General features: G+C 36.7%; 4 protein-coding genes across 9 annotated transcripts; 1 reads left to right on the top strand and 3 right to left on the bottom strand.

Moving 5' to 3' along the window:
- Positions 1 to 630: 630 nt before the first annotated feature.
- On the bottom strand, positions 631 to 4,297 carry si:dkey-192g7.3 (nectin-1). The gene is made up of 5 exons (XM_067409962.1): positions 4,214 to 4,297; positions 3,389 to 3,435; positions 2,775 to 3,101; positions 1,912 to 2,066; positions 631 to 1,274 (listed from the first exon to the last, which is right to left on the bottom strand). Exons 2-5 carry the CDS (start codon positions 3,426 to 3,428, stop codon positions 1,233 to 1,235), a joined length of 564 nt encoding a protein of 187 aa, XP_067266063.1. The 5' UTR covers positions 3,429 to 3,435; positions 4,214 to 4,297; the 3' UTR covers positions 631 to 1,232.
- A 3,509-nt stretch (positions 4,298 to 7,806) lies between these two features.
- appb (amyloid beta (A4) precursor protein b) lies at positions 7,807 to 29,638 on the top strand. 2 transcript variants are annotated; one of them, XM_067409075.1, is made up of 17 exons: positions 7,807 to 8,008; positions 12,262 to 12,429; positions 14,188 to 14,317; positions 14,588 to 14,700; positions 15,151 to 15,341; positions 16,699 to 16,943; positions 17,143 to 17,313; positions 19,590 to 19,723; positions 23,189 to 23,263; positions 23,548 to 23,706; positions 23,874 to 24,002; positions 24,082 to 24,181; positions 24,274 to 24,477; positions 25,025 to 25,078; positions 25,367 to 25,437; positions 25,548 to 25,694; positions 27,821 to 29,638. In XM_067409075.1, exons 1-17 carry the CDS (start codon positions 7,946 to 7,948, stop codon positions 27,920 to 27,922), a joined length of 2,256 nt encoding a protein of 751 aa, XP_067265176.1. In that variant the 5' UTR covers positions 7,807 to 7,945; the 3' UTR covers positions 27,923 to 29,638. The 2 variants fall into 2 exon arrangements, with proteins under 2 accessions (XP_067265176.1, XP_067265177.1); XM_067409076.1 differs by lacking the exon at positions 17,143 to 17,313.
- An 88-nt stretch (positions 29,639 to 29,726) lies between these two features.
- Positions 29,727 to 40,363, bottom strand: gabpa (GA binding protein transcription factor subunit alpha). 5 transcript variants are annotated; one of them, XM_067409394.1, is made up of 10 exons: positions 40,224 to 40,363; positions 38,611 to 38,707; positions 38,344 to 38,488; positions 38,163 to 38,247; positions 37,562 to 37,789; positions 32,151 to 32,345; positions 32,004 to 32,057; positions 31,685 to 31,813; positions 30,565 to 30,757; positions 29,727 to 30,429 (listed from the first exon to the last, which is right to left on the bottom strand). In XM_067409394.1, exons 2-10 carry the CDS (start codon positions 38,685 to 38,687, stop codon positions 30,174 to 30,176), a joined length of 1,362 nt encoding a protein of 453 aa, XP_067265495.1. In that variant the 5' UTR covers positions 38,688 to 38,707; positions 40,224 to 40,363; the 3' UTR covers positions 29,727 to 30,173. The 5 variants fall into 5 exon arrangements, with proteins under 5 accessions (XP_067265495.1, XP_067265497.1, XP_067265498.1 ...); XM_067409396.1 differs by having other exon boundaries at positions 40,023 to 40,295; XM_067409397.1 differs by lacking the exon at positions 40,224 to 40,363 and adding an exon at positions 39,807 to 40,014.
- Positions 40,364 to 40,929: 566 nt separating this feature from the next.
- On the bottom strand, positions 40,930 to 52,847 carry jam2b (junctional adhesion molecule 2b). The gene is made up of 10 exons (XM_067409398.1): positions 52,747 to 52,847; positions 46,003 to 46,068; positions 45,811 to 45,921; positions 45,234 to 45,383; positions 44,740 to 44,927; positions 44,464 to 44,572; positions 43,203 to 43,319; positions 43,082 to 43,106; positions 42,950 to 42,983; positions 40,930 to 42,852 (listed from the first exon to the last, which is right to left on the bottom strand). The coding sequence occupies exons 1-10, from the start codon at positions 52,796 to 52,798 to the stop codon at positions 42,814 to 42,816; spliced, it is 891 nt and encodes a 296-aa protein (XP_067265499.1). The 5' UTR covers positions 52,799 to 52,847; the 3' UTR covers positions 40,930 to 42,813.
- Positions 52,848 to 53,245: the final 398 nt, after the last annotated feature.

The raw sequence follows: 53,245 nt of genomic DNA, 5'->3' as shown, positions 1-53,245 counted from the left end.
GGTCCACTAGAGAATACCGGGTAAATTCCTGACCTCATTACAACCAGGAAGTGCCCATCGATGTCCAAATATGAACTAGAGCAGATATTTATAATCATTAACACTCACAAACACAACAGTAACCAGCAGGTTGTAAGGCTTCTGAAATGCGAGTAATAAAAAATTGATTTGAATGGTTATATTTTAACGACAGGGGAACTTATCTAAACGTCTTGTTGTGCTTAAGCATTAAAGGTTCTCACGAAAGATCATTTAGTACTAAAAGCATTTATCTGTTCATTGCAGTTGGTGTAATCAGACTTCTTCATTCAAGACTTGGTCATGTGTCCATCCATGCACAGTTATATAGAAACTGAAAGCAAACCAGTGGAAAGAATTCAAAAAGTTTTGAACGAGGAACAAAAGTTCATTGTTTTGTTCCAGGCGCAGTTGGAAATCTGGACGGGATAACAACCGCAGCATTACGCAACAGCCGAGAGTTTGAAACTGTAGTTGGAATATTTGACTAAAATCCTCTGTCAGCAAAATGTGATATATGCCCAGCTTTAGTTGTAATTCATTCAGAACGTGTGGTATTGTTCTAAAAGTACTAAAACTTTAGTAACAGAAAAGAGAACAGAAACGTGCATTTGTAAATGGTTTATTGCCTCGGCAGGTTTGAAGCACAATTCATTTAAAAGTAAATGAAATTTAGTAGAGTAAAAAAAAGCTAATATATCCCATAGGGAGTGCCATATTTCTTCCACATAAATTAAAATCAGCACAGGCTGTGGAAGACAACCCATACAAGACTAAATATAAAGACGCTTACATGGTGTGTGCTTAAATCATCGCAATATACATGAGCTATAAAATACAGTGATTTGAAAAGCCTTTTTAAGAATGAGACCACCAGTGTCTCAAATCTCAAAGAGGAATAGGCAAAATATAAACTGCATGTCCCCCACCTCTTACATCTGTTCTTCAAAGAATGAACCTTGTCAACTTACAAACTGTAATGCTCACAGGAAGTATATTCACAGTGTATTTATAATGTATTCAGTGGTAATTAAGTAACAGTGCTACAACTGAAGACTGCACATTGCGACGTTCGTCTCGACGCAGAACTCACCACTCTGTAACGCCCACATACAAACACATGGTTTTGGGGCTAAGGCCTCATATTGTCTGTGTTGTTGTAAAGGACCTTGTGTTACAACATAGAATTTAGTCCATTATACTTTGAAGCAAGATCACACATCGATCATAGGTTGCTGTGCCAGTAAATCAGGGTCCTATATCAAAAAAGAAAAAAAGAAAACAATCAGGCTTTTAGAAATATTTCAGGTACTATGACTAAACATGTCAAACACAGGACCTGAAGCGCCGCTCTGAAAGTATGTGACCTCAGTGAGCAACTGGTGTAGATTTACATTTGCCATGAGCACAATTAAAGGAACATGGCCACTTTAGGAACAGGTTTTAGTTTAAACATATGGTTTATTTAAGTCAATGTACATATTAATATTGGAAATGTATATCAAGAGGTCATAAAATGCTCAAATGCTGTTTCACATTCTTGAATTTTAAGATAAACTGAATGGAACAAAAATGCTTGGCAGGTGTCCTGAAGCACATTTTAAAAGCGTTTTCAATTTGACATGGTATCTCAAAAATGTGAATCATGTAATGAGATTATGCTGAATAAACAGAAGCGTCGCAACATGTCAAAGACATCCGTATAATAGTGCATGTTTACATAGGGAAACACATTTTTAAAACATCTGAATGACCCCTATTTTATTGTTACTGCTACTTTAGATTTTATAAATATAACAAATTAAATCATTTAGAGCATGTATTTGCTATGACGTTTTATGTCATCACAAGATTGACTCAACAAAACATAATATATAGAGAAAAACTGTTTACCGTGTTTGTCCGATGTCGTCTTTTAATCAGTATGGTTATAATCAAGACAACAGCGATTAGTAGTACTGCCAGTATGGGAACACTAATAGTGACAGCAGTGACAGATTTGTCCTCAATGAAGAGAGCAGGTGTAGGGATGGGTACGAATTCAGACACTGGTAGAAAACAAGCACAATATATTAGACAAGAATGTCATCAATATCAGTACAATATTACTCATTAAAGATTACAAGCCTAACTTGTTATATATAAAATATTCATACAGGCAGAGGTTCTAGAGCAGTGGTTCTCAACCAGGGGGCCGGGGTCTACTCGGGGTCTCGGGAAACTTCCAAGGGCCGCAAATCAAAGTCTTAAAAATTATTTTATTTAGTCTTGAATGATTATATTTAGCCTTAAAATTATAATTGAACTGCTGCTCTAGAGGAATCTCAGCATTTGTAACACCAGGCTCTGTGCCTATAGCCTTGTTTATACTGTTTTATGCTCTGTAGTCTTATTCTTATACCATTCAATAGATAAGCTATTTTGTTACCGCTAGTTGTGCCACAGATGACGTCAGAACATTGTTTTAATATTGTGAAAGTCAACTCTCTGGGGGCTATAACTTTCGGTTCTGCTGCAGTGGCACAGGCAACAAATTCAACTTCCTTTGGTTGTCATGAATGTTCTGCTTTTTAGCTGCTTTTTTCCCCTCACGCGTCATCATCTAACCAGTCCTAATAGACTACAGCTAAGCAGACTTGCACTTTGAAACGAGAAGCACACTGAAATTGTATTTAACAGGAAGAGGCTTGTTGTTTCCTTTCAAGTTATTACTACTGATCTGCTAGGGTAAATACATTCAATTTTAGATAACTCACCTGTTAGATTAACTTTTAGTGACTTTGTTGAACGGGCAATCCCAGGAAGACTGAATATAGAATAACAGGTGTACACTCCTTCATCCTCAAAAGAGATGTTGAGGATCTTAAGGGAGCAGTTTGTTTTCTCCGTTCTCAGGAAGTTTTCAGTCCTGTCCATGTAGTCCTGGTCTATAGAGCTGATTTTATCTTCTGGATAAACACTCACTACTCTTTGACCTTTCTGCCATACCAGTTCAGGCACACTGGAACAGCTACATGGTAAAAGTACGTCATGTCCAACGAAGCCAAGCACAGTTTCCACCATTTCTTCCTCTGCAGAACCAGCTATAAGAACAGTTACAGATACTCATCATAACAAATACTCAATTTACAAATTTTTCAATTTTATTTATTTATTTATTTATTTTTAAAGAAGAAAAATATGATTCTCATAAGGAACAGTAGAAACAGTTATACATTTCTTTCATATTATATATATAATATATATAATTTTACATTTTAACTTTTTTAAATGCTATATTATATATATGTTTTGTTTTTTGTTTTTTTGTTTTTGTTTTTTAAGAATAGAGCTACATTTAAGGGTCTAGAAGGATTCAATAAATACTCACTTGTGATCAGCAGAAGTGTCAGCAATGCCAAGATCATCATGGTTGTCCTGGAAGAGAGAGAAGCAGGTTTTGAAGGAGGCTTTGTGCTATTGGAAATTCCCAAGTTCTCAAATAAACTTCAAACTAGGCTAAATGTGCATAGTTGTATGCGACCACGAATACAAGACTATAAACATCTGCACTTTTTCCAGGTAAGACACGTTATCGTTCGTTAAAAGAAGCAAGCGATCTCCTAGCAGGTCAGTGCATCTGTGAAATTTATTAGAAGGCAGCCTATTTCCCCCAGGTCACATGAGTAAAAAGAGCCAAACAGCTTTTCCTAAAGATTCTCTCATCTGACTTTGACTTTGGAATGTCCTGCTGTTAGATTGAACAACAAGAGCCCCGCGAAACAATGCAATCGTGTATGATCTGGGTCTCTCACGCGTAAGTTGTGGGTCAATAAAACTTTTAACTGCATGAAAATGTTTAAAAATAATATATCAAATAATATATATGTGAAATTATATATATATATATATATATATATATATATATATATATATATATATATATATATATACTGCTCTGGAAAAAATTAAGAGACCACTTAACATTGATTTCTGAACTTGGAGTGGTCTCTTAATTTTTTCCATAGCTGTATATATATATATATATATATATATATATATATATATATATATATATATATATATATATATATATATTATATTATATTATTTTATATTTTATATATATATATATATATATATATATATATATATATATATATATATATGACAAAAAACCATAGATTAAAATTAAATGTACAGTAATCGTGCTGACCTTTGGCTTATATTTCCGCTGCAGAAGAACACAGGTACGCATCCGATTGCTGTGAGAGAAGTGAAATGAATGAAGCGTTCGTGTATTTTGTGTCAGTTTAAAGACTCGCCTACACATCATCCCACTCACAGATTCCAATACTTCTGGGCGTGGCTAAGTTCATTGTTTAATAGCAGCCTGTAGCGAGTTACCTGGCTGTGACCTAGAATATTTATGGGGTAGGTGATTGCACTTGAATGTGCACATGACTGTCTGATTTGTTTTTGAGCAACGATTTTAGAAAGGGAAAAACCCAGACCGGACAACGCGAACAAGATGTCCAACGCATTGTTCTGTAAATTCCATAAGATGGCGCTAGAGGGCTTTAAATTCCCTTTCTGTGCCTTACTCGTTTTCTCTTGGCTTTACTACTGTTATTGCCCAGGAAGTAAAGTTCATTGACCCTTTGTCATACTGTATTGAAGAACCTTGTCACAACGTGAGCCTGCTGTTTACTGACACTTGTCTGAGAAGAATATGCTATTATTGGAGGGGGAAAACTACAATCTAAAGCATGTGCCTTTAAGATTCAATGACTTTGTGTATTTTTTATGGTCCAAAATTGTATGAAGTTCAAATATATATTTAATACTGATGAAGGAAACCCAATTTCTGTGAAAAGAAGAAATTTGCAATAAATAGGCCTATAAAGGCCCCATGGACTGTTGTGATATAGGCTGAATTTGGACAACCACTACAATTTCTAAAGTAGATATAAGGACAATCATGCTAGGGCAGAATAACAAATAATAGTAACAATACAAATATAGCATTTTGTAAGTAATATTTATTCATAATAATCACTTCAGCAAAGGGCGTATCATTTCATTAAAAAATATTAGGTGAATATTAGGTATTCTGCATGTATATCTTGGAGTTTTAATGTTAGCTACAGGCATCTTTCACAACTGAATCAAAATTGGCCTAATTAAAATGAAAGCTCTGAAAATGAATAAACATTTGCTATGAAATTCAAAACTGCTTGATTGTTTGATGCCTCTGGTTCACATGTGTGCCATAGCTGAACACAACTTGCCAGTTTGTATATGCAAAACAGAGAAAGGGTTTGAAAGCTGCAACCGAATTTGTGAATACATAATATTATATAAAACAATTGAATTAAGTCTACATGCATGAAGAAATTATGTATACATTTCTACATATGCTATTTTTGAATATCCAATGGCCATCTGAGCTCTGGAAACAATGAATGTGTCCACATAATTTTATTACTTTTATTACATTTAATTTAAAAACAATTATATCTACTGTGCAGTTCATAACAGTCATCATTTTTGTTTCTTTGGCTTGATGGCCATTTTTACATGCCCACATGAAAAAATACTATAGTAATTTATAGTAAATTTATAGTATGATCGTAAAGTACTTGATTTGTTGTGGCAATTGTATAGTAATATAAACAAATTACTTTACCAAATACTGTACTGTAAGTTTTCTACTACAACTTGAGGGTATATTATACTACAATAGGCTAATCTAGGGGAATTTTACAGTTAAAGACCCAAAAGACCAGATATGATGAATGAAGACCCGGAGACAGAGTTTTAAAAATATTAATTAAAGACAATTTTACTGAAGAATAGTTTGCAGTTTCATCAGCAAAACCCAGCTTCAAGTCTCACAAGGAGTTCGCCGCTCTGCGTACACTCACATTTCCACAGCAATTATACTCTAATAGAGTCCACTAACTACATCATTCTTTAAGTTAATCGATTCTGATTGGCTAAGAAAAATAGACAAAATTAGTAATTTTCCACACATGGACTGATAGTCAGAAGCATATCTCCATCCATCACACTTCTGACACCCTGGATTTAGGCACAGGATGTCCTTCTAGATCATGACAAGGTGTCTGCAGATCTCAAGCAGAATAGCAGTTGTCCATCAGTTCCACTAAAGGACCTGCACAGATCACCTAACGCACATACAAAGATACATATGATGCACAAGTTCTTCAAGGTTGAAGTTGGCCCTACCCATTAGGTTAGTTCACCCAAAAATGGAAATTCTGTCATTTATTACTCACCCTCATGCCGTTCCACACTCGTAAGACCTTCGTTAATCTTCGGAACACAAATTAAGATATTTTTGATGAAATCTGATGGCTCCGTGAGGCCTGCATAGGGAGCAATGACACTTCCTCTCTCAAGATCCATAAAGGTACTAAAAACATATTTAAATCAGTTCATGTGAGTTCAATGGTTCAATATTAATATTATAAAGCGACAAGAATATTTTTGGTGTGCCAAAAAAAAAACAAAATAACAACTTATATAATGATGGCTGATTTCAAAACACTGCTTCAGGAAGATTCGGAACATAATGAATCAGCGTGTCGAATCAGCAGTTCGGAGCGCCAAAGTCACATGATTCCAGCAGTTTGGCAGTTTGGCACACGATCCGAATCATGATTCGATACGCTGATTCATTATGCTCCGAAGCTTCCTGAAGCAGTGTTTTGAAATTTTTTATTTTTTTTGCACACCAAAAATATTCTTGCCGCTTTATAATATTAATATTGAACCACTGTACTCACATGAACTGATTTAAATATGTTTTTAGAACATTAATGGATCTTGAGAGAGGAAATGTCATTGCTCCCTATGGAGGCCTCACTGAGCCATCGGATTTCAACAAAAATATCTTAATTTGTGTTCCGAAGATTAACGAAGGTCTTACGGGTGTGGAACGGCATGAGGGTGAGTAATTAATGACAGAATTGTCATTTTTGGGTGAACTAACCCTTTAACTATAAACAGTAACATTTCTCAAAACATACTGATAAGTTGTACTTTTCTTTCAGGGAGAGGTATACAGAAAATATCCATCATTATTCTGTAGTGTTTGAAGATGAAAAGGAAAATAAATGCTTGAAGAAGTCATTCAAATAATTTAATATTTAGAAAGATAAATGTTGATTAATAACTTGATTATAAATCACTCAAAAGATATATATTGAAGCGGTAGTGGATTCCAGAATCCAACCCTTCACTACACTACAGCTTACTGTAGTAAAAACTAACTACAGTATTTATTACAGTTTATCAGTTCACTTTAGTTAATACTACAATATGCTGTAGCATTCATTAACAAAGTGCATTACAGCTTATATAGTATGGTTTAAAAACACTATTTAGCATGAATTACTAGGCTATAGGCTAGTATTTTTTCAAGGTAGGGTGTCGAGTTCCGCGAAAGTAACATTTTAGAGCACGTTGAGTAACTTGTAATCTGACCTGAAACGTGAAAAGTTTTCCAAGCCTTTTCTTTGACCTCATTTGGAAGTGGTTTTAAGGCTACAAAAACGAAATAAAATCATTTGCATATTTCTGTTACGTTTACCTAAGCCGAAACGTTACACCAATAAGATGCTTTAGACGAAATTCAACTTTACTATTGTGTCTGCTTTTGTGTTCATTCATTCCAGTGTTTTGATGTATCGGTCAAATTGTGCGGTTTCCTCAGTGACCACCTTCATTCTCTGACTCCGTTCTCCTCCACACTCTCCAGACGTGTGGTCAGCTGACTTTCACTGGAGCAGCTGTGTGCAGTCGCGCATTCTCACAAAGCACAAGCAGCATAGACGATAAGGGAACACGGAGCTGAAAATCGCTGAGCTGATCCGCTCAGGACATTTATCCATCAGGACGTGCTGCGCTTGGGAACACGGCCATGGATATGGACCGTACGGTATTCCTGCTGTTAACGCTGACGACTTTTTCGCTCGCCATCGAGGTAAGAATAGGGATTGTGTAATGGAGAGGGAGCTTGATTCTCCTCCATACTTTAAAGGACGGCCTGGGAGCGAAGGGGGAAAAACGCACAGCAAGAGCATGACACGGATGCAGACAGACATTTTGAGCGCTGCGTGATTGTCAGTTGCGTATTCCAGCATGATCATACCTCTCTCTCATGCAGTTGGTTTTCTTGTCTGTTGGTGTTTTAAATCAATTAAAAAGTGTTGGGTGGAGGCTCCTGGTGCAGGCAGAATCGCCTGGTTTGCACTAATATTAGGCACAGTGGGCGAACTGTAGCGCGTGAACGTGATACATAAAGACGCGCATCTTTAGTAGCTTTTAGAACAACATTGTTTTAATGTTTGGGGGTCATTTGCACACCTTCATATAAAACATTATAGCCTAACATTCGAAGTCGAAACGTGGCATTGAAACATACAGAATTGCACAGTGGAAAACGCTGATATGGCGATTTTATGCTGATGCACCCGTAATGTGTTTTTGTGTTAGAGCAAATAAATGTGGACAGGAGGAATCTGAACTCATGTCATGCAGATGCGGCTGGTGGAATCATGAAAACATCAGTGACTGACATGTGTTAAAGAACGCATTCTCTCACCACCTGCAGTTGGCACATTTTATATACACGAGAGAAAAAAAGAAAAGAAATATATAACCTTTGTCTGGTTTGCAAGATTGCAGAGCTCTATTTTGGGTGAATAAATGCTGTGGCAGCAATCCGGCGGCCCTCCTTATTCGAGCATCAGAGGACAACGCTCATTCCTCTGCGGCGCCTTTTGCGCATCTATTATTCACACAAGTGTTTTATGAAGGAATTTGCTTTGTTATGTAGGCATGATTGTTGAAATGCGTAAATGATGTAGGACTTGCTCATGGTGGAGAGATTTTGTGAGGAATATTAGGCCTGCAAAATGATGTTAGTTGACAGAAGCAAGATGGCGTCCGTGAACTGCGGCGTTTCATTTTTTTTTATCCAAACGGCGTAAAGGCAAAATCTGCTATGGATGGATAAACTTTCTCACTCCCACAAACAGACACTGTTAAACAGACACGCATCTGCACAACATGTTCTTTGCATGCACAGATTATTTCAATGGAGGCGTTTATTGACACCTATTGTGCCATTTAGAGATATTTTATTCTACATAGATTTTCTGTAAGGTCAATATGTAGATGTGGTGTTGTTCGTGTTCTCTCAGAATATGGTATACCGATATCATGGTGCAAATAATGGAGAGACTTTGGGGGTGTGACTCCCAGATAACAAATATTTCAACATTACTCAAAAATGAAGCTACTAAAACAGTGTTTGATGAGGTTACCTAATGTTAGAATATAGTTCCCCTCTGGTGTTTTGTGTTTCCTAGCGTTCTAGGAACGCTTCTTTTTAGGTTTTGTTTTAATAACCATAAACTAACGTTTCCAGAACATTCTGGGAACCAAAAATTGTTAACTGGGACACTACTCAAGCTCTTTCTATTCAGATTGGTATTAGATAATATATCAGCAAAAACACATATGTACTGTCATTGTTTTTCACATTATTATTGATTTACATATCACAGTTATTTCACAACAACGGTTTAAAATCAAGTTTTGTGGGTATTATTCCATGTGTATTAGCTGATACACCTGCTGGTCACCTGCTGCTGTTCCTAAACATTGACTAAATTCATTTCAGTTTGTTAAAATTGATTAAATTAGTGTGCATTTTTGTTTTGTAGGCATGTCAAATGACAAATTGAGTTGTGAACTGAAAAGTACCTTTACAAATTCCATTTAAAAATTGACCCCTTGTACCAGTCAGAGTGCAAAGTATATAAGGACTTAAAAGAAATAAGACCCTCAAGCTTATTTCATTAAAAGGTGTCGTTTGTAGGTAGTGTGCCAAAACAAGCTCTGAGAGTTTGTGTTGTCACCTCTTTACTGGTCACCATAACCATGAACAAGCTGTTTTGCCTGAAAGGTCCCTTGCTTAGTTTGCTTATAATTGGTAAATCTGTTTTCGGTTAGCCTCCATCTGAAAAAGGGCTTCCTTTGTCTGACTGGGAAATGTCAGTGGAACATGTAAACATGGTCCGTTTTAGATTATGTTTTTGAGTGTTACAAAAACTGCCTCATTGATTTTGACAGCCTTCAAAATTAAACCAGAGCTGAATGGCTGTTGAAATCTGCACATTTCATTTTGCACTAATGTGGATCCTGAACTGCTATGACAACCTGGCTGAGACACTATTTTGGGAGACTGATATTCGCAGATGATTGGCTTTCACGAGTGGCTCAGTGGCTGTGTCAGTGTTAACGCATTTCTTATATCATGCGTTGATGGTAATGATCTCATGTAAACCGATCTATAGCTGAAATCGTGTAGTTTATTGCATTAGTTAAGACCATTTTGTGTCTAAAACACAATGGTTTTCCTAAAGAGCTAACAACTGTACTGCGGCCAGCATAATTACAGTATTCTGTTTAATTGCCCTACAGCATTGAGATGGTTTATTGCACTATAACCACCAAGCCATTTGTTAAAAAAACATTACAAGACGGAGTCTGTCTGTCTGTCTTTCTATCTATCTATCTTTATTTCTTTCTATATCTGCTGGCTTAATGAGGCAGATGCATATTTCAGACAGCTGGCTGCAGCAGCACTTCCACTGTTTGTTACCTAGGACAAAAAGGGGAAAACACAACAGTCCCATAATCCCGCACGCTCAGTTGAACAGACAGGGTGGGTCTGGTTGTAAGGGACCTTTGTGACTCACTGGGTCGAGGCCAGGCCAAAGACATACAATAGATGTCCGCCATTATTCTCTCTTTCACTTACTATAAATTGAGTGTCTTCTACAAATATGTTTTCCTTCCAGTCTTTTTCAGGATCTCATAAACTCATTTCTATCTTATTTTTAAATATCTTTCCACCCACTTCAAGAGATTAGACTGTATTTGAGGCTTTTAACCCTCAACCAAATAGGCAGTAATGTTTTATATTGTATATTACGTAACTGGAATTGTGGCTCTAAAATAGATTAATGTTTGTTTACAAGCTTTTGTCAGATATAGAGAGTTTTCACTAAATCGTTTTCTAAATCTTTTATATTTTATCTTCTATTATTGTATTGAACTCTCAAAACTATAACTTTATAGTTTTTCCAAAAAGAGTGAAATTATTTTGATAATTCACTTTTTAATAACACACAAATATAGACCCTCAACACTTAACTCATAAGCCTAGTGTTCATATAACGAGCGAGACCATAAATATAGTCAGCATTGTGTGATACACTGGGAGTGTGGTTTAGTATGGAGGAAAACAAATCCTCCATAGTTATCAGAGTTATATATTTCTATGACGGAAATGAAGAGAAATGTATACAATACCATTTAAAAGTTTAGGTAAGATTACGTAAGTGTTTTTTAAGAATCTGAAGCTTTTATTCAACATGGATGCATTCAAAAATTCTAACAGACCCAGATTTTTGAATGGTACTAGTGTACAGTATATACATATTTATATAGTATTCAATATTTTATTGAATACCAGGAGATGTTTTCTAACACTTGCTTACCCGCTAAAAGCTTTGATATAATTTGAACACTGCGAACAGGGACAACAAAAACAGCAACAACAGCATAAATAAAGCCATCAAACCATACAGCAATAACCTGATAACAGTCGCTACATAATTTCTTCACACCACAGTGCATTCTGACAACTCAAAACCCAACATTGTTCAATATGAAAGTGATTATCCAGTCGGCTCTCTGTTTGGCTAGTTGGGACAACATTTGGTGCAATATTGTTCGCCTAACGTGTCTGTATGTAGATTCAAAGTAATTTCCCTGTATCTGTAAATCAAACAATATTGATGCCCCTGTCTCAGTGAACCTCACAGAGGTCAATGTCATGGACATTGTAATGTATAGTGCTCTAACTAGATGCGCAAACCTGCTGTTATCTATATCTGTCAGACGCTCATAAGCACAGCAACTATTTGATGAATTGTTGAATCTTTGTGCTTGCCCACACATTTGCAGTTTTTCCTGTTTACATTGTCATCCTGTCTCTGTAATCGAATTAATTAAATGATATGCTGCTTACTTAATCAAGTTAATCGCAGTTGGTCGTATACATCAATATTTGCTGAGTGAATCCCCATATGAAGACATCTGAAGATCATAGGCTTATGTGATAATGGTTCCTCATGTTCCCGCTGATTGTGCTGTTGGCAGGTGCCATCGGATGACTCAGTGGGCTTGTTGGCGGAGCCCCAGGTGGCCATGTTCTGTGGGAAACTCAACATGCACATCAACGTCCAGAGTGGCAAGTGGGAGTCGGATCCAACTGGCACCAAGAGCTGCATCGGCACCAAAGAGGGCATCCTTCAGTACTGCCAAGAGGTAATGAGAGAGGAAAGATATAAAACGAGACGAGCAAATAGAATGAGTTCTGCTGCTGTGTCAGTGTTAGTTGTCAATAGCTTTGTAAAAGATTATTGTATCGTGATTACTTTAGTAATTGAAGTCAATTATATAATGACAATCACAGTAATTAATAGCCAAAGGGGCTTCTGAGCATTACATAAGAATGCCAAGTTCTATTTAGTGGTCGACTGGTATGAGTTTGTCAATGGCTGATGCTGATGCAATGTGGCCGATAGCCAATGTAATGCCATATCCTCTACTTTTCAAAGGTTTGGGTTCAGTAAGAAATCTTTAAAAGAAATGAATACTTCATTCAGCAAGGATGCATTAAATTGATAAAAAGACAGTAAAGACATTTATAATGTTGTAAAAGATTTTTATTTCAGATAAATGCTGTTCTTCTGAACAGAGAATCCTGAAAAATATTTCACAGTTTCCACAAAAATATTAAGCAGCAAAATAGTTTTCAACATAAAAATAAGAAATGTCCCTTGAGCACCAAATCTACATATTATAATGATTTCTGAAGGATCATGTGACACTGAAGACTGGAGTAATGACGGCCAAAAATGTATTAAAATAAAATTTTAAATTTTGTGATATTATTTCACAATATTACTGTTTTTGATCGAATAAATGCAGCCTTGGTGAGCATAAGACACTTCTTTCAAAAACATTTTAAAAAATCTTACCGACCCCAAAACTTTGAATGGTAGTGTATGTTTGCAAACGAGAGTACATAATACATACAAATATATGAAATCAAATGGTTATTTTACTAAATATATGCTGAACATTGAGTCACAAATATTTGAAATCTAAACTGACCCTGTTTACACATTCTTGGTCTTGTACTAAGAGAAATTTTGCTAGGAAATATGTGACCCTAGACCACAAATCTAGTCATAAGGGTCAGTTGAGACTTATATACCATCTGAAAGCAGAATAAATAAGCTTTCCATTGATGTGATGTATGGTTTGTTAGGATAGGACAATATTTGGCCAAGATACACCTATTTGAAAATGTGGAATCTGAGGGTGAAAAAAAAATCTAAATATTGAGAAAATTGCCTTTAAAGTTGTCCAAATGCAGTCCTTAGCAATGCATATCTACTCACAAAAATAAATTTTTGATATATTTACGGTAGGAAATTTACAAAATATCTTCATAGAACATGATCTTTACTTAATATCCTAATGATTTTTGACATAAAAGAAAAATCGATAATTTTGACCCATACAATGTATTGTTGGCTATTGCCACAAATATACCCGTGCGACTTATGACTGGTTTTGTGGTCCAGGGTCACATATGTTCAGCTATGAAGTTGTGGCTGTAAGAAAAAACAGGCCAAAAATCTGAAAAAAAACAAGCTTGTGATGGTGATTAGGAAAAAAGTGATTCATTTATTTATTTATTTTAAATAACAATTATTTAGTTATTCCAAGAAAAGATAGTTGTGTTTTTTGCAATCTTTCATTAAAATGTATTTTCGCTTCACCTCTGAAACGACATTCAACCCCTCTAATTTTTCTACATTCTGATATGTACTGCCTTCTTTTCACCATTTAATCACTTACCAATGAATAAAAACAAGATCCTTATTCTTTTTTTTTCTCATTGAATAGCCTGTTTCACTTAGGTCAGATTATGCAAGTGAAATGAATTGCCAATGGCTTTTCTGTTGACCTCAACAACAGCTGGTAATGTGTACCTTGTCTTGACTCCCACAGGTATACCCAGACCTCCAGATCACTAACGTAGTTGAGGCCAACCAGCCCGTCAGCATCCAGAACTGGTGCAAAATGGGTCGCCACCAGTGCCGCAGTCACACGCACATTGTGGTCCCTTACCGCTGCTTGGGTACATATGCGTGTTTACATTAAACTAACCTTCGATGTGATGATTACATGAGTACTCTGCCACTCCTGGGGTATTAACCTGGATTTGTGAGACATTAAACTAATGCTTTTAGCGAGGCTGTTGTATGATTTCCTATCATCCTTCCTCATCAGATAAGATGAGATTCATCAAAACACAACATTTGCTCTGGATATTTTACCCCTGCAAGTTACATATCAGCAGAAATCAATTTGAGCACCTGGTGAGCAAACGTTTGTGTGTTTTTATTAGTTGGGGAGTTTGTAAGCGACGCCCTTCTCGTCCCAGACAAGTGCAAGTTCCTGCACCAGGAGCGAATGGACATGTGCGAGAGTCATCTGCACTGGCACACGGTGGCCAAAGAGGTCAGAGGTCACACCACATGACAATTGTGTACTCTTTCACAAAGTTATAAAACTATACACAGCTGTAATTTGTGACAGAAAAAGCCGGATACAGATCAGGCACATTCAGAACTGGATTCAGTTCCTATTTTTGTGAATCCCGATATGAAAAGAAATATATGCTATGACTTATATATATATATATTTGCTATTGATGTTTAATATAAAATGATATCCCCGAAAATGCAAAAACATTTTGTTAATCATATTCTTTTTGTAAAACAACACACGCTAAACATGTCTATCCAAGTTGAATAATGGTGCAGGCAGATTAAGATTGAATAGGATATATAATTTATCTCTATCTAACCCACGACAGCATTCTACTTATAGCTCTATGATGACTCAGCACCTTATACCTCTCTCGCTTTCGTTCTCGCTCACACGTTCCCTGTGACTGCCCCTCTGCAGTCCTGCGGTGATCGTTCCATGAATCTCCATGACTACGGCATGCTGCTGCCATGCGGCATCGACCGTTTCCGTGGTGTAGAGTTTGTGTGCTGCCCCGTGGAAGAGCAGAAGGAGTTAGACAGCGAGGAGCAGGAGGAGGCCAACTCAGATGTGTGGTGGGGCGGCGCGGAGGCTGAGTATACCGACACCAGGTATACAAACACAAGTAGTATTATTGACACTTCGTTCTGAGACCACTAGTTAAAATTAACTAGTTAATTTTTTTTTTTTTTTTTTTTATTAAAATGGAAAAAAAAAAATTTCAGTTTATTACATTCACCATTTGCTTTCATGACAGCTGCACATCAGCTCCACAAGTTTGTGTAAAACCTAATTATTATGTTCTCCAGCATGATTTGAGAAAGATGAAAAGCATCCCATATGGCAAAAAATATATATATATTTGGGGGTCAAAATATATGCTAAATAAATGTTGCAAACAGCACTAAATATATTCAAATTAAAAATGTACTTTGTAAAATTTTCTAGTGGCAAAATATATTGCAAAATATATTGCAAAATGAAATGAATGTACTATATTTTAGTCCAATAATGTTTTTTATTTAATATTTGTATTTTTAGAGGATTTTATGGTAATAAATTATATTTATGGAATAGTTATGATCTATTTATTACATGTTAATCACTTTTTCAGCATAGACCTGAAAATGAAATTTCCAGCTTAAACTCGTAAATCTTGAATGCTTTGGAGGACAAACTGAAGTTTCGTCTTTTTTTTTAAAGAAGACACATGGTAGATTATTGCTGATGTGAAAAAAGTTAAAATAAGAAAGTAAAAAGTTTATTATTATGTAAAATGCATTAAATACTATTTTTAAATTGTGTATGAAATATATATTTTCCAAAAATGTTTTACTCTAAAACTGTGAGAAAATCAGAGCCATAAATCTAAATAAGTTCTAAATATATATAAAATTTGAGGTTGATATCTCAAAAAATTAGCTTTCAGTAAGATTTTGCTTGGGCGCAGTACCAAACGTTTCCACTAGATACAATTCGCTTACCATTTGTTTACAATGTGGGAATTTTTGAAAGCAAACGGTACAATTGTGACTATCTTTTTTTCCAGGACCATTTATCCTTTTTGAATCATGTCCATGAATCTGTATGTGTGTGTGTGTTCACATAACAAGTGCCCAACTTTCGTACCATCCGATGCAAAATTATTATTTTTTAAATTGTATGTTTTTGGCCCTTTTTGTGAATATATCAGATTTTTTTGCCATATATGATATTTGTGCTTTAACTGAAGAAAAACATCTCACCGTCTGTAAAAAAGAGTTCACATGATCAATGCCCCAAACTTCCTTTTTTGATTAGTCACCAAGAAATAGTGCACAATCTTAAATATTTCATGTTCATATTGTATAATTCTTTTGTTTTATATTTTTCACACTCCTAAAAAAATCTTTTCATTTCCTTTTCATTTCATTTCACTGTAGTCTCAGATTTGCATATGCCATGATCTTTGTCCAATTTGCATTACAGCGTACTGAGAGAACAGGCCCCGACCAAACCTGAGCCTGCTGTGACTGAGGATGATGAGGATATCAACAATGAGGAAGAGGAAGTATGGGACAACGATGAAGATGGTGACGGTGAAGATGACGAAGACGAGGAAGATGACGATGAAGACACAACCGACGAACAAGACACCAGCGAGCAGACCTCCAACGTTGCAATGACAACCACCACCACTACCACAACAGAGTCTATAGAGGAGGTTGTGCGAGGTGAGATGTGTGTATGCATATGTGTCCATATGTTGACATTTCAGTGGTACATTTCATTATCCAAATGTAAAAAATACACCTTTACAAGACATGCTTGAATCATCATTGTGTAGTTCCTAGAATACACAGGATAGGCAAAACTTGAGCAAAATGTTAAATCAACATTTAAACAAAACAAAGAGTGTCTCTTCTTCATTAGCGGTGTGCTGGGCCCCTGCACGGTCGGGGCCATGCCACTCCAAGTTGCCTCGCTGGTATTTTGTGGTGAAGACGGGCCGATGCGCCCCCTTCATCTTTGGGGGCTGCGGGGGCAACCGCAATAACTTTGAATCAGAGGAGTACTGCATGGCTGTCTGCAGCAGCAGTGTGTGTAAGTCCAGACGTCTCCTGAGAGGAAGTTCTTCTCTCTGCTAACCAGCACATCGTCTCTTTCACACTTTCTTCGCTTCATTCGTGCTAAACTCACAAGCTCAGCAGATGGCTGGATGCTTTAGCCCGCATGGATTACAGGTCTCTGTGAGGTGACTGTACAGGCAGAGCGCTTAGTTCCTTTAGTTTAACCTCCTGCTGTCTTCTCTGAGCACACTGGAACTTTTCTTAAACTCTCCATCTGCGTTTCCTGAATCAACAGCACCATGGTAAAAGAAATAATATATTTGTGATTCAAATCCAGATTGTGAGTGATCAATTAAAACACTGGGTAAAGGGCTGAGTGGCGTGATACTTGCTAGTTTTTCTGTTTTGATCTTTTCTGATGACACTTTAGTTTTAACACAAGTGTTACATAATATGAAGCTGTTTGGACACTGATGAAAGTCTTATCATACATATCTTAACTTTTGTACATCAAGTTCCAAATAAAAAAAAGGACATAATTAAATTAAATGTTCAAGGGATATTTTTAAAGTATTTAATTAACTGAATTATCCATAAATGGGTGTACATGCATAGCTATTTCATATATAAATATTTCTTGGCAGCGGTGCAATTAGATGCTATTTACACTATGTGACAACAGCAGCATTTTCTTAGTGATATGCTTTTTTGCACTAGGTGAAAATAGTGATAGATTCTGTTTACACCATGTAAAAGTATCAGTTCTTTGCAATAAGAGTAAATAGTAATTAGATGCTATCTATACTTTATATTGGCAGATACTATTTGCACCTCAGTATTTTTGTACATTAACAGGATGCAATAATATCATAGAGTGTAAATGATTATATTATTAAAATTATTAAATGGATGCTGCCTTATTGGGAGAATAAAAATCCTCGCTACAACTTCCCCTAACCCTACCCAATAAACAATTTTAATATGATTAAACACTCGTTCGCAGTTTATTTCCACTTTTCCATTTTTATTGAAAATAAATGTGAGCTCTGCAAAAGGCCGATTCAAACCCATTTCAAACCCATTTTACTCTAATAAAAGCTATTTATTTATTTATTCAATCATTCTTTATGATGGGCTACGTTTTCAATACTGTACTAGTGTTTTTTTTTTTTGTTGTTTTTTTTGTAGGGTTTTTTTTGTTGTTTTTTGAGTTTCAGCCACTACAGATTTTGAGTAGATACTGACATATTTGATAGCGTGAATGTTTGTTTGCTGACAGCACCTGCATGTCACTGAGTGTATTTCTTAACCTGCTGAACACTGCACTTCTGAATGTACCTCCCCCACTCTCTCTCTCCGTTTGTGTTCATCTCTGTGTGTGGGCCAATGATGGAGCTGTATTCGGCCTCTGGTCAGACCAGTCTGCGCAGTGGTTCAGTGGGCGGTTTCCACTTGGTTAAGCACAATGCTGGACTCTGTGGGAAAGTGACAGCAGAGCAGCCCTCATTCTGACAGGGCATATTCCTCACAGCCAGTCTGGCTGTTCCCGCATGCTCGCTGTCAAAAAGTGTCACAGCAGCCTCACAGGAGCTGCTGCAGAATACACACTTAGAAATACAGCTCTCACACCCCCACACACATACAGAGGCACAAAAAAAGTGTTTGGACACTTATTCCACAATTAAAAATGTCAATGCATTATAATTGTTTTAACCAAATGGCATTTATTTTAAAGAAAGACACTTAAAAATATATATATACAAATTTAAAAAAATGGTAAAACAATAGACAAACCGTTCAAAATTAAGACAAAAGTCTTGTATAGCAGAACATGTCTGCATGTCTCAATGAAATTGATAAATGTTAACTCTTTTAAGACTTTTTAAATTCCTGGTCTTATTTTGCATTATTAATTGATGCAAGTTCTGCTGCAAAGTCTAGCATAATTTGTGTGCACATGCCTCATATTTGATATTTTCTACTTAATACAGTGACATTTATTTTATTTTTTTGAGTGTCAACACTTTTTGGGGTCACTGTATATACACAGATCTACCATACTGGATGATTTTCCAGCATGAAAACTCTTTTAACTCTCTGAGTGCACCTAAAACATGCAGTATAGCAACTTTTGGCAATAGCAATCTCACACAAATGTTTCTGTCTTTGCTAACCAGTTTTAACCTTCATCTGAACTACATGAACTGTTCCTTCCCAGGAGTCTTCACTCTCATTGCTGTAAGGAAGATTCTCTGGCGCACATTTATCTGTTTTTGACACTCACTGAACAAGACTTCTCACTCTTTCTAGTGCCAACCATGGCCCCGAGCCCTGCTGATGCGGTGGATCGTTACCTGGAAGCTCCAGGAGATGTGAATGAGCACACCCGCTTTCAGAAAGCAAAGGAGAGCCTGGAGGCCAAACACAGAGAGAAAATGTCAGAGGTGAGAACCTGAGTAGAGTGGTATAGTGCAGTTATATGTGCAGTGCAGTTACAGCATTGAGGCGAGGTTTTCTTACAAAAAACGTGGTGTGTGTGTTTCTTAATGTCTGTGTATAACTTAAAGGGTTAGTTCCATAAGACCTTCGTTCATCTTCAGAACACAAATTGAGATATTTGTGATAAAATCCAATGGCTCAGTGAGGCCTGCATTGTCAGCAAGATAATTAACACATTGAGATGCCCAGAAAGCTACTGAAGACATATTTAAAACAGTTCATGTGACTACAGTGGTTCAACCTTAATGTTATTAAGCGACAAGAATACTATTTGTACGCCAAAAAAAACAAAATAATGACTTTATTCAACAATATCTAGTGATGGGCGATTTCAAAACACTGCTTCATGAAGCTTTGAAACTTTACGAATCTTTTGTTTCGAATCAGTGGTTCAGAGCCATAGACTGTAAAAAAAAAAAAATGGACGACACACCTTAACTCACTTCCATTTTAGTAACTGAAGCTGCCAGTGTGTCTATATGGTGCTGACATCTCAAGTTTCCGCATAGTGAACTTGAAACCCGAGTCTGCGCAGTAGTGAGCACAAAGTGGAGCCACGATATCAAGGCCCCGCCCAAACTCAGAACAACTCATTATTTCGGTGTGAAATAAGCAGTTATGGAAATGTAGAAATTAAAGTTAAAGCTCCAGTCACCTCGCAAAGATCCAGAAAAAAGTCTGTTGATGCCTCAGTGAAAATTTCACTCAGAGAAGTTGTCAATCATGACGTCTCACACCCGTTTTATAGAATCAAATAACTAACTAAAACATATCATATTTAAAGAACGACTACTTGAAGTAACACTAGTGTGAAGAAATTGTCTTTGGAAAAAAAAAAATTTGAAGTGTAATTTAATTGTTTAGTTTGTCTCATGTCCCACTGGAATACAGGGAGAAGGCGGGGTTTATGAGCTATATTGCATCCAGCCACCTGGGGGCGACCGAGACGCTTTGGCTTCACTTTTCAGGGCTTCTTGTTTGGAGCCAAAGTCACGCCCCCCAGTGGTGAAACATTGAAATTTAAAAACGCTTATCATGTAATGAAGCCTGGTTTACTGTAATCATGTGACTTTGGCAGTTTAATACACGCTCCGAACCACTGATTTGAAACAAAAGATTCATAAAGATTCGAAGCTTCATGAAGTAGTGTTTTGAAATCACCCATCACTAGATATTGTTGAATAAAGTTTTGAATTTTGTTTCTTAATTTGGTGCATAAAAAGTATTCTAGTCACTTTATAATGTTAAGGTTGAACCACTGTAGTCACATGAACTGTTTTAAATATATCTTTAGTAGCTTTCTGGACACTGAAAGTGTTAATTATCTTGCTGTCAATGCAGGCCTCACTGAGCCATCGGAATTTAACAATAATATCTTAATTTGAGATAAACTAAGGTTTTACGGGTGTGTAACGACATGAGGGTGAGTAATTAATGACTGAATTTTCATTTTGGGGTGAATTAACTCTTTAAAAGGGTGATTTTTTTTTCATCAGAGGAACCATTATTTCATGTACATTCACAATGTTTAATGCAGAATAAAACATTCAGTTCAGTGAAACAGTGTGAAGTGATTCATGAAAATGCATTTAAATGGTATTTGATTGTTTGTTAAAACCTTAAAAGTACAATTATGTGTGGCAATGCTAAGTTAAAGATACCATTGTATACAGTGGGTACGGAAAGTATTCAGTCCCCCTTAAATTTTTCACTCTTTGTTATATTGCAGCCATTTGCTAAAATCATTTCAAAAAAGTTCATTTTTTTTCCTCATTAATGTACACGCAGCACCCCATATTGACAGAAAAACACAGAATTGTTGACATTTTTGCAGATTTGTTAAAAAAGAAAAACTGAAATATCACATGGTCCTAAGTATTCAGACCGTTTGCTCAATATTTAGTAGAAGCACCCTTTTGAGTCTTTTTGGGAAAGATGCAACAAATTTTTCACACCTGGATTTGGGGATCCTCTGCCATTCCTCCTTGCAGATCCTCTCCAGTTCTGTCAGGTTGGATGGTAAATGTTGGTGGACAGCCATTTTTAGGTCTCTCCAGAGATGCTCAATCGGGTTTAAGTCAGGGCTCTGGCTGGGCCATTCAAGAACAGTCACTGAGTTGTTGTGAAGCCACTCCTTCATTATTTTAGCTGTGTGCTTAGGGTCATTGTCTTGTTGGAAAAGTAAACCTTTGGCCCAGTCTGAGGTCCTGAGCACTCTGGAGAAGGTTTTCGTCCAGGACATCCCTGTACTTGGCCGCATTCATCTTTCCCTCGATTGCAACCAGTCGTCCTGTCCCTGCAGCTGAAAAACACCCCCACAGCATGATGCTGTCACCACCATGCTTCACTGTTGGGACTGTATTGGACAGGTGATGAGCAATGCCTGGTTTTCTCCACACATACCGCTTAGAATTAAGGCCAAAAAGTTCTATCTTGGTCTCATCAGACCAGAGAATCTTATTTCTCACCATCTTGGAGTCCTTCAGGGGTTTTTTAGCAAACTCCATGCAGGCTTTTATGTGTCTTGCACTGAGGAGAGTTCAGTCGGGCCACTCTGCCATAAAGCCCTGACTGGTGGAGGGCTGCAGTGATGGTTGACTTTCTACAACTTTCTCCCATCTCCCGACTGCATCTCTGGAGCTCAGCCACAGTGATCTTTGGGTTCTTCTTTACCTTTCTCACCAAGGCTCTTCTCCCCCGATAGCTCAGTTTGGCCGGACAGCAGCTCTAGGAAGGGTTCTGGTCATCCCAAACATCTTCCATTGAAGGATTATGTGCTCTTAGGAACCTTAAGTGCAGCAGAAATTTTTTTGTAAACTTGGCCAGATCTGTGCCTTGCCACAATTCTGTCTCTGAGCTCTTCAGGCAGTTCCTTTGACCTCATGATTCTCATTTGCTCTGACATGCACTGTGAGCTGTAAGGTCTTACAGGTGTGTGGCTTTCCTAATCAAGTCCTAATCAGTATAATCAAACACAGCTGGACTCAAATGAAGGTGTAGAACCATCTCAAGGATGATCAGAAGAAATGGACAGCACCTGAGTTAAATATATGAGTGTCACAGCAAAGGGTCTGAATACTTAGGACCATGTGATATTTCAGTTTTTGTTTTTTTTTTGTTTTTTTTATAAATCTGCAAAAATGTCAACAATTCTGTGTTTTTCTGTCAATATGGGCTGCTGTGTGTACATTAATGAGGGAAAAAAATGAACTTAAATGAATTTAGCAAATGGCTGCAATATAACAAAGAGTGAAAAATTTAAGGGGGTCTGAATACTTTCCGTACCCACTGTATGTCAATAGATTTTACCATTGTACATGTCCAAAAACATTTTTTTTAGTTCATAAGTGTTGAGAATTCATCTAGTGACGCTATTTCCCTGTTTTTCCATCTCTCTTATCTTTCTTCAGGTAATGAGAGAATGGGAGGAGGCAGAGAGACAGGCAAAGAATCTTCCTCGTGCTGATAAGAAGACCATAATTCAGGTAACCTTAATAAATGTTAATGGGATATATTTGCTGATGATTCATAAGCAGTGAACGGCAGAAAGTAACCATAGTTTATTGTTAATATAATGCAGTGGTTTGTGAACCTGTTATATAAAAGCACTTAGCATGGTTGCGGTCCAAGTGCATTCAGATTTAGTAGTACAGCATACATTTTCCATTAAAGCGTAGCGGGGATTTTCAAGGGGATTGAAAGGCATGGCTTTTTATTCTTCAGAATTAATAAACGGATTCTGGCTTTATGCCTATTCTTGTTTCTATAGCGCTTCCAGGAGAAGGTGGAGGCGTTGGAGAAAGAAGCGGCAGGGGAGAGACAGCAGCTGGTCGAAACCCACATGGCAAGAGTGGAAGCTCTTCTGAACGACCGTCGCCGTCAGGCTCTGGAAAGCTACCTTAGCGCCCTTCAATCTGACCAGCCTCGGGTATACGCACACAACAATATGCACATTATAATTTTCACAGATGTGTTTACAGTAGTAATTTGTATCATTTCTTTGCTAATATGTCTCATATCTTCTAATCTAATATCTGAGTAATGGATAAATGGCAACAGCTAAAGAAGAACTGTGTCCCATCTCATCTCATACAGCCTCGGCAGGTTCTCAATCTGTTGAAGAAGTACATACGAGCAGAGCAGAAAGACAGGCAGCACACTCTCAAACACTTTGAGCATGTGCGGGAGGTGGATCCGAAGAAGGCATCCCAGATTCGACCATTTGTAAGCTTATGCCAAGTTGTTCTTTAGATATAAAATATGTAGACACTTCAAACTTCAGTTTGACCCCTTGTGCTCTTAGGTGATGACCCACCTGCGTGTGATTGAGGAACGCATGAACCAATCCCTGGGGTACCTCTACAAGGTCCCACAAGTGGCTAATGAAATCCAAGACCAAGTGGGTGAGTGTGAAGTGCTTTATTTAGTGTTGTATTCACTGTTACATAATTTAGGGAACAAGTTTCAAACTGGGGTCTACTGAAACTTTCTCCAGCCCTGCTGATTCAGCGTGACCAGGCGGAAGTCACCCAACAGCTGTCATCTCTCCAGAGTAAAATGAGGGTTAGCTACGGAAACGATGCCCTGATGCCGGACCTGCCTGACAGCACCACCCCACTGGACATACTGCCACCAGAGCAGGACGGACTGGGCTTCATCCACCCCGAAAGCTTCAACCAGGCCAACACTGACAACCATGGTAAACATTAGCACAGTCAATGCCAGAAATGAAATGCAAAACTTTAAAAGGCCCATTTTCATGATCATTATGAACAGATATCTGGTAACCAATTATATACAACTATATGCTGACATTTTTTTTTAAATGTATCATGGTTTCCACAATAAAAATATTAAGCATCACAACCATTTCCAACACTGATATTAATAAGAAATGTTTCTTGAGTGCCAATGTTTCTTGAAATTAGCATTTTACAATGTTTTCTGAAGGATCTTGTGACACTGAAGACTGGAGTAATGAGTAATTCAGCTTTTCCATCACAGGAATAAATTTCATTTTAAAATATATTAAAATATTAAACAGTTCTTTTAAATTGTAATGATATCTCACAATATTACTGTTTTAACTGTATTTTTGATCAAACAAATGCAGCCTTATTGAGCAGAAGAGATTTCTTTAAAAACATTTAATAATCTTACTGACCCAAAACTTTTTGAACGGTAGTGTAAATAATCAACAAACACTGGATTGAAAAGAGACTGAACAGCTTTTTTGTCTTGTTCAGTTGAACCCGTAGATGCCCGACCAATTCCAGATAGGGGTCTGCCTACGAGACCCGGTAAGTGTGTACTTGTTATTTTCAGCAACTGGTTTGTTTAGTTGCTTTGTTAATTATTGAACTAAACTGAATCAACATATTCAGTTCATATAACCACTTCTTAGAGCTGCTTTGCAGCAGAATTTGAAGTTCTCTCATATTTAATGAAGTTTGCATCATTGATTGTTATTTTCCTGCATTGAAACAATCTGTATTGTATAAAACGCTGTATATAAATAGTAATGGTGACTTGACTTGACTTTAATACCACATATCTAATGAATATGTTCATACATGTGTGTTTTTCAGAGATTCCAAAGGTTCGGCTGGATATTGAGGAAAGGCACAACGCTGGTTATGATGTTCGTGACAAGAGACTGGTACAACAATTTACACAAATATCTCACTAGACACATACATGCAGACGAAATATAATGTGTATTTAATATTTCACATGCAAAAAGTAATTGATGTGTTTTTGTTGAAACAGATGTTCCTTGCAGAAGACATGGGCTCTAATAAGGGGGCTATCATTGGGCTGATGGTGGGTGGAGTTGTCATCGCTACTGTCATTGTAATCACCCTTGTTATGCTAAGGAAGAAGCAGTACACTTCCATTCACCATGGAGTTATTGAGGTGAGAAACATGTTTAAATCATATCTTTCCATGGCCATTTTGTGATTTGCAAACTTGGAAATATCATGGAAATTAATAGAAAAGTCTTTAAAAAATATCTGCTGCCTGCACTAAAATATTTCATTAGCTAGAAATAGCACTTCTTTAGTGTGTTTTTAAAATAATTTCATGAGTTTAATTGATCATATAATCAGAGAGGAAAAGGGGTAAACAGATTTGGTTTGCTGTCCATAGCTGAAAATTCTATCTTGAATTCGAGCTCTTATGCCAGGTTCAGACTACACAAAATCAGCCCAATCTTAGCAGGATACATTTGACATAGGGTGTTGTGCTGATTCGTAAATGACAGTGGGCGTCAGGACGTGAGAATCGATAGTTTTATTTCAGATAGTGTCATAGTGGACGGCAACCAACACTGTGTCTGCGACACTTCACGACTTCAGGACAGAAAGAAAGGTGATGGTTTTGGTGCTGTTATGTGGAATTATGCAATGGAAGAAAGAATTGTGGAGCTCTGGCAAAAATATGGCAAAAGACGTCTTTTCCGACGACAAGACAACCAGTGCAAAACACGCCACTTCGGTAGCCATCGTTTGTTTATGCTCACGACACCTGCTGTCAGTCGACAGTTCCACCTTCTCGATGACATCACACACATCATTAAAGACGGCAAGCAATGATTGGTTGAGAAGCAATGTGCAGTCAGTGACATGTTTCTTGTCCACAACAAGACAAGAATTTAAGTCAAAATGACACAGTGACTATCCTCACTAACGGACAAAAATATTGTGTAGCCTTATCCCAGGATTAGGTAGCTTAACCTCAGATGACATTTCTCCAGCATCCCTCTTCCTCCCCTTCTCCAGCTTTAGGCCTACATTTGTCATCCTATGTATTTTTTCAGGTTTTCCCCCCTGAGTAATACATAGGGTTAGATAAATTTAAGCCTAAAAATATCATTGGAGGAAGGTTACTACTTATATATTGATTGAAGCTTGATTGGAAGGACTATATGAACAAGCTCCTCCTAAACTTACATTATGAACTTTTAAACATCCTTATCCACTAGGGGTAATCCAGTAACGTGCATTTGAGAACACAAATAAAGTCTGATGCTCTTCGTGTTTCATAGCGAAGTGTTGCAATCCTCAGAGTGAGGGTTTAAACTTTTATTTTGAAATCGAGACAAACAACAATTCGGTGCATGTTTTGGTGTCCCCCATGTTCTTGTTCAAGAAATTGCAGTAGCTGTAGCATTTCTATCATAAAGAAGCGGCCAAATATTAAAGATTAAACAGATCTGATCGTGCTGCAAAGTGTAACAACAACAATCACTGGACCGTTGGCACCCTCTTCAAGAATTTGTTATAATACGTAATGTACAAAAGATCACTGTTTATATTATGTATATTACATTATGAATTTTAACAGTGTTGTTCAATAAAACCATATTACTTGCTTTTGATAGTTTATTTTAACCCATTTTTATATATTAAACACTTATTGTTCACTTATTTTTATTGCCACAAAAAAATCCAATTACTTGATTAATTGTCAAAATAATTGACCGATTACTTGATTACCAAAATAATAAAATAAAAGACTATTTCCAGTCATATATTTCGTCATTGAAGATTTCTTAAAAATCATGTTAAAATATTGTCTCGTCTCATTCTCATGAACCCAATATCTTGTATTGTCTCATCTCGTGAGCTGTGTATTGTCACACCCCTATTATCCACTAATCACGAAGGACTGGAAAATTCATTCAAGGACTGGAAAGGTCATGGAAATTCATTTCAAAACACCTAAAACTATTAAAAATATTTTTTATTAATTGAAATAAACTTGAAATAAAATAAAAATATAAATATTAGATGAAGAAACTTAAACTTAAAAAAAATAAAAATGTTAGAAAAAGAAATTAAAAGTTTAATAATTAAAAAAATACTATTAAAAAATAATAAAATTAAAATAAAACTTGAAAATATAAAAATAAAGGCTAGTTCATAATATTAATATATGCTTTAATAGTACTACTTTAATATGAAAAAACCAGTATAGCACTGCTGGAAATGAAAAAAAAATGCATTTAATGACCACCATATATTTTTTTAATATCTCAGGTTGATGCAGCAGTGACCCCTGAGGAACGCCATCTCACTAAGATGCAGCAGAACGGCTACGAGAACCCAACCTACAAGTTCTTCGAGCAGATGCAGAACTAAAGAACCACTTCAAATCCCCACACTCCCCATCACCATCATCAGCACCATAACCCCACTGCATCAGGACAGAGAATGCAGACTGATCCCTCATACACACTATTGGTCAGCTCTGTCACCATGGAGATGAGAGTGGCTTCCATCACCTGGCCATTTCATCCAATCAAATGAGCGCTCAATCGGTTTGCACAGAAAAGTGGTGTATCATTGCTGCCCATCCAGCCATCTGTCTGTACGATGGTCCATCTGTGCGCTCACATGCTTGCCCGTCACAGCACTGTGTGGTGAATGAAGCTCTGTTTTCTTTACCCATGCATGCTTTCCTTCTAACTTACCCATGAGTCTCTAATCCATCCAGTTGTTTTTTTCGTGTCCATTTTTGTCCCCCTCCAGAAATTTCTTTAAGCACTTATGTCTCCTCTTTTGTTTGCACGTTTCCTTCCTCTTTCTCCCTCCTTCCTTTTTCCTTGGCACTCAGATGATGCGGTGCTGTGTTTGGCTACATGAGGCTCCAACTGCAAACAACCAGACGCAGAATAATGTACTCATCAATAAACTTTCCATTCAGGTTTTTTTCTGTAAAAAAAACAAACAAAAAACCCACTCATTTTAAAAAAAATAAAAAAAAAAAAGGAAAAAAAGAAAGAAAAGGAAAAGGTAAAAAAAAAAAAGAGATAAGAAATGAATGTTTTTATTTTATGTGTAATATGTATTGAATTAAGGCAGAAGCTAGCTGTATCTATGTAGTGCATGGAAATTTTAACAGAGAGATGGTTTCTGGATCCAAACACAGACTTTGACCTCTCTCTCATGTAGAGATTTTAGATTGTACATTTTATGTCTTGTGATCACATTTTAAATAAGTGAAAAAATCTGCTTGGCTACATTGTCACAGGGACATGCTTTAATCGAAGTGTGCTTTTTCTTTCTTTTGGACCATGCCACGCACACTTAAATGGTTGCATGGGGCTGGAAAAAGATGTATGTATTGTATTATGAAGTGTAATATTAGCCCACGTTTTGGTTTGTTAACGTTCTACGCACTCTGCATTTTTTTTAAGGGTCTACACCCTTTTTGCCTCATGAAGTTTTATTCCATGTCGGGATTTGGTATGGGGCCGGGATTAGGGAAAGGAGGTATGGAGTGGTGGGAATTTGCTTCAGAAAAAGCCACCATTTTTATGTGATTTTTGTCCCACTCTCCCTTCTTTGTACTCCCCCAGTGTCTGTGATATTCACGAACACATTTTGGGACAGAAACACCTCACCTTCTCCCCTCTTTTATTGTTTCACTGAAGTGTCATAGCACCTTATAGGCCAGAGCAGGTAGGAAGGGACGGGTAGATAATTAAATATTAATGTAATGAGTTCATGCCATGGGGTCTTTTGAAATGACCTTTTAAGTTATTTTGAAAGTGCCATGATGTTGAAGGAAATTGTGTTGTAAAATGCATTGTATGAGACAGCCATTAAATGATTCAAACATTGTGCAGTTATGTCACAGTGCACACTGCTCATTATGTTCCTGTATAGAATTACCTTAGCTCTAAAATCTGGTGTTGTGCTGATTTGTGGATACTCTGAGGTGAGTGTCTGTGGTCAGTAGGGAGCAGAGAAAGCTCTTTCTGTGACATTTTCCTTCAGTATCTATTCAAATCATTGGCTTAGAAGGGGAAAAAGCTTTCTACAACACTGTAACCCATGAATAAAGTTTTGAATGTACATATAAACTCCTTGTGATGTGTTGTTTTGTGAACAAAACAAGAAAAAGTGGCGTTTAATTGTCCGCTGTATTATGCAAGACTCCAGCAATTCAAAAACCAACTGTCTCTTTATTGCCCTCTGGTGGACAGTAAAAAGTACCTCACCTTGAGGGAATTGGACACTCAAAAATAAAAAAGAAAAGATCCTTTACAAATGGAAAATATCAAAATACACTGCCCACATGGCTATCAAAAACATAGAGTATATACAATGGAAATTTAGCCGATGCTACCCTGCAGTCAGAGAACAAGCATACAAAAACCGAAAGCTCATACATGATCATCTGTTCTTGTCTCTCACACAAACGCACACATTCGCTCTCTAAGCATTTTAAGGACACGCAAACATACATACACACTCGTAACAAAGCGCACATCTGCTTACAAACCCGCTGTCTCCCTCCCTGCCCAAAGTCAAATGTTTTTAACCCGGTTTCCTCCCATCTTAAACTTGTCTCCTGATTGGCTGGGAGTAGCAAGCCACTCCCTCCTCAACTGTCTTTCTCTACTGCAGCCAGAGTGACGGTGGTGACTGGCTGCCCTGTGGCGGTGGCCAGCGTGACTGTGTTGACGGGCTGGCCGAGGCCATGCAGCTGCACCCGGGCGAGTTTCTTCTGTTCGCACTCCGTTACCAGGTTGTTGAGCTCTGCAGCGCTGTATCCAATCAGAGTCCTCAGGTCACACACAAACTTGTAGACAAAGCGCTTACCCTGCACTTTGCTGATCATGTCTCCGTCATAGTAGTACCTATAGAGAGAAGATGAGATTGATGGATAGTGTTCTTGTTGAAATTTTATATTCTCTAAAACAGTAATATATATTGCTGATTACTAGTTGCATCTTTTCAAAATCGACCTAAACTAGAGAGGAAGTGATCCACACCTGAGAGCTCTGCTTAGTTTCTCGTAGTTCATGGTGGGCTTATTCTTGCGCTGGCCCCATTTCTGAGCTACCAGCTCAGGCTGATTGAGTTTGAACTCGCCTTCCTCTCCCACCCAGGAAATGCAGTCCCGGGAGTCCTTATCCGTCAGCAGCTCCAGGAGAAACTGCCACAGCTGAATCTGACCGTTATTACCTGAGAGGTCACACAACAAATTAATAAATCAACTCGACAATCATTTATTAGTTAGTAATAAAAGATAATTCCGGTTCTTAATTCTGATTGGTTGAGCAGTGTTCAAAGCCATTGTAAATTACTCTACAAACCTGAGATAAATATTAAAATGGTAATACTTTACAATAAGGTCTCATTTGTTAACATTAGTTAATGTATTAACATATACTAACAATGAGCAATACATTTGTTACAGTACAGTGTTACAGTTTATTAATCTTTGTTAATGTTAGTTAATAAAAATCCAGCTGACATTTTATGTCTTATGCTAAAAATGAATAATAATAATTAATTAATAATAATTAATATAATTAATAATTAATAATAAAAGCTGAATTTTCAGCAGCAGCCATTACTCCAATCTTCAGTGTCACATGATCTTTCAGAAATCATTCTAATATGTTGATTTGGTGCAAATTTTTATATTTTTGTGGAAACCATGATGAGAAATTTCTATTTTATTATGAGTCGAAATTTTAAAAGAACAGCATTTATTTGAAATATTATATAACAATGTAAAAAAGTCATTTATTTGAAATATATAATGTAAAAGTCTTTCAACGTGACAATGTAAAATGTAAAATAATGTCACTTTTGACTGATTTAATGTGTCCTTCCTGAGTAAAAGTATTCATTTCTTTTTTCTTTTTTAAATCATACTGACCTCACCTTTTGAGCAGTAGTGTACATTATATAGGTGGCATTTCAAAGATTATTTACTAATTTCATCATCATATATATATGAATGATATTGTATAATATTTCTTATAATGATGTAATTTATACTGAAAAATTAAATGCATTTATAAATAACATTTAAACCACTTACATTAATTTATATCAAATAAACATAATAATATTGATAAACCTGAGCTTTTATACTTGTACCTGTGCGGTTGCCAGGGGAGCTGCGCTCCTCTCCTGAGATCCGGGGGGCTCGGGGTGTTTTGTTGTGCTTCATCACCTTAATGGCTGTGGGTGTGGCCTGCTGCACGGGGGCAGGAATGATCTGCACAGCTGGAAAATATCAAGACACTGTGTTACCCAGAAGACTAACACATGCTCCTTTCATCGAAAAACTTAAGCGTTGCCGGGAGACACAAAACTGCCCTTTAAGCAACAGTCATGTGCAGGTTATATAAAGTGTTATTCAGGAAGCTACTTAAAAAGTGCTTTTGTTGAAGATTCAGGATCTATTGGTACTCACGCTGATCAATGGTGACTGTTGCTTCCTGACCCTGATCCTGACTCGCAAGTACATCTGCACAAAGCATTAAAGATTGAAATTTGGTTAAAAATTTTGTGATAGAGAAGGTTGCATCTGAGAATACTCCGTTTTCTTTGTGAAACTTACACTTGCGTAGAAGCTCCAGGTGGCTCCACAGGATCTCTCCACTGGGCACTCTTTGGAGGAACTCGTCCTGGCTGAAAGCACAGAGCTGGCGGCCAGGGATGTGAATGCCACCCACCTCCATTTCCTCAATGCCGAACTCCTTCATAACCCAAACTGCCCAGTGGATCACCTGATCTGCTGTCCACTGTACCGGGTCTGACATAAAGACACACAAAGCTCATCAGAAGGCAGTGTTTCCATTACATTCATTCTGCCGTGGCATGCTGCCACACCAAAAATCATCCCCACCACAGCTGCAGCTTTTGAGTGACGTCCGATGTTGTGCGTACTATTCTGTGTTATTGTATAAAAACATTGTAAAGCACCATTAAGTTTTTGTGCACTATATTCCAAGTGTTCTAAAGCCATGCGATAGCTTAATGTAAGGTACAAATGAAAACTGAGTTAAGTTAAAGTTAAAGTTAAAGTTAAATGGCAACTCATCCTTCCTCAGTCATTCTCCATTCAGCATTCAAACAGCGTGTCACATTCGGTTACGACAGTAACACGATAAAACTCAGTCCAAGATCAAAGTTCCCATTATTATACTTTATTTGTAGATAAAGGTCTATGGTTTTTCATAAAAGGACTTTATCTTGCTGGAGTTTATTGCTGTTTCTAAATCATGTCATCTTTCTACCCAGGTGTCTGTTAGATCACAACACTGGAATAGAGAGAACTATGAATTAGGGCTGCAGCTATCGATTCTTTTTGTAATCGATTAATCTAGCACTTAATCGATCGATTAATCAATTAATCGGATAATGATCAAGCATTTGGCTTTTATTTCTAAAAAACAGAGGTATTGGTTCCAACTCCAACATTTGGCTCCAAAACTAAGCCTTTTTATTGCAATTTTTACCCATTTAGTGTTTATAAGTGCCAGTGCCAACAATTATATAGCAATACAGTTAAGTCAACTTACTGTAAAACATGTATAACATGTAAAACTATGAATACAAACTTAAATCGTAAAGGCCATTTGGCCTTAGTTTTGTCGTCTTAATACAACATTACAAAAAAAGGATTGCACCTTCTGCAAATTACCCACCTGAGAACAAAAACACATGCCGTGTGTGAGGAAGAGTGACGCCCCAGTCAGACCAGTTGCTTCATTGCAGTTTGGTACGGCAGAAATAGCCTACATACAATCATTTTCAATAGAACAGTGCATTTGGCTTGCATCACTTGCATTGCGGTGCATTTTAGGTGAAGCATCCGTTCGAAAAATCGCGTCACAACATCACGTCCCTGTGTATACAGTGAATGCATGCTGAAATTATTGTTGCGTGGCTACATAAAAAGTTTAAGCATATGTGATGCATTGCCACGATTGGTCTGACTGGCGCGTGAGAGAGACGAGGGTGCATGCGTGTGTGTGTGAAGGGGTTCTTTTTTTAGGCTATACTCTCTTACAATTGAACGTGAATACGTTTACTACTTAAAAACATCAAAGCTAAACATTATATCTATCTTTACTCTCCGCCATCGCGCTAACTAAATTCAAAATGTCACGCGCTATGGTGTGCTCCTAGCCTGACTTCGTCATACTCATATTCTAGGCAGAATGTGAGTCTGATACTGCTCCATTGCACTTGAATTATGGGGCGTGTCTTAACCGAACCAGTAAAAAAAAACTCTGCACTCAATTGGATAGACCTACAACCAATCAGAGCAACGCAGTAAGTGACGTATGTTGAACTTGTACTTAAACTTTTGCCGAATCCCGTTGGAAGGACGGCAAACACATCTTTCCCATCGACAAATGCCTTGATTGCGGTTCTTTGTTCGTCTTTTAAAATTAATGCGCTGTCGATTTCTTTTATTACAGACGTGATAGCGGAATCTAAACATCTTACTTCTCCAGCTGCAGTCATCGTTGGTGAAAACCAATTCAACCCAAGCGCGCTTTGATGACGTGGGTGGTTACGTAACCGCAGATAGCCTGACCATCATCGATTAAAGCCCGTCCTGGCAATTTGATTGGCTCGGCCTTCTGGGAGCCGAGCATAATTACTCCACAATGGATCGAGTCCAGACCGAACTTCCCGTCCAAAAAATGTTGTGGGCGGGGTTCGGGCTGGCACCCAGGCTAGTGTGCTCCCTGAACATTGAACAACGGTCCGTGTGAATCAGATCCCTGCGCGTATAGTGCGCGTCATATGAATTTAACGAGGCTTTGAGGCAGAGTTTTTGCCTCGAGGAATTTTTGTAATCGAGTTAATCGAGTAACTCGATGAATCGTTTCAGCCCTACTATGAATTGTTCTTCATGCACACAGTAACTGAAATATAAAACTTAAAAGAAAAGGCTCAATAAACTGTTGCATAGATATAATACACTAAGCATCGATATCTCTTCCCTTTGTGCTTTGAACTTTTCACTGAGAAGCGCTACACACTGACTCCATGTTGCTTCGAGCGCATCATTCTGCGCACGGGATGCACATAAACGCTTTGTGCGGCTCTGTATTGGAGCCTTTCATATTATAAAACTTGCGCAATTAAAGATTATAAATAGCCTTTCTTATTCTGTGCTATTTATCATATGTTGTTGCCTCATTAAAAAGCTGCACTATACATTTGAAAGAAATGTCTTTTCATTTTATAGTATATATATATATATATATATATATATATATATATATATATATATATATATATATATATATATATATATATATATATATATATATATATATTTTATATATTATATATACTTGTTTTATAACAGTATTTTAGTAAGTATTTTATAACAATACAAAGAGCAATTCAGAACATTTGACCTTTTATTTGTTCCCCACTAAATGTATTTTTTCACTAAATAAAAAATATTGTGCACTCATGATTTTTCTAGAATAAGTTTAGCTGCTGAATTATCCACTAACCTAATTTATGATAGTATTTTTGCCATAGAGGGTGCGTGGTCCATGGGAAATCACCCATGGATAACGCTCCCTCCCCATGTGGAAATAGGGGTGCACCAATACCGATACCAATACCAGTATCGGTATCGGCACGATACCGAGCTCATGTACTTGTACTCGTACTTGTAAAAATATCCCCGATACCAAAGACTGATACCTCACATGACATAACTGACAGCATTTTCCATGCACATAGACTCTGGCAGCAGCAGAAACAATGTCAGCCTCAGGGGTGTGGAAATACTTAAAAATTAGTAATGACACATTGCGAACTGCATGCTTTCAATCACAATTCGTTATCGATTAGTGAAGGCGGGATAGGCGGAATCGCGCTGAATGACAGACCAGAAGCGCTCTCTCTCGCGAGCACGCTCTCTCTCTTTCTTGCGCGTGATCCCAGTTCTCTCAGATAGCGCGCAATCGGTTCTCCTTGCGCCTGAATGGTCAAATGCACATAGTTGTCAAAATGTCCATCGTGTGGAGTATCTCATGTAAATACAGTCGGTTATGGCTTAAAGGGTTAGTTCACCCAAAAATTAAAATTGTCATTTATTACTCACCCTCCTGCTGCTCCACACCTGTAAGACCTTCGTTCATCTTTGGAACACAAATTAAGATATTTTAGTTGAAATCCAATGGCTCTGTGAGGCCTTCATAGGGAGCAATGACATTTCCTCTCTCAAGATCCATAAAGGTACTAAAAACATATTTAAATCAGTTCATGTGAGTACAGTAGCTCAATATTAATATTATAAAGTGATGAGAATATTTTTGGTTCCCCCTAAAAAAAACAAAATAACGACTTATATAGTGATGGCCGATTTCAAAACACTGTTTCAGGAAGCTTCGGAGCACAATGAATCAGTGTATCGAATCTGCTGTTCGGAGCGCCAAAGTCGCGCGATTTCAGCTGTTGGCAGTTTGACACTCGATCTGAATCATTATTCGATACACTGTTTCATTGTTCTCCGATGCTTCATGAAGCAGTGTTTTGAAATCGGCCATCACTAAATAAGTCGTTATTTTTTTGGCGCACCAAAAATATTCTAGTCACTTTATAATATTAATATTGAACCACTGTACTCACATGAACTGATTTAAATATGTTTTTAGAACATTAATAGATCTTGAGAGAGGAAATGTCATTGCTCCCTATGGAGCCCTCACGGAGCCATCGGATTTCAACAGAAATATCTTAATTTGTGTTCCAAAGATGAATGAAGGTCTTACAGTGTGGAATGGCATGAGGGTGAGTAATAAATGACAGAATTTTCATTTTTGGGTGAACTAACCCTTTAAGTGGACGTAAACGTTTGGGTGAAAACAGGATCTGTGTCAGTATCCATGGATTCGGTCTTAAAGGGACCGTAGCCTAATTAAATATTTGTCATTAATGTTAATAAAACAACAAAAGATGTTAAATAAATGTATATGTGGTATATAAACCTACTGTATCTGAAAAAGTTTAGTTAATTTGTATCTCTATAGTATTTGTTGTTTGTAATTTCAAATTTAAGTGAGTTAATCTAGTAGCTTTTGGTGTCAACCTTATTTACTAAGGTTACATGTATCAAAAACAACGAAAACAATAACATAACTTATTTTATAGGCCCATATTCTTTTCTGTTACTTTATTAATTTTTTGTTGTAGGGCAAGTGAAAATTTTGGCGGGGCAAGTAAAAAATTTGAAAAAAGCGTTGAGCCCTGAGTTTGTTTGTAAATTTCTTTTTGTATAACAACAATTATATATACACACTGGTAATTATGCCCTTTGAAGGTTATTGGACAATGTTAATTTTTTGTTCTATAAGTTTGTGACAAGCACATAAAAATGTATTACTTTTTTCATTAGAGTAATAATAAAGAAGTTGTCCTACATTCATTAGTCTCACTGTGTTGTGCTTGGAAAACTGCAACATCACCAAAAAATAAATAAATATAAATAAAAATAATAATAATAATAATAATAATAATAAAAAGAGATAAATTGATAAATGTACAGGCATCGGCATTGGCATCAGCGAGTACCAGAAAAAAAAAAAATATCGGTACTCGTACTTGGCTCTTTAAAAAAAATGGTATCGTGCATCCCTACTTTAAATTTATCAAAAGTGACAGCAAAGACAAAAGATGTCATGTGTTCCACAAAAATATTAAGCAGTACAACCATTTTCCACATTGAGTAAGAAATGTTTCTTGAGCACCAAATCAAAATATTAGAATGATTTTCGAGGAATCATGTGACACTGAAGACTGGAGTAATGGTTGCTGAAAATTCAGGAATAAATTACATTTAAAAATATATTAAATGGAAAACAGTTTTTTTTAAACAGTAAATTTTTTTTTTTACTGATCTTACCAACCCTAAATCTTTTACAAAATCTTTAAAAAAATTACATTTAACTCTGAAACATGGTCAATGGACAATATCAATAGAGAACTCACCATAAGGAATGTTCAGTCGAACCTGCTCCTTGCGGTAGCCTTCCAATGCGGCCGCCCAGCGGGTCACCTGCTCTGAAGTCTCATCAGGAATGGCTGCTCGCTCCACTGCAATTACATGTCCGTCCTCCACCAGATGGGCTTCCTCGCCAGCAGCCGCGTCTGGATCGATCACCACCTCCACAGTCTCCACTGGTTTCACAATCTCCAGAATATTCAGTTTCTCTTCACCTAAAACAGACCACAAACCCACAAGCTAGCCAAGTTTGTTTGTTTTTATTATGGCTGTAAATGGGTAGTTGTCACATAATTTTTTCATCAAGATGTATCTTAGTATTTTATCTAGATATTTCACTATTTTCAAATCACCTTTTTACCTTCACTAGCTCAATTTAAATGGTCCATTGTGTAACAAAGTCTCTCAATCAATATGGGCTCATAAGGGCTGCATGCATAATTATAAAAGAATTAGCAAAGTGCAGTTTAAAACTGCAAGTCACACTGCAGGACGTGTCAACTAACCAAATATTTTCAGTTGTCTGAAAGGCATGTTGACAAGTTTAGATTTGTCGAACAGCAATATGAGATCATTGTAAACTGTTACCCTGTTTCGTGACAATCTGCACGCTGAGCTGTACTGTGCCATCTGTCTTCACTCCTTGATCGAACAGGCTGTGATCAGGATGCAGCTACATGAGGAAAAAAGCAGAGACAGGGAGTGAAGAGCTGTCAATGAATACAATGAGTGCGCTCAAATAAGATTACATTAACAAAGCAGCACATACTAGGATGTCCTGCAGACAAATGTCATATCCATCCAGCGGGACCTGAAGACGAGGCTCCAGTAACTTCTTCAGGTTACCGATCGGCTCATTGATGTCAATGTCTTGAGTGATCAGTTCAGCTGCTGTGATGGTTTGCTCCTCAATCCTGACATATGGTCAAATGAAACAGATCATTTCACAAGATACACATTGCTCAATGAGATGATTCCTCAAAAAATATATCACAGAGAGGAAAAAAAGGATGAGAAAGACAGAGAAATCACTTACCCTTCCTCTAGACACTCCTGTTTCTCCCGTCCATCAATCTCAATTTCAATCATCTCCTCTGTCTCACTTTTTGACATCCCTACAACTCCTTGTCCAACTATGAAGTGAATGCATTTAAAACAAATAAAAAATACAACATGTAAAGAAAAGGACAAAATATTTTTTGCAATTAATTTAATCACAAAGTGTACAATTATCAGTAACACTTTAAAATAAGGCCTCATTTGTTAACATTACTTATCTAACATGAATTAACAACAAACATTTGATTTTTACATCATTTATTAGTCTTTGTTAAAGTTAAAGTAGTTAATAATATAATTGCTCCTTTTTTGTTAATGTTAGTTAACAGATGCATTAGCAAACGTTGAACATTAACATCAACTAAGATTAATAAATGCTGTAGAAGTATTGTTCATTGTTAGTTTATGGTAACTAACGGTAACAAATAAAATATTATTGTAAAGTGTTACCAAATTAACTCATGCTTATAACCTTATAAATAAAAATAGGAAGCGTTTATTTTACATTATTTTAAGCATTTTAAACAACAGTTTAGTTATATAAAACATCTAAATTTGTCCCAAAGGCAATAAAGAGTCGGGTTGACGCACTCAGAAGTCTCATAAACTCTCACGCAACACCGAGGCTTTTGTAGAGTACAGGCCCACAATGACATTTTCCCCACATTAGCACTCTTATTAAACACAAGAGACGCACTTATTTATAAAATATGCATTTCATTTGGTCAATCCATTTATAATTTTAATGTGTAGATTTAAACGCAATATTTTATTAATATTATTTCCACCAACGACTGGGTGGGAAGACGACGCGCGAACCGGTACAAACGCAGTTGCCATGTTGGAATGCTTTTGGGTTTCGTAATATAACCGCAGAATTGGGCGTAAAAGACGACTTTTTAAAACTTCTAAAACTTTCAGGGGTAGCTATACATCAAGACTTTTGATTCTGGAAAGTTAAAACGGAAATGGAAGAAACGGAAACAAAACAAGAGAAGGGCAGATGTAAAAGCAGCCGGAAATCCTGGCCGAAGTCACGGCGGCTGACAGACTTCCGAAAACAGCCGTGCGACTGAAGAAACGGACGGAAACATCACGGTGTTTAATTATGCGGTTCGTGCGGAATATAATATCAACGGCAGGTACAATCATGGATGGAATATGTATGTATACCTGGCCTCTTTGTTAGCTGCTTAGCTTATGCTGACGAAAGACAAGAGAGACACGCCTGGTTGAACGGAATATCTGCTCACGCGAACAGCTCGCGCTAACTTTGACCAAAACTCGCGCGTCTGTTCACTTACGAGCGAGTTATAAACGTCTACAACATCTCTCAATAAAATAGACGTCTTTCAAATGATCCAGAAGAAAATAGACTGATATTTTTACCTACTGTTTGTCGGACGTGAGAGGGCTGGGTTATTGTCAGTTCTGTTAGCACTCCAGCTAGCTCTATTTCCCCTTAGGATGCTAACAGTTAGCTCGCGCAGAAAGCGGGAAAACTGACACGCTTATAACCTCACACACTTGTAACATTCTTATTTCTGTCCGCGTTTATCTCAGATAAACTAGTATCGCGGCTCAACGTACCTCTTTATCCCGTTCAGTAAGTGCTGTGTTGGAGTTTTTTTCGGACTAAAGCTGGGTGTCAAGGGCTATAGTTTAGTGTGTGTGCTAATAAGTTGAGCGAATGTTCATGCTGGTTTTTGGTCAACATTGCATTGGGGGCGGGGATGAGCAGGAGGCCTCGCTGCCCACTGACAGCAACATGTACTCCCCACTCTGTGCAGTTTTTCCACAGTATAATATCATAATATATATATATGGGTATTTATTTGGGCTAAATAACAGCCAGCGGCAGATAACCGAAAGTGTTGAACCGAAATCATCTCAAAGTTATTACTAGATAAATACGTAAATACATATTTATATTTATACATTACATAATGTGCACATATGTACAATAAGCCTTGTTTATTTCATCTTTATGTAGCCTGTAGTATTTAGGGGATTTGTATTTATTTTATTCTTATTTCATTTTTCTGTCTTGCTCCTGGAAACCACAACACATTCCTTGAGTGTTTGTGCACACTTGGCGAATAAAGCACTTTCTCTTCTAAAGAGTGTTTTGATTTTCTACAAGCTGATTGACACTACAGTCCTGTGACACTTCAAGTAAATGTTCCCTGCATATACATTGTATGTTTAAAGAAGTGATTTTGAATGTGACTGTTATTTCTTGAAACCAATGATTAAATAAACAACATGGAAAACTGATTTCTGTATTTCTTTATTTAACAGTGAAAGTGTATTCTACAGTCATTTATTCTGTGTAAAAAGAGTAAATATTGCAGTTAAGTCTGAATTTTGCATTTGCTTCATTTGTAACAAAAGACCTGATTTGTGGTTCATTTGAACCACAAATCAGCTAAACCAAGCTGTTAAATAATCTCAAGCACATTGTTTAACTCGGTCTAGAAGGTGTTACAGAGATAGTGTGGTGTTCTCTATGGTGGATTGTTTGGTTTTCATTATGCATGTCTAATGAAAATTCTGCTTCTGTTGGTTAAGCCTGTTTCTGTTATTAAAAGAGAAGTGTGCCAATCTGTATTGGGTTGCTGAAAGGAACTTTCTTTCTCTTGGTTTTCTGTGCACGCTACCCAAAAATGAAAATTCTGTCATTTACTCACTTTTATTGTTCCAAGCCAGAATGACTTACTCTCTTCTGTGGAACTTAAAAGAAGATATTCTGAGAAATGTCTCAGTTTTTGTCCATACAGTAGAAGTCAGTTCTTCAAAACATCTTTTTTGATTCACAGAAGAAAGTCAGAGGTTTTTGAACAACATGATGGTAATTTTTCTCATTATGAAATACCCATCAACAGACAACTGATGACACTTATTGAAACATGAAGAACCATTCAAGGTGTCTGTGATTAAAATTCTACTTAACATTGATTGTATGATGATTAATAGACTTTAAAGACATCCTGAGACAAGTCAAGCTTGTTTCCACTTAAATCAAGTGGACCATCACATCTGTAGTTGGGCGTTTATGCTCAGTGACTTGGTGAATGAAATCATTACCTGTAACCTGCGTAGGACAAATCTAATATGCAATAGTGCAACTTTTGTACAGTATCTATAAACACTAGATTGTCTGAAGTGAAACTTATATGAGACAATTACAATAATAATAATAATGTCCAAAATAAATGAACACAAATAAAAAAATAAAAACATCTAACAGTGGTAAAAGAGAAACAGCAAAGATTAAAGGGCTAGTTCACCCAAAAATGAAATTAATGTCATTAATTACTCCTGTAAGACCTTCGTTCATCTTCGGAACACAAATTAAGATATTTTTTGATAAAATCCGATGGTTTAGCGAGGCCTCCATTGCCAGCAAGATCATTTCCTTTTTCAATGCCCAGAAAGCTACTAAAAACATATTTAAAACAGTTCATGTGACTACAGTGGTTCAAACTTAGTTATGAAGTGACAAGAATTGTGGGCCAGAAACAACAAAATAACGAATTTATTCATCAATATCTAGTGATGGGAGATTTCAAAACACGTGAAGCTTTAAAGCTTTATGAATCTTTTGTTTCGAATCAGTGGTTAGGTGCATGTATCCAACTGCCAAAGTCACATGAACTATTGAAGTGTCAAAACACTTGATGTAACGAAGCCTCGTTTACTGAAATCATGTGATTTTGGCGCTCTGAACCACTGATTTGAAACAAATGATTCATAAAGCTTTGAAGCTTCATGAAGCAGTGTTTTGAAATCGCCCATCACTAGATATTGTTGAATAAAGTCGCACTGTAGTCACATGAACTGTTTTAAATACGTCTTCAGTAGCTTTTCCGGATTTTATAAAAAATATCTTAATTTGTGTTCTGAAGATGAATGAAGGTCTTACGGGTGTGGAACGACATAAGGGTGAGTAATAAATGACAGAATTTTCATTTTTGGGTGAACTAATACTTTAAATTTAAGTCTGTTGTGGATTGTTCAGCTGTAATCAGACCTCACCACCAGGGGGCGTGAGTTTTCTGCTCATAGCCCATAAGAGCAAATAAGAGGCAGATTTGATGTAATATTTCATTCTCTAGCCATTTGAGGTCACTTTAATTTACTTCTGTCAGCATGGTGCTGTCCAAAATGTGCACACTCTTCAAAGCACAAAGGATTGTGTATGTTTGTAGTGTCTCGGCTGTGGAGAGAAATGAACATTATAAACAGAAATCTCTACAGTGCTATTACTGTCTTATTTGACTAGTGAGTTATAAATAGGAAACTTTAAGACTTACATCTGTTGGAGGGTTATAGTTGGTTTTTGTTGTGCTGAAAAGTGAAGAGAAATAACCACTTAGTTTCTAATGGTCTGTTATGTGTTATTCTTATAGGTTAGAGTGCATTAAAAAGTGCTGCAAAAGACTTACTTTTGTTTTGTCTCTGCTTTACTCTCTGTTGGTAAATGCAAGACTTATGTTAGTTTATCAACAGGTATAGTAAGTTCATATACTGTAGACTCTGTTAGTTTTGAATGAAGTTAGCACTCACTACGGCAGCATCGACAGCACCCTCGTCTGCAGCACAGACAGATGGCCACACAGCACGAGAGAAGCAACAGGAGCGCTGCCACTTCTAATGCTATGACTATGGTCATGTTGAGCTCAACTGCAACAGATCAAACAGATATTCAAAGGGATCGTATGCACTTTTTTATTACACTATAATGTGTTTTTGCTGGGGTAAAAATTAACCCAAACTCTACTGTTAAAAAAATAGTAAAAAAAAAAAGTATATATATATATATATATATATATATATATATATATATATATATATATATATAGTGTCTCCAATGTTTCAATATGTTGATTTGGTGCTCAGGAAACATTTCTTATTATTACCAATGTCCAAAACCATTTTTGTGGAAACTGATAAAACACTTTTTAGAATTCTTTGATAAATAGAAAATACAAAAAACAGCATTTATTTGAAACAGCAATGTTTTGCAACATTATAAATGTCTTTACTGTTACTTTTGATCAATTTAGTGCATCCTTGCTGAAAATTTTCTTTCCAAAAAATATCTTACTGACCTGAAAATTTTGCAATACAGGGATTTAGGTTTTTACTGGGTTTTAATTAGGAACTTGAAGGGAAAACAATAATTTTGAAATTACTACAAATATTTTTTGGTATACTATAAATACATTTACATATTTGCAATTGTACTTTTGTTATATTAAATTGATATACTTAAAGTCTGCTAAATTGGAACAACTAATTTTTTACTTAATACACTTTAGTTATACAGAAGTAGAGTTGCGGTCCAACTAAAGATATACTTAAGTATATTTTATGCTAAAAAGGAACCATTGCAAGTATACTTAAGGTACATTTTAAATATCTTGCATTTGAAAACTGATATTACAGTGTTCATACTATCCCCACTAATAATAAGACAACAGTTCAAATTGTGTTAAAACACATTTTAGGCTTAATAATAAGAAATGTGTATTGTGCAATATAAAATTGTTTCATTATAATATTTATATCAGTAAGCCTCAAGTGATATGTCAGTAAATGTTAATGGATTTGATTTTGTACTATACTTAGTATGAAATAAATGTAAATGCAAGACCCAAATGAAAATAATATAGTCAACATCAACACAACATGAGGGTTTTTTTTCTGCTACCGTACCTTTAAGATTACATTTTCATTTTAATCTTTTGACAATATTTCAAAAGATCAAGTAAAATTGATTTCTCATTATGTGGCCCTTTAAATCACCAATTTGTACTTAACTTACATTCAGTTATCTTCATATGCCGGCCTGCACAGCTTTTAGGTGCCCCCACTCCATTGGAGGCCTCACATCGATACTGACCCTCATCAGATTCTGATACCGTCTTGAATTTCTTCACAAAAGGAAAAGAAACAGTGTAAATCACACATGTCATGAATGCATCAAAGACAAACTATAAACAGCATTTGTTAGCCGTCAAAAGAAAAAGGCAACAGGAAGTTCAGTGTTTTTATCAAAATACATGTTTGTGATGGAAAGAGATTATAGCACTACACCAACCAAAGTCCCTGTTTTGGGGTCAAGGGTGTAGTGGATTTCCTGATGATTGCCGGTGTAAAGTGGTTTGTTGTCTTTGTACCAGCTGTAGGTGGCAGCAGGAACGCTCAGTTTGTCTTTACAGTGGAGCTCCGCAGAAAATCCTTTCATGACTTTTTCTGGGACCTCACATGATGGCGCATGTGGCGGCACTGTACATGTAAGACAGATCATACAGCTCATTGATAGAAAGATTATTTATGTTTAAGACAAAGAGTTATGAACACACTCTTAAAAATAAAGGTTCTTTATAGTTGAAAAAGGTTTGTCGGACTCGGAAAAAAAAAAGGTTATTTTAAGATCTGTTTACTGAAAGGTTCTTTGGGGAACCAAACATGGTTCTTCTATGGCATTGCTTTGGAACATGTATTTTTAAGACTGTATCATTAACTGCATTTGTAAATAATGAAAATAAGAGTACAAAATACTTCAAATACTACAAATATTTTAATTCCCACCAAGCACGTTGAGGGTGACGATGATCTCCCCCAGCTTGATTTTGTCTTGGCGAGCTGTGACTTCGCATTGATACACTCCTGAGTCTTTCTGTGTAACACCACGGAGGGTCATTGTCGCCCCATCGATGGACGCACGACCCTTAAATGAACCTGTTAATGGTGAGACTAAGTCAGAACATTGTGAAGAAAAAATATTCGTGAACAGAAGTACTGCAGAACAAATGTTCACTGAAACACATTAAGGTGCAGTCACATTTACCATTGTTCGGCAAAGTTTAAGGGCAAAATCCAGTCATGTCAATAGGAATCTGAGCGATTGGGAGTTTCGCATGAGGGTGAAAGATTTCCATACACAGATTTGTGTTCAACAATGACCAACAGAAAGCTGCACTCATTGCTACACTACTGAAAATGGGCCTTTTTTGCTTGCAAAATTTTGCTGATGTGACCGAACCCAAAAGATTGTCATTTGTTGCCACAAGTGGTGTAACTGACACACTTAAAAGATTTCATAAAATATCTAAACTAATAAATATTGGTTGCAATACATTTTGGAATGGGCAAAACAACAACCCACCTGTAAAATCACCATCAAAATAAACATATGAAACATCTTTGCCCCTCTTCTTCCATTCAACACGTGGGTTCGTTTCTTTCTCTGTCCTGAACTCACAGGAAAGGACAGCATCTTTTGCAAAGAACAGATAAAGTGTAAGTCCGAAAGCTTTTAAGCACATCCAGCTGATTATCTGAAGACTAAGTAACTTACTTGTGTTTTCATGTACCTCCACTTTTGCTTTACTTGTAGTGACAGTAACAGGATCTGAGCTAGGAACTGGAGGAGAGAAAAGATACAAACAAACACATGAATGTTGTAACACACTCCCACAGCATTTTTATAACAGCAGACTTAGTTTGTAGAAATAGGGAATGATAGTTTGCCCCATCATTTTTTGTTTGAGGACAAATTGAAATTCTGGCACACACTGTTAATATAACTTGCACAGTAAAAATAAACTGACAGTAAAAGACTAAAAATTGCTACAGTAAAAACGTTTATTGGTTAGCGGTACATTGCCTTAGCCAACTATATAGAGTAAAAAACTGCAATAGATCTAATGGGACATTTCATGTCATTTTTACGGTAAAATTCCCAGACATTCACAGATTTGTGTGTTCACACCTCACATATGATATTTAGGGCCCGAGCACCGATGGTGTGAGGACCCTATTGGAATTGCTCAGCCAATTATTCTTCTTCTCCAAAATGAATCACATTTTTGAGGGCCTAAACATTCTCAAAAACTTTGCACACGCGTCAGAAGTGGTGAAAATTTACATCTGATATGGGTTTCAGAATTAGGTGTGGCAAAATGGCTTGATAGCGCCACCTACAAAATTTCAATTAAGTGCCCTTCGTGCTACGTGTCACGTACAGTTATGAAATTCAGTAGACAGATGTAACAGCCCAATACCTACAAAAAAGCCCCTGGGTGCAATGCTTGTAAACCCAACAGGAAGTGAGATATTTTGAATTTTCTCTACAAAATTTTGGCAGTTTTTGCCATTTCCACATGTTGTACTTTAACGAACTCCTCCTAGAGCTTTAATCAGATCATCATATTTGGTCAGTCTAATCTAAAGGCCTTTGTGACGTTAAATTGCGAAGATCTAGAGTTTTCGCTGAAGGGCGTGTCCGTGGCGGCCTGGCAAATTTCGATGTTTCGCCATGAAACAGGAAGTAGTTGTAACTCGGGCATACAATGTCTGATCTGCCCCAAAATTCACATGCTTTATTAGAGTCCTGACCTGAATACATCTCTATGGCAATATTCAGTTACAGTCATAGCGCCACCTGGGGGCAACAGGAAATTACATGTTTTACACTGTAATTAACTCCTCATAGAGATTAAACCAGATCAACATCATAATATGGCCAGTCTAATCTAAAGGCCTTTGAGATGTTAAATTGCAAAGATCTTGAGTTTTCATTGAAGGGCGTGTCCGTGGCGGACTGACAAAGTCTGATGTTTCGCCATGTAAGGTGAATCACTTTTTTAAGGGCCGAAACATACTCGAAAACCGAAACTTTGCAGATGCGTCAGAAGTGGTGAAAATTTACGTCTGATATGGGTTTCAGGATTAAGTGTGGCAAAATGGCTCGATAGCGCCACCTAAAAAATTTCAACTAAGTGCCCCTGACACTACGTTTCACGTACAGGTAAGACATTTGGTACACACATCTAACAGCCTAATATCTACAAAAAAGTCTCTTGGAGTGAAATCTGAAAACCAACAGGAAGTCAGATATTTTGAATTTTCTTTGCAAAATTTGTGCAGTTTTTGCCATTTCCAGACGTTGTACTTTAACGAACTCCTCCTAGAGCTTTAATCAGATCAACATCATATTTGGTCAGTTTAATCTAAAGGCCTTTGTGATGTTAAATTGCGAAGATCTAGAGTTTTCACTGAAGGGCGTGTCCGTGGCGGCCTGGCAAAGTTCGATGTTTCGCCATGAAACAGGAAGTTGTTGTAAGTCGGGCATACAATGTCCGATCTGCCCCAAACTTCACATGCTTTATTAGAGTCCTGACCTGAAGACATCTCTATGGCAATATTCAGTTAAAGTCATAGCACCACCTGGGGGCAACAGGAAATTACATGTTTTACACTGTGATTAACTCCTCCTAGAGATTTAATCAGATCAGTGTCATTTTTGGTCAGTCTAATCTTAAGACCTTAGCAATGATAAATATCAAATATCTTGAGTTTTCATTGAAGGGCGTGTCCGTGGCGAACTGACAAAGTCTGATGTTTCGCCATGAAAGAGGAAGCTGTTGTAACTCAGGCATACTATGTCTGATCTGCCCCAAACTTCACATGTGTGATAAAAGTCCTGGCCTAAAGACATCTATATGACAATATTCAGTTAGCTATAGCGCCACCTGTTGGCAGCAGGAAGTGTGGCACTTTTACATGATTTTGCCATAATTCTCCTGTATTTACTCGCTCACATGCATGTCGGCCACTGTTCGCTGTTTTTCTGAGGCCAACGGATGGCGGTGAGCCCGGGTGCGAGGGCCCTTTCATTGCTGCTTGCAGCTTTAATTTCTCATTGAAATGACTGTTTTTTTTTTTTGTTGTTTTTCTTATCAGTTATGTAAATGAGGTATTTATGTTTCATCTAATGTTGTTAAATTAATGAGATTTAACATTAAAATTTGGTGTATTTTAATTATTTCATTAAATGAAATATGTGTGTGTGTGTGTGGGGGGGGGGGGTACAGTAAATTTAAGTTCCTCTGTAAAACTTAAAATGTTGCTTCTGTATTTTAATGGCAGTTCTGAAAAACAAAGTTTTTATTTTACTGTAAATTTTACCATAAATTTGACAGATTTTTTTTACAAAGTAATCACAAACATTCCTTTAAATGAGATTTCTTTAGTGTATATGTTAGTTCCTTTTTTAACTTTAGTTAAAGGTGCCATCGAACATTTTTTTTACAAGATGTAATATAAGTCTAAGGTGTCCCCTGAAAGTGTCTGTGAAGTTTCAGCTTAAAATACCCCATAGATTTTTTTAATAATTTTTTTTAACTGCCTATTTTGGGGCATTATTAAATATGAGACGATTTATGCTGTGCGGCCCCTTTAAATCTCGTGCCCTCCGCCCACGGAGCTCGCGCTTACCTTGAAAAGTGCATAAACAAAGTTTACACAGCTAATATAACCCTCAAATGGATCTTTACAAAGTGTTCGTCATGCATGCATCGGATTATGTGAGTATTGTATACTGTTATATTGTTTACATTTGATTCTGAATGAGTTTGAGGCTGTGCTCTGTGGCTAACGGCTAATGCTACACTGTTGGAGAGATTCATAAAGAATGAAGTTGTGTTTATGAATTATACAGACTGCAAGTGTTTAATAATGAAAATAGCGATGACTCTTGTCTCCGTGAATACAGTAAGAAACGATGGTGACTTTAACCAACAGTAGCCTACATTAGCAACATGCTAACGAAACATTTAGAAAGACAGTTTACAAATATCACTAAAAATATCATGTTATCATTAATCATGTCAGTTATTATTGCTCCATCTGCCATTTTTCGCTATTGTCCTTGCTTGCTTACCTAGTCTGATGATGCGGCTGTTCACATCCAGACGTCCTGCCCTTGTGTAATGCCTTTCATAATGATAATGTTGGGAACGTGGGCTGGCATATGCAAATATTGGGGGTGTACAGCCCGACTGTTACGTAACAGTCGGTGTTGTGTTGAGATTCGCCTGTTCTTCGGAGGTCTTTTAAACAAATGAGATTTATATAAGGAGGAGGAAACAATGGAGTTTGAGACTCACTGTATGTCATTTCCATGTACTGAACTCTTGTTATTTAACTATGCCAAGATAAATTAAATTTTTCATTTGAGGGCACCTTTAACTACAATGGCTAACATAAACTAACCATGAAAAGTACTTCTAAAGCATTTATTACTCTTAGTTCATGTAAAAAAAAACATTTACTAATACATTATTAAAAACAAAAATTGTATCTGCTAAAATAACTGAATGGACCTGAGCTAACACGAACTAACAATGAACAGTTATTAATTATGTAATGTTAACAAAGATTAATAAATACTGTAATAAATGTATTGCTCATTGTTATTTAAAGTTAGTTAACGCATTAACTAATGTTAATTAATGGGACCTTTTTCCAATTTTACTATATTATGACCCTGGGTAATACATTTTTTGTATATATTAAATAAGTAACTAAAAGGAATAGAGTGAAGAGAAACTAAAACACCGTGAAGTTTCTCCTCAAACTCCTGAAAACTCACTAACAGTCACTCCCCACTCTGGTGGTGCCAGGAACAGAGATGTGTAGGAATTTACGTGACGGATGGATGTTCTGGATAGTGGGGGGTGGCAGTCCAACCAGGTCTGATAACCTCTGAAAAACATCATGCACTTCTGGGGAAAGTAAGGGAAAATACTTTCCTTTTAACTGTGTAGCTCCCTTTCTATAGTCCAAAGGATGTGTGTACTGTAGAAAAGAACTGAGTTTCATATGAGACAAGACAGAGAAAGGCTGTGGAGGGTCTTTTTACTCAGACATACAAAGACTTACTGTGCTGCTGTAACTTAAAACCCCTTCAGCTGGAAGAGGACTAGAGTTAAAATCACAGCCCAACCCACAATGTATTTAACAACCATAACTAGCACTTAGTGGAATGATATCTGAAAGTTTTCAGGATAAAGCCAATCAATATTTTGAAAGTCAACATTAAAAACCATCTAGGGTATATCGTCATTTATAAGTGACGCAGAGAAAATCGCATTAAAAAATACAATAATAATATTCAAAAAAATTCATTACAAGGCGACATTAACACGTTCAGTCACATGCTGTCAAGGCTCCATTGTGAGTTAGACTAGAAAATACATATAAATCCAATAAAAAAAAATATCATTGTACATTCAAATGAGTTTTCTAAAGTTTTGGTCATTTTTAATGCACATTTTGTAAAATAAATAACTCAAAGACCAATGAATCTGTGTGTTATGCATAAATGACATAAAAGTCATTTTAGGGGATATATATTTTCTGTGTAGCTGCACTATTGTTCATTACTGGCAGGCAATATAATAGCCTTTTTGCCTGTGTTTTAGGTCAGAGAGGAAAAGCTGTACCTTCTCCAGAAAGTATTGATGATAGTGATGGCAGTGCATCAGAAAATAAGGCCATGGTAAGAAAGAAGTTGAAGATCAATGAGGATAGAAGCAGTGAGGGTGATGGCAGGGATGAAGAATATAAGTCATAGATTGTTGTGGAAGTCAGGCATTTTGGTACATTATCCTATGCCAGTTTGGAAGATGTGATCTATGCTACAACCAGAGGTCAGATGCCGTTTTCTATTTGCCTTACTACACTGACAAGCAGGGATGCTCCAAAAATGATGAAAAAACAGGTCAAGATCGAATTACATGTGAAAAGTGTGGGCTACACTTAAAAAAGATGAGTCTTGTTGATTTTCACTTGTGCTACAATCATTGATTTGGAATTCCAAGAAAGAAACAATGTTAATGTTTTTTTTGTTGTTGTTGTTTTTTGAAACACTAAGACATGGTTTCATGGTTTCCCAGGCAGTGAAGTTGCGTTTGAATTTGTTTCAAGTTTTAGACATTTTGTGAGTTTTATAAGATGAAACGGAATCTTACAAAAGCTTTTTAATGTTTTTTTGAAACAATAAGACCTTTTTTTTACCTCTTTTCAGAAGTGGTAAGTTTCAGACAATTTGCCAAAAATAATTTACCCTAATAGGACAAAGTTAGTTATGAATGACAAAACCCTAAAAAAAGGTCAAAAGTCAGATGTAGAAAACTAATTTTGAAAAAATTATTTTAGCCTTAAACATATATAAAATATTAAATCATTATTTTTTTCTAGCTTTGATTTCAAAATTAGAGGGTTAACCTAACATTTTATAGCTACATTTATCATTCTTTTAATATGCAAAAAAAAAACATATATTTAGATCTCTAGACTGGGTGGGATCAAGCATTTCTCATGGTATGCCGAGGAACCATAATCTCCATGATAATGACCAATACACAAGGAGTCAGTCAAGGGGCATCAGCGACATGAAAGGGTCCCTGCCACATCAGAGTGAAGTTCAGATCTGGACAGCTTCTTCACAGACATTTTATCACCTTCAGGATCTCATGTGTTCAAATGCTTTTTAAAAAGTTTGTGTAAACACAGTGTCTTACAAGACCACCGCCCATTCTATCCAGACCCTCAAAGCATCCATCTCTCTTTGAAAAAATACACAAAAACACATGCGCGCGCACACACACACACACACACACACACACACACATCTAATCATGGGTTTTCATGTTTTATGGGGACATTCCATAGACATAATGATTTTTAAACTGTACAAAACTGTATATTCTCTCCACTAACCCTAAACCTTCCCATCACATGCATTTTTAGGTTTTCAAAAAACATAACAGTATGATTTATAAGCTGTTTTATAAGAATAAAAAATGTCCCCACAAGGGCAAGGATTTATGGATATTGCCATCTTTGTGGGGACAGAGTTGTCCTGAACCACTGATTGGAACCAAATCATTCACAAAATGGTGCTTTAAAAATCATTCATGTCATAAAATGTTCTTTGTATTATTTGTAATATCTTTTAAGCAATGTAAATGCTTTTATATTCAGTGTAGCAGCCTATTGTATTCACAAGGCTAACACTAAAAATCATTTAATGTCGAGAAGAAATAAAATCAGTCTATATAATTATTAACAAGGCTAAATGTACATTCAATTTGTTGATGAAAGTTAGGATCTGTATTTTCCAACTCACCCCTCAGAGTTCCCACCATTTCAGTTAGAAACAAAATTTCTTTTTTTTTTAAACGTCCAGAACACGACATACAACATGAAGCATCAGATATTGAGAAATTGGTACAAGCATCATCAAAATACTTACTGTAGAGCAGCATGAGAAGAGCGGGAAAGGTTAGTAGATGTGTTGTGCTCATCTTCAGATTGTCTGGCTGGTGCAGGAGCGCGTGGCGAGTCTGATGTGTTTCTCGCTTCTCGGAAGTTCTTGAAGATGGTTTGCGCGTTCTCGACAGAACGCTGCGCGAGCTCGGCGCAGATGCTCTGAGACATGTGTTGCAGCTTTGCATATGAGCGACATATTTACAACATTAAAAATCTTAGGCCTATTTCTTATCTTTCTTATCATATATATATATATATATATATATATATATATATATATATATATATATATATATATATATATATATATATATATATATATATATAATATGTATATATAGCACCCTTGGTAAATATGATCAAAGACGACTGTAAAAATAAATCTGCATTGTTTATCCTTTTGATCTTTAATTTATAAAATTAGCAAAAATCTAACCTTTCATTGAAGAAAAAGAATTGAAAGTGGGGGCAAAGCCACATTA

The sequence above is a fragment of the Chanodichthys erythropterus genome, chromosome 14 (genome assembly GCF_024489055.1).
Source record: "Chanodichthys erythropterus isolate Z2021 chromosome 14, ASM2448905v1, whole genome shotgun sequence".
In the NCBI taxonomy this organism is placed as follows: Eukaryota; Metazoa; Chordata; class Actinopteri; order Cypriniformes; family Xenocyprididae; genus Chanodichthys; species Chanodichthys erythropterus.
The sequence above is the reverse complement of the archived record's forward strand: the minus strand, read 5'-3'. Positions and strand labels throughout refer to the sequence as shown.

Excerpts from the sequence above, each read along its gene's own strand:
- si:dkey-192g7.3 (XM_067409962.1), bottom strand. The coding sequence starts at position 3,428 with ATGATGATCTTGGCATTGCTGACACTTCTGCTGATCACAA. Across the intron at positions 3,102-3,388 it reads GACACTTCTGCTGATCACAA|CTGGTTCTGCAGAGGAAGAA; the intron begins GTGAGTATTTAT and ends CTGTTCTTATAG. Across the intron at positions 1,275-1,911 it reads GACGACATCGGACAAACACG|GACCCTGATTTACTGGCACA; the intron begins GTAAACAGTTTT and ends TTTTTGATATAG.
- appb (XM_067409075.1), top strand. The coding sequence starts at position 7,946 with ATGGATATGGACCGTACGGTATTCCTGCTGTTAACGCTGACGACTTTT. Across the intron at positions 15,342-16,698 it reads GCTGAGTATACCGACACCAG|CGTACTGAGAGAACAGGCCC; the intron begins GTATACAAACAC and ends TTTGCATTACAG. Across the intron at positions 25,695-27,820 it reads TTCACCATGGAGTTATTGAG|GTTGATGCAGCAGTGACCCC; the intron begins GTGAGAAACATG and ends TTAATATCTCAG.
- gabpa (XM_067409392.1), bottom strand. The coding sequence starts at position 38,834 with ATGAGGCCTTATTTTAAAGTGTTACTGATAATTGTACACTTTGTGATT. Across the intron at positions 37,790-38,162 it reads GCAGATTGTCACGAAACAGG|GTGAAGAGAAACTGAATATT; the intron begins GTAACAGTTTAC and ends GGTCTGTTTTAG. Across the intron at positions 31,814-32,003 it reads AACAGTCACCATTGATCAGC|CTGTGCAGATCATTCCTGCC; the intron begins GTGAGTACCAAT and ends GATATTTTCCAG.
- jam2b (XM_067409398.1), bottom strand. The coding sequence starts at position 52,798 with ATGAGCACAACACATCTACTAACCTTTCCCGCTCTTCTCATGCTGCTC. Across the intron at positions 45,384-45,810 it reads TTTTGATGGTGATTTTACAG|GTTCATTTAAGGGTCGTGCG; the intron begins GTGGGTTGTTGT and ends CACCATTAACAG. Across the intron at positions 42,853-42,949 it reads ACTATAACCCTCCAACAGAT|CCGAGACACTACAAACATAC; the intron begins GTAAGTCTTAAA and ends TTCTCTCCACAG.